Consider the following 72,089-nt stretch of genomic DNA (forward strand, 5'->3'; position numbering starts at 1 on the left):
AAGGAGGAACAGGCAGGCATGTGTGCGGCCTGTTCCTCTATTTATTTAAACCTTTGAAATATGGAGGAAAAGGATTTCATCTTACCCCATCTATCGCGTGCCTTCTTTCGCAGTTGGAATCAACGGGGCGTCTCCTGCGTTCAGAGGCTGACGCTGAAAGAAAAAGCATGAGAGGGGCAAACACAATTTAAGTCAATAAAACTGGCTGGCATGAGAGTCAAGATAAAAAAAAAACTGGTGCGATCCATGTAAATTCGGAATATTGGCTTCTTTAAATCAGATACCATTATAAAGTCTAGTGGCTAAAGCTTTGTGTCCAGATCCTACATAAGCAGTGGCTTAAGTAGTTATGTGCTGTTGAGTAGAGAGTGGGCCCACGATTTCACCCTCTCCAAGTGTTTACACCTGACGTGGTGGCTCAGGGGTTATGGCGCTCGGATGCTGACCCGAAAGACGCGGGTTCGATCCCGGCCGCGGCGGTGGAATTTCCATGGAGGCGAAATTGTTGAAGGTCATGCAATGTGCGTTGTTAATGGATGTTAAAAAACTCTAGGTGTCCGAAATTTCTGGAGCCCCTCGCTTCAGCGTTCCCATAGACTGAGCTCCTTTGGGACGTTAAGCCCCCATAAAATCATAAAACGAAACCATGTTTTATGTCGCCGCCTTCAATATGACTTGAAATGTTTTTGTGGCGGCCATACTACAGTTCATGCTATCAAAGCATTAGATCCGGTCTGGTACATTTTACTGAAAGCCCAGTTATTCACCTTGGCTGCTAGATGTGTTCCTTCTCACCACGATTGTGCTTACGCTGCTTAGTGAAGAAACTTGAGACTACCTCTATCGTGCTTCAGAGCTACACTGAGCATTACATTCGGCCCGTCAGTTTGGTGCCCGCTGGCACTCTGTTGGTTCGTAGCTGCTGCTGACTGCTCAAGCCTGAGTGACAGAAAAAAGGTCACCTCTCACGCGAGCAATAAGTATTGCTTGATGGTAGGTGTGGCTGCCTGCGCTCCACTACCGTGCGGTTTCGGTTTGACGCTGTAATTCATTCTCGCACAGACCCAAGCATAACAGCGTTCTTAAAATTGTATGTGTTCATACGAGTGCTATGAGGAACCGGCTCGAAGTTACTTATTGAAGCCCGAATCACCAATGTAATGAGCAGAAATTATCTATTAGAGTCTAGCTGTGCAGGCTTCCTGCTACTGTTCACTCGTTTCCAGACGCCTGCAACCAGTGGTATTGCTATAGCCTAAAAGCGGTTATTGAGCCTGAATGAGCAGCTTTTTATTCAACAAATGCCCTTTCCCGAATCACACAGTCTGATTCTGTGCCGAAACTGTAGAGCAGGATACTCTGAATTCGATTTACACTGTGGTATGTTAACAAATTGAGCCAATTCATTTTGTAAACGTATTCTTCATGTTTTTTTTTTGTAATTGTCCAATAAAAAAGCACAAAATGGGGGTTAGAATTGCGAGTTGAAGGATAAATTCAAAAAAGTATCCAGAAAGCACAAGCAAACGAGAAAATGGCGTGGCCAAAACGGCGGAAGCAACACCGTTGTTTTGAAGGTTTATTTGTTTCATTTATTCTAGTCGGCTTCCTACCTTGGTAAATTTAGTGAAAATGCTTTTCATTCGTAGGCATCCGGGTATACTAAGGGAGAAGCTTGACGTAACTGATATGAACGAGAGTAGCCAGCTGCTTGCTTTCAAACCATTTTACCAAAAAGTTTCTAGAAGTTGCTTGTTAAGAAAACTTACTTGTTTGAGTTGTGACCAACACCATACAGGCTACAACGAAGAGACATGCCAACCACCACCTCATTTTCAGAACGTTTCTGAACAATCGCAGCTCACAGTAAATTCACTGCGATACACTCGAGCTGGTTTCCCTTGCTGCTGAGTGCAAGGGAACACCATGAAGCTGTCAGCATGTGCCGGGAAGTTTGCTCACTAAAGTTATCTGCGGGACCAGAAAAAGTGTCTGTCTGTGTACGAGATAGCCGCTTTCCGCCGGACACTTACGGAAGGAAGTGAAAGCTTCCGCTGCTTGCGACGGTCTCAGTTCCTTGTCCGCACAAAGGCCTTATGGGTATGTGAAGCCTCTTTGCGAAGTTTTCGATCCTTTCAATGTTAGAGAGTTGAGCGCTCAGTACGATGGGTGCATTATAAAAAAAAACTTGTTACTTTACAAAGAGCCTGAAATACCGTTTGCGTTTTTTATTGTCACCATATTTTTTTGTACTCCATTTCTTGCTAAAATAAGCGCCTCGCAGTACTGCTGGAAGCCGAAGGACACAACTGTTATGGTTCGGTTCATTCTGGCATCACGCTGCGCACAAGCAGTCACTACCTATAGGAGAAGAAAACACTTAAAAACTAAACTATTCCCTGATATTCGGATATCAGAGCTAACAAATACAAATAGTACTCTTCACCCGAACTCTGTCAACAGCCGGCCAAACGCCTTTCCCAAGTCCTTCTAAACAAATCATCCGGGCGCTGTCCACCGCTACTGTATTTGAGAAGCTTTTCTATCCTTTCCCCAATGTTCGACGGGTTACATCACAAAGTGTTGTACCTTGCTTTGAAAATACGTTTTTTCTTCCTCGGAGCCCACTCTCTCACACTACCAGGCCACGTGGGCATGTTTTCCGCAATTATTACGCTGGAATTATTAACTTCTCAATTTTTGCTTAGGTCCTGCAGACACGAAATTTTCTCGGGATAAGATAGCTGCAGCTGACGCAAAACTGGATTCGTTGGAGGCATATAAGAGAGACCGTTTTAATGCGAAGGCATTACTAGTCGCATTACCTGGAAAGCCGGCGGCCTGTGCGTGTACTTGCAGATGGTGCACAAATCTCAGCATTGGCCAGAACAATTAGGTGACATCATAAAGCTGCCGTCTGATGCAGACAGCAAGCCGAGCACCGCCCCTTCAAACAATCCGATATATTCCGTATGTTTGTGTATACTCACCACTGGCCGACCACCATGTGGCGCCAGTTTTACCGACATTCGTACCAAAATTGCGACGGAACCATATATATGACACCGCTCCGGGTGGTGTCATACGATTTTTTGTTGCAGACAGCTTGCAAACGCTACTCAAGTTGTAGGCTAGCATGCCTCAAGGATTCGAGCCATGGCATATGCACCTTCAAGTGCATGCCTTCCCAAACTTTCTGATCAATATTGTATTGCAACCGTTCTGCATATAGCGTTTCGGGTGGAGTCATGCTCGCGTGTGTGTGTGGGTATGTGGCAACCAATCGTCTATATGTCCTAAGTCCAGGACACGGAAGCCAATGTCATCGCCGTGCAGCGACAGGGTCCGAACGTTTCGGCTCTGGACCGCAACAAGTACGCAAACACATACAGTAGTGAAAACAGCTTTAATGTATGTGCAGATATTACTCGCACAAAATGCACCAAGTGATAGCAATGCCTTCGCTTTCGGACAAGTAAGCAGTCGTGCCTCTGCGAAATTTTTTGTCCTGAAGTGGAGAAAGGCTGGTGAGGATGATGACCAGATGTTACTTAGTCTTATAAGCACATAAGCAATTTACTGGATACAAATTAACAGTAACGGTCAGAGGCACTCTAGCTCATTCTTCTGATAATTTCTCCTTTATGTGCTAGATTTATCATGGCTGTTTGGGATAGGCCTATTTTCTTCAACTGCCTCGGGTGCTTCAGATCTTCGGATCTTATCTTCTTCTGGTGATTTACACCGGTGCAAAAAAATAGTTTTGTTTATTATGTGTCTTTCACCATGCCGCCATTCTTTTCCTTTTCATTTTATTTATTAACCAAGATTGCTCAGTAGTCCGTATCTGTCAAATAATTTTTGTGGTTGTTACGCAGACTTCAAATTTTAACGCATCAAACACTCGTCCTAAATGGAGTGGACCTATGAAGACATCGCGTCTTGTTATTTAAGTTTTTCTTAGCGGCATTTTTTTTTGCTCCTGATTTAGATGTATAAGGCCAGAGAGTGCTCTTCGAGAAGATTTCATATTTAAGTGTGCGTCTTCCTCACCTCGGTTATGCAACGCCGGCACTAACCCTGATGCTCCCTCTGAGTTAACAAACTTTCTTGTGAGAGACCACTTGCTAGGTCACACTAAGTTACGCCGCCTTTTATAATGTTGGGTACGGTATGCAGACCATCAAAACTCGAAAGCACCAATCAAAAACCTGTTTATTGATCTGACTGACTGATATAGACGCTTCCTTCAACTTTGTCGCCGGGTGTACAAATGCAGGCATTGGCCAAAATACCATCGAGGTGCTTGAGTGGTCACTCGGTTTCGCTTTGGCCTTAAGGTCGTGGGATCGAATGCCAGCCACGACGGTCTGATTGCTATGGAAGCAAAATGCGAAGCATTTAGCGCGTTAGCGCTCAAGCACACTTTCACCGATTTCGCCGATCTCTGTCTGAAGCCAACTTGACTTTGAAGCAACCTAGCTGGTCCACCTACAGATTGCCCTTCTAAGTAGAAGGTGAGCACCTAGCTAGGTCACGTGACCTTGTGACGTCATCGCAACCTGCCCACAAGATTGTGAGCAAACTACCCACTGTGGCAGGTGGCATTTCAATCAATGGCTGGTCACGAGAGTTTGTTCGGGAAGACCAACCTGGGTCTCACAAGCTTCACCGGTTGCAGCACCGGCCATTGCAGGAAAGTAGCGCACCGCGTAACTGCTGCACCACAGCGCCAAGCGTGGTATCAGGACTCCCAGCGACCTATGAATGTAACATAGTGATTGGGCGATTACGCATAAATGGGTATTAGGCAATTCACGCTATTGGCGGAGCTTAAGTGTCCTCTCCACATTTAATACGTTAGCACTACGGTCCCTACTCGCCCATTTCGCCGATCTTTATGTTAAGCCTGCTTGACCTTGAAAACCGAACTTCGAACTGAAACCGCAGTGCAAACCGAAGCCGTTGCGCACCTAATTCGCATTTGGTTTCAGCACGCCAAATTAGTCTGTCAGTTTCTTTTACAGGAAACTTTGAAGAAAAGTGCACATGCAGGGCCACACATGGGTGCAAGCAGTCAGGAGTTCAGTTAATTTTAGTTTTATTTTCTTTAAATACCCCTCATTTTAAGCATTCTAGGCAGTGATACATACGATTCAGATTTCACTTCAAAATTGCAGATGGCACACAAGCTCCGCCTTAAAGGCGTGACGCGACAGCTTAATGAATTAATTTTCTTATATGCAGAAGGTAATTTTCTGGTTTTGATTCATAGGTCCCTAGCCGGCAGTCCTCGTGCCACTCCTGGCGCAGTGGTGCAGCGGTTAAGCGATGCGCCACTGTCCTGCCATGGCAGGTGCTCCCTGTGGTGGGCCTTGTACGACCCAGGTTGCTCTTCCCGAGCCATCCATCATTAATTTATCTGTCATCTGCTACGGTGGGATATTTGCCCACTATCCAGTGGGCAGGTTCTGGCGACGATAGCGCTGCGGGAGGGTGTACTATCATAGCCATGACCACAAACGACAATTGTAGCACATACGGCAGCGGCCATTGGAGTTAGCGAGAGCTCGTTTCACAGTCTCGGTAAGAAAGAGGTTAGGGTAATATTGAGGCCAACGCTCGTGCAGACGAATGCGCCTTTCAACAAGAGGAGGAACAAGTGTTGTGGAAGCGCTCGTCCAGGGCTACGCCGCTGCTAAATCTCGGCCACTTAACGCCAACGTGACATCTGGTGCAGGTTCTGGGTACGTCGTTAATGTACCGTACACACCCTCCAAGCCGCTGTTCAAGCCCCGGAGAAATACCTGAGGCAGGCACGCCAGTTCACCAGGGCAGTTGCCGATTGCAAGGCCTACCTCCCGAATTTGGACTACTCCCTGCTTTTAATCCACCACAAAGGGCTGCCACAATGAATTCTCCAGCTACAGTTCCGCAGGTTCTGCTCCGCCACCAGCGAGAGCCTCCCCACTTCCACAGCCAACCCCACGAGGACGCCGGAGACTGGCTGGACCAGTACGACTGGGTGGTCATCTACAATGGCTGGGGCGCTGACTGCAAGATGCTTCATGTTTATTTCGCCCTCGGGGACTGCACGAGGACCTGGTTTATCAACAATGAATCTGGCCTTTGAACGTGGCATACGTTCAAAACCGAGTTCCTCCAAGTCTTCAAGGACAGCACGTTACGCAAGGAGAAGGCTGAGCTGCTTTTGCGGGCCCGGCATCAACTGCCCAACGAGAGTGTGATGGTGCACGCCGAAGAAATGAATCAACCCTTCCTACTTGCGGACCCAAGCATGTCGGAAGAGAGGAAGGTAAGCTTCCTGATGAAAGGGGTTAAGGAGCAGCTGTTCGCCGGCCAGGTTCGAAGTCCTGCAGAGACTGTAACTTACTTCTTAAAGGAGAAGAGCTCCATCGTAAAGTCTCTTGACATGAGGGCCCGAAAGTACGACCGCACAACAGCATCGATGCACGCGGCCACTGTCGATGGAGCCACAATAAGCTCGGCTGAATCTCTGCGTGAGATTATTCGATCCATTGTGCGAGAACTGGCGAAGTTCTTTCCAGCTAAGGTAAAGCCTCAGGTTCCACATTTGCTGACGTTGTTCGCGAAGTGCAACAAGCTTTAAGTTTGAGCACACCACTACTTCTCCCATGCCCGGTACAGCCGCAGCACCCTGACCTCAGCTGCGCGCCGTCACACGGCGTTTCAATTTGTCTCAGAGGAACCCACGTTATGACGCACCTGCCTACGCCGCTACACGGAGTCAACCTCTCCAGCCGAATTCTCTACAGCGTATAGGACAACGCAGAACAGATACCTGGAGAGCGCCAGACAATCTGCCCTGTGCTACCATAGTGGTGAGGCTGGACTTGGCGCCACTGCCCACACAAGGAGATGGGCCTTCGAGGATTCCCGTCGGCTGTCCCTGCCCGACGTGGTGAGAACGACCGCAGGTGATCGCGGACTGCATCTCGAAAGCGGACTCAGAACAGCGCCGCTTCTCTCGATCGCCATCTCCGCGTCGCTACAGTTCCCCAGGATGAGACCAGCCTCGGGACACCAGATGCAGCAGCCTCTGGAGGTGCGGCTGCTCAACAACACAATGTGCAAGATCATCCATCACCGCAAGACAGTTCTCATACAATGCCGAATTCCATAGCCGTACCGACGACTCATCAGCCAAAGTGCCTCAAAACAAGCCGATGCCCTCATGTACCCCTCGGTGGCCAAGACGCCTTTCATCGATGCCGGACTCCTTCGACGCACTGCTGCCGAGACCGACTGCCTCGACATCCCCAAAATAAGACGCTAGCAACAGCGACTTACAGATTTTGGTCGACGGTGCCGATGTAACTGCGCTGGTGGATACTGGTGCCGATTATTATTTGCTCAGTGGAAAATTTGCTTCAGCACTAAAAAAAGTCAATATTACTAGGGGCAGCCCATAGATTCGTACTGCTGGGAGCCATTTGTTCACAGCAATGGGAACGTGCACGTCACGGGTAACCGTGCAAGCCCAAACATTCCTGGCAACGTTCGTAGTGCTAGCCGAGTGCTCCCGGGACGTCATACTCGGCATGGACTTTGACTGAAAACGGTGCCGTGATTGATCTTCAATCGCAGTCCATCAAGTTCTCGATCGAGAAGGCCATATCCGTCGATATTGTTCTCGCAGCGGCGCTGCACATTCTAGACGAACATATGACCGTGCCTCCGCGTTCCAATGTAGTGGTAACCGTCGGTTCAAAGAACATACGGCAAACTGAGGGTGTCGTGGAAAGCAAGCAGTTGTTGCTTCTGGACAGAGAACTTTCCGTCGCCAGGGCGAATGCCTTCCTCGAAGATAGCAAGGTCAACGTTCTCACAAATTTCAGCAACAAACACTGGCACCTTAACACGGGGACGACTTTTGCATCTGCTGACGCTCTCAGTGAAACTAGGTGTGTGCACACCTGGGTGTTCAGTAGGTGTTCAGTACGACATTAACTCAACCCTGCCTCTCGAGCAGCGAAACAAAGTGCGGGAACTGCTCAATCGCTACCGTGGTGCCTTCGCGTCATCGTCGAGTGTCGGGCGGACGCATCTTGCGAAACATCGCATAATTACTGATCAAAATGTTCCACCGCTCCGGCAGTCGCCTTATTGAGTGTGCATTAAAGAACGAGAGGCTATCAGCACACATGTGAAAGAAATGGTCGCCAACTACGTTATTCGACCTTCTAGGAGCCCGCGGGCGGCACCTGTCGTGCTTGTGAAGAAGGACGGCACCTTACGATTGTGTGTGTACTACCATCGGTTAAACAACGTCACTAAAAAGGATGTGCACCGGCTACCCAAAACTGACGACGCCTTGGATCGCTTATGCAACACCAGACATATCTTCTCCATGGACCTGAAGTCTGGATATTGGCAAATTGAGGTAGACGAGAAAGACCGCTAAAAAACTGCATTCATCATTCCATACGGCCGGTACGAGTTACAGGTGATGCCATTTGGTCTCTATTCAGCACCCGCGACATTCCAAAGGCTCCTGGATACCGTTCTTGCGAATTTGATGCGGAAAATTTGTCTTGTGTACCTGGACCACGTCACCGTTTTTGCCTTGTGTTTCCAGGAGCACCTGCTTTGCCTCGAGGACGTATTGCAGGCCATAACGTCATCAATCACTACTCTAAAAGGCGAAAAGTGAAAGTTTGCATCAAAGAGTTAAAATTTTAGGCCATGTCGTGAACTTCGAAGGAGTCCTTCCGGATCCTGAGAAAACATTCGCCATTGCCAATTTTCCAACGCCGCGTGACCAGAAAGAAGATCGTCGATTCCTCAGACTATGCGCGTATTACCGCCGCTTCGTGGAGAATTTCTCTAAAATGGCCCCCCTCCTTACTAATCTGACAGAGGCGAATGTGCCGTTGAAGTGGGAACCACCCAGTTTCACCCCCCCCCCCCCCCCCCCCCCCCCCTGTGCTAGCACACTTTGATGACCTTCAGATACAACTGTTCATACCGATGCAAGCAACGTTGGTTTGGGCGCTGTTCTAGTTCAATTTCGGCGGGACCAACCACGTGTCATCGCCTATGCGAGCCGCGCACTATCGAAGACAGAAGCCAACTAATCTACCTCTCAAAACGAATGCCTCGCCAGCGTGTGGGCAGTTTCGATGTTCAGACCATACCTTCATGGCCGCCCTTTTAAAGTAGTGACCGACCATCACGCTCTTTGATGGCTGACCAACCCCAAGGATCCCTCCGGGTGCCTCGCACGATGGAGCCTTCGACTCCAAGAGTTCGATATCACCGTCATTTGCAAATCCGGTCACACACACGCCGACGCCGACTGCTTATCTCGTGCTCCCGTGTAAGCAGCTCCGAACGACGCTGCTGACGACGATGAAGTCTTCTTGAATGCAATACACGCCAACGATTTCGCCGATCATCAACGCGCCGACCCCGACCTCCGCGACGTCAGTCGTTATTTGAAGGTGCCAGAAGGAGAGTTACAAAAGCCTTCAGGCCAGCTTTGTCGTCTCTCTGCATACGAAACGGTGTTCTCTTCAAAAAGAACTTCGCCGCGAACAGTAGGCAATACCTGCTGGTCGTCCATGTCAATGTACGCGACGAAATTCTTCACGCCTGCCATGACTAACCAGCTTCCGGCCATCTTGGTGTTACTAGAACACAAGCCAGAATTCAAGACAAGTACTACTGTCCTCGCCTGGGTCCTGACGTTGCGCATTACGTCCGTAATTGCCGAGATTGCCAGCGCCGAAAAGTTCCGCCCGTGAAACCAGCCGGATTCTTTAAGCCCATTGAGCCGCCTTCGCAAGCGTTTCCACAAGTCGGCATGGATTTGCTCGGGCACTTTCCTACATCAGGCTCCGGAAAAAAGTGGATAATAGTAGCCACTGATTACATCAGACATTATGCGGAGACAGCATATCTTCAAAGTAGCACCGCCATCGAAGTAGCCCAATTCTTTGTTCATCATATCGTCTTACGTCATGGTTCTCCACAAGTTTTGATTACGGATAGAGGGGCTGCCTTTTCCTCTGAGCTCCTGCGCCATATCCTAATTTTCAGTCACACCGGTCACCGTAGGACGACTTCTTATCATCCCCAAACTAATGGATTGACGGAACATCTAAAGAAGTCGCTTGCGGACATGCTTTCAACGCACGTGGACGTGGAACATAAAACATGGGACGACGTCCTATCCTACGTTACAAGGGACAACCAACATTACACGGTTTGGCCTAGTTCATGGACGTCAGGTGACGACAACACTCGATGCTGTGCTCTCTCATGTCGACGATCATCCAAAAGACGACGTTGCATTTTTCTTACAACGCGCCGAAGATGCCCGCTAACTCGCACGGGTTCGCATTCAGGGACAACAGGACCAGGACGCACAACGCTACAACCAACGGAGGTAGCATGTGGAATACCACTCAAGTGACCTTGTCTCGGTTCGGTCTCCTATCCGACGACGCAGACCGAGTGAATAGCTCTTGCGCAGCTACTTCGGTCCTTACCGAATTTTGCGACGCCTTGGACCCCTGAATTATGAAGTCGTCCCTCATGAGACTCAGCAATCTCGACGCCACCATCGGCCCGAGGTGGTCCACGTGTTTCGCCTGAAGCCCTACTACACAAGGACACCCTATCTCTTCTCGAGACCCCCTGATTTCTTTTCAGCATCGGGTCGATGCCTTCGGATGAGGGGCTAATGACACCAGCGCTCGTGCAAAAAAACACGCCTATCAAGAAGAGGAGAAAGAAGGCTTGTGGAAGCGCTCGTCCAGGGCTATGCCACTGCTGAATCTCGGCCGCTTAACGCCAACGTGAGAATATTAGCGACATCGAATTTCCGCTTTCTTTTTGGCTGATAATGGAATGACTAACGCTGAAGAAGTTGATCTGGAAACATTTATTCTGCGCGTTGGCCATCATGCTGCGGAACTCTGGCAAATACGCCCGATGTAAGGCTCGGGGTCTACCACAAGTTCTTACTCTTCGAAACTTCCTGTCGGCAATTCAATCTTCAGCAATATTATTTGAAGTTAGCTACTGCGCCTTCAAAAGTTAGAAATATCGAGTGCGCGATGCTTACTTTGCCGGGTAGTTTATCTAGTCTTAATTGCTAGCTTTGCTCAGTTTCCTTAGCTGATCTTGATGCATTACGTGCCGCCGCTCACCGCCGATTCCTCTTTCAACTGCTAGGCAGCATGCATTGAGTCTCTCGCTTTGCTTCGCTTTTTGACGTGTCGTCGCCCTCGCCGCTCTTCAACGGCCATAGCTAACATTCGCGGCGATGACGACTCCCAAAGCGCAGAGAGAGAGGCTGCCAGTTAGAAAGAGGGGAGCGAGATGCTGGTCATATGCAAGCTGGTACACACTAGGCGCCTCTGAAAGGCATGCAGGATTTTGAGGTCTGCTTCTCGCACCAATGATTCATTTTGGTTTGTTTTGATTTTGTTTCTACAGAATTTATAATTTATTTTTGTCTATTTTGTGTCGATCCATTTATTTCTATCTAATATTTCGAAATCGTTAAAAGGCCGACAAACAGCCGTCCATGCATCAAATGGTCTTGGCGCCCACGCAAAATAACCCATGTTAAACATTTCACCTATTGTTTTGTGTGTTGAGGACTTAAGGTGAGATGGGTCATGAAAAGATAAAAAATGCGGATTTCGATTTTGCAAAAATTAATACTTGGGATCAAAACACTCTAGAATTCCTGCCTAATAAGTTTCAAAGTATAAATTCGACCTCCAACTAATAAAAGTGTGACGGACTAGCATACGACGAACTGTGCATTGGCGCGGGCAGGAGTGCTCGCGCCATTCCGTCCACTATTAGATCATGCTGTAACCATCTGTCGTCTCATCTCGTTCGTCATCTCGTAACAATATGAATATATTTCTCACCTACGAAGCCCTAACGTCGCGATTTCAGAGCGAAATCTGGCAGAACTGTGCAGCCGCACCCTTCCCACGACCGCGATGGCCGTCATACTGGTTTCACTTTAAAGCTGGGTCCCTTCCCCACTACCTCCTAATGCTGGATACTGTGAAATATTTTTGGAACGCACGCATTACGCTGTTTTTTTGACGCCTCAAAAACGATCTCCGAATGACTGGCGCATGCACTTCAAATGCGATTTTCACAGCTTCGTGTTTTTTGCCAGCATGACCATCCGTACGGAAGTTTTTCTTATGTTTTTATGGTGAAATTTCAATCAATCTGATACCGTTGAATTCAGAAAGAACTAAAATGTTTAGCTATGTTGTTTTGATGTGGCTTAGTCATACATATAAAATTTTGTGAACGGTAATATAAAAAATTTAACATTTTTGTATAATGATATACTTACACAACAATATATTTAGCATAGCTCCAGATAGGAGGTCTTTACTTACAGCCTCACTTCAATCAAAAAAAAAATATGCAGACAAAAGTGCCTTAAGGAACAGTAATAATATAACTAATTAAACCCGTTATTTTGATACATAATGGACACTGAGATATACTGAAAATAATTATATTTTTTGAAAACAGGAAGAAGAAACACATATACGCACCTAATTTTATTACGATATGTATAATAATAAAACGTTTGTTTCAAGAGTTGCGTCTCCTCTTAAGCGTGAACGGGTACGGCAACTAAGGTGCCTTTACACGTGGCCATCATCATCCAGACTACACCTACTCCAGCAGAACAAAGGACCCTCAATATTTTTACAATTAACCCCACCCTGTGCCCGATGCGGTCACCTTATTCCTGAAGACTTCCTAATCTCCTCCGCCCACCTAACTTTCTGCCTTCATTTGCTATGCTTACGTTTTCTTGGAGTCCAATCAGTTACCCTTAACGAACATCGGTTATCTTGCCCTCACATTACATGCCGTGCCCTTGCCCATTTGCGCTTTTTTATTTCTACTAGGATGTCGTTAACTGGCTTTTGTTCCTTGACCCCCACTTCGCTCCCTTACTGCCTGTCAACGTTACACCTATTATTTTCCTTTCCATAGCTCGCTGCGTTTTGCAAACAACTGAAAATACAGTAAAAATCTGTGGACAAGGTTTAAGGCAAACACTAAAGCCATTGCGAAGCTCATGCTTCGCAATTCAGTGAAGGTGAATTCAGTGATTTCAGTGAAGGTCATTTCAGTGAATTCAGTGAAGGTGTCAGCACCTGGCGTAGAAGCACACAAGCGCAGAAGCACCAGGTAAAAAATGGAACCAGTTACATGCCTTCCATGAATATAATATGTTAAAAGAAAACATTTCTGCGACATCGGTACTATATCTTGAGTACCACACATATAAACAGCAGTTGTAAAATAGCTTATGATTCTAATCAGTGATACCTTGAACTGGGATACGTATATTGGCAATATTTCCACCAGTGATTTCTTAAGTCTCTGTGGTGTTTGAGGCATAAGTTGTGAAATTGCCGGTGAAAATACAGGTGAAATTGGCAGCGTGTAAGGCTTTGGTGCTGCCTGGTCTTGAGTATGCACCCTGTTCATGGGACCCATTCACTGCAGAAAACGTAACAAAATCTGAAAGAGTGCAGAGAACCGCAGTTCGATTTATTTGTAATAGGTGTACAAGAACAGACAGCGTTACACCAATGATTAACTTTCTTGGCTTAGAATCGCTCCAGACAAGACACCCAGAAGGTAGGTATATAAATAATAATATACTCACATAAGTGCATTACTCCTGTTTCTTGAGCAAGTGCACGTTTCAATAATGTATAAGTTATTCAAAAATATCAAGCACACAATAGCACGTTTAAAATCTCATTTTTTGCCAGAACAACTAGCGATTGGAAAAAAAATTTCAGAGGGTGTTGTGAATCACCCGAATGTGGAAACGTTCAGTGTTAACCGGAGAGCCTCGTGTGTGCGATCTTTCTATTCAGACCATGTGTATGTCACTGTGTGGTGTTCATGTATGATTTGCTTGCTGATTACGTTATTTTCCTGTTTAGTCAGGTGACTCCGCAGTATTGATAAACAATAAAAGAAGTACATTGCGACTGAAACTTTCCACAGTTGCACTGCATGAGTCTACACCATTTTATTGGCGTTCATAACCTTAGGTAGTATTCACAGGGTGCGCCTTTCGCCTACGGCTACACATAACAAAGAATGGAGTCAAACGTGTTCGCTTACCCTCTGCTCTGACATTTCCTACCTCCAGGCAGGAAAGTCTGTGCAGGAGTTAGAACGGATGTACGGCGCAAAACTTTCCAGCGTTCGCCCCGGGAGGCTTTGCTGAGAGCACGCATGTTTTGAAAAGTACGCCACTTTACTAGTCTGTGTCCTGGAACAAATTCTGCGACATTGTCCCTGTAAGCGGAGCGCGAAATCAGACGCCGTTTCCAACTCACTCTTTCATAAAGCATTACATCCTGCCGAATCATTTATCTTCTGTTTGTTCTAAACCGTTTCCGCCCATAGCCCATGCACAGAGAAAAGAAATGGAACACGGTTCATAAAAAAAACAGCCGCAGCCAGGAGGTCGAGTTGGAAGTTTATCTTTCTGATCTCCAAAATGCTGTCAACTGCAGTAATAGCCCTCTCTTTTTCAGCTTAGCCAGCGTAGCGCCAAATTATTAAGCAGTAATGAGTGCTTATATAAATCAGCAGTGGTATATTGTTGGAAGAAAGTCGCAACTGAGCCGGCGTTTCATCTAGTGAGCAGCAAGCAGTTTAGCGTGGAGTCAGCGTTCTGCACCTGTAATGCTGGTTTTTGCTAAACACCTGGATTTTGTTCAGCAGTTGTGGAAGTGCTGTCTGCAGAGTTCCGGCGATGTGCCTTTCACGCAGGTGAAACTCTCCTTTTTATACATTAATGAAGGGAAGCGCACTATTTTCCACTGCAGCTGCTAACAGTGGCGTATGTGGCACTAAGGCATTGTGGTAAGGGTACTAAGCACAACATTTGCGAGGATAGCATAAAAAGTACAGCGGTGCGTTGTACAGATCTGATGCCGCTGTTTTGAAACGGAGCTCATTTCTCTTATACCTTCAAAAACGGACAAGACAAACGCAGTAGTGCCGGAGTTATGTGAACAAAAATTGCAGAAAAACAGAAACGATAACGGTGGAATAAGCGTCGCGCCGTGGGTGTTGCTGCGTACCCGCATTGGACTTCGTCTCTGGAAGTACACGAAAAAGCAGCGTGCCTTCAGTGCTCAAGCCATGATGTCAGCGTCGAAGAGTTTGGGCGTGGCCGACTGCGTGGTATTTGGCGTGCTTACAGCGCTGGGTTACCTTGTCGGCTTGTACTTCTCGTTCGCACGACGACGCAGGCTTGTAAGTTTCTTCTTCTTACTATCTGGTGTAAACTTAATGCTCTCCTGAACCGCGATTTAATTCCGTCAAGCGTAAGCAGCAGGGAGAGAATGAGTAAACAAAGGTACATAGGTCACCCGTAGATGCGGCGGTTTAGCCTACTTCTACATTCTACGGTTGGAGAAGTGCTACGGAAGTCGTGAATATTAGTTATGGAGGCAAAAATAAAAGCAGCTCGTGTTTTTCAATAGTTTAGGAGGCCAAAGGCATTTTTTTACGTAGTAAAGAACTAATTAGGCCTGACATAATTTTCTGAGTATATGAACAATTCGGCAAAATGAAGAACGTCTCTAATTGTCACAAGCTGGGTTTACTGAAAAGAAAGATTGTGAACTCTATTTATCCCTCACATGCTCGAAGTACTCAGTCAACTAACGTGGGCAGCTTACTAAAGTCACGTTTAGGTCAGTAACAATTGTGACAACGTGCAAATGCGTTAGCATAACCGCGGCGATTATTTTTGACATAATTATGAAAAAAAATTCGATTTGCGTCGCGTTCCAGACGCTAGCCGGAACGAACCTGAAATCCCTGCTGGCACACAGAGGACAACCGTAGTGTTCACGCATTGAGAAATTTCTCAGAGACATCATTATGGACTGCGGAATAGAAGTAGGCGGTAGGATTGTTAGGGTACCGGTGATCTCTCTCAGGGAAATAAGTCAAGAGGAAACTGGGCGTTGGCAAAAATCTTATGCATGCGCTAAGAGATAAGCAATGCAATGACCTTAGGAATAAGGATAAGATACGTAATGCAGTCGAACTGTTCTACACAGACATATACAGTAGCCACAACAATCAATACAATAGAGAAGAAGTATTGCAAATAAGTTGAAAGTTTCATTCCTGTCGAAGGAGGAGCTAATTGTAGCCTTAGAAGCAATGCAAAAGGATAGAGCTGGTGGTGCGGATCAAGTAAAAGCACATTTGCTATATTTTTTTTTGTTTAGACATACTGCAGCACAATGGAACGCTAAGGGAGGGGTGAGAGAGTGAGACTATACATAAATGAATACAAATACGGGGATAAACACTACAGTCCACTAAAAAAAGATAAAATACAACTGAAATCTGCAAAACAAGAACAAGTAATGATGAGCAGGGAACAAATAGAAAGTATCACCAAGAAGAGCGGAGTACATGATAATCGGCGGGTTGTAGACATGAATACAGATGATTATGTGCGTATGCAAGAGTCAAGTTCAGTTCATGACGACTTGCGGTTGATGCTTGTGGAGCAAAAGTACAGTGATTTTGATGAGAGCGTGACTGAGGCATTGACTATGCAATGCAAGAATTTTACTGATCCGATGCGACATCGTGGCGAAAGGGTTGTTAGATTTAGGGAAAAAAGTGCCGAACATGGTGAAAAATGGCGCTCATAACAGAAAAAAATAAAACGCACAGCTTATTTTGGACAGCCTCTAATGTATTAATCCTTGATTGCGTATATGGATTTCAAATTACAGAAGCACAATCTAAACCTGGATGTATTAGTGATTTGTACATTATTAGGTTTTTGTCCGCAGGTGAGTCAGTTTATGTTCCCCGCAGAAAACCCAACTTCTTTACTGCTTTGTCACAGATGTAATCAACGTGAGTAGTTCATGACAAGTCATGCATGGAAATGACGTCACGATATTTATACTCTCACACATTTCTTAAGAAGATCCATGAAATGAGGAACTAAATATCGAAGGAGAATGTTTTATATAGAAGGACTCCAGGACAGTTTTGTCAAAGATATTTGTCATTTGCCTTGTATTACACCAAGAACAAAACCTAGAAGACGACTCTTGTAGGTGAAAATTACTAGTATTACAATTATTAACACATAGATGGGCGATCTCGGCAAGTGCACCGAAGGTTAAAGTAGGTTTTGTGCTGTCTTTTTTTAGAAACCAAGCGATGACGTGCGATGAAGTGCACCCGTAGGAGAACATGAGGCAGTGGTGTAGAACAAAAAAGCTCAGTATCTGATAAACACAAAGCCGAAAGGTACAAGTTGTTCATTAACAGTGAGGACAATTTAGGGGGTCAGAGTTTAGATACTATGAAAGCTTGAAAACTTTCCTTCCATACTTTCCTTCCAATGTGCATAGATCCGGTCCTTTATTGGCGCACAAGCTTTTGCAAATTTTAAATGTAGCTTTTGTAATGTGGGCCAACTAGCCCACATTGCTGCCTTGCTTAAGCTTTTGTAATGCGTGGAAATCTTTAATGCAGCAGCTTATATGCGGTGTCTTTAATAAGTGAATACGAGACCCCCAAAATGAAGTAATGTATCCAGCACGTGACTAGACAACCGAAAAACACAGATGATGAAAATACGCTACGAAAACATAATTGTATCCGATGGCTAATTTACTTTGAAATGCTTTGGCTCAAGCAAGAGAAGAGAGAAGGGACAGGCACTGCTTCATTCGCAGGTGGCGCCCACCGATGCTGCTGCAGCACCTGAGGCGCTCGAGGCTTTCCTAGGAGGCCGCAGCCTTCCTTGTGTGGCCCTGGCCATTTCCGTTCTGGCGTCGGCGGTGAACGGGATGAATGTCGTAGCCTTAATTGGATACCACTATGCACATGGTTTCCACATATGTTGGGTTAATGCATGGTTGCTGGTGGCAGCCATATTTTCTGCACGGACGTTGGTCCCCTTGTTCTACAATCTGCGGATTGCGACTGTCTTTCAGGTAGTCTATATACTTTTCGTCGACGATCGCAGTGTGCTGAAATAAGTGTTCGAAGAACTGTATGACTTGAGAGATAATACTGTTATACATCCATCGATAGAAAGTGACACGGCAAGGATGGAAAGCCCACAACAGGCGATGTCTGACGTATGAAGAAGAAAAAGTAGTCAGTTCCTCATTATGAAATTAGGATGAGCAGAAAAAAGGGGAGTGGACGTAAATAATGAACGCCCAGAGTGGTGTGCAGGCGACGTAAATCTTATATTTTAGTTGGATGTTCAATATTTAGCATTAAATTTTCAACTGCAAATTTCTCGAAAATTGACGCGTTTTAAATCTGAATGCATCGTAGTCTTAACATTTGTTCTCTTGAGTACACGACACAGGAGAGCAGTTCAAGGAAATTTTCTTGTCCCTTAGAGCGTCAGACGTCCTCTAGTGCTTAACACTTTCCGATAGATAAAGCGATCAGTTAATCTTTGTAGCGAGAGCTACGCTACGCCAGCTCTTTGAGCCTTCTGCGTGGAACCCCTTGAGCTCCGTGGCGGCGCCGTGGCCTTGGTCACGTGGTTGGTCACGTGGTGCGGAGCAGCTGCTGCTGCAGGCGGCACTGCGCGCCGCGAAACCGAGCTGCAAGAGATGTGCGCATGCACCGTGTAGAGGGGGGGGGGGTGAGTAGAGGTAGAGAGAGGGAGAGGGGGAGAGTGTGAATCCAAGTCCAGGGCGAAGATGAAGAAGGAGCGCCCAGCAAAACGGAGCGGCGAAAGACTGACTTGGTAATTCGACTGAGCGAGTTCCACTCGGCCAGATGTAACTCCCGTGTCACTCCAGGTTTCACCACAGCTAAACCACAGCCAATTTTTTTTAAGCTACTGTAATTAAGAATATTGATTTGTCCTTCAGAGCTCGAAACATTAATAGCTCGAAGATTTCTGTTGATACAGCTCCACCTAGGAAAATCAACACAGAAGGATTTCAAGCAGGCCACATGTTTTCCGAAAATAATCTTATGGTCAGTAAAGCGAGTTTGAAGCAAAAAAGGAAGTCTACAAAACCAAGAAGACATTGCGAAAATTCCGGACAAAGGTGTGGAAAGCAAACAATGGAACTATTATTCCGTGCACCAGTGGTAGAAACAGCACATGAGCGTGAAATTTGAGCAGCATGATATTTTTTTCAAGAACAGCAGACATTTAGAACTGCAAACGTAAGTTTCACTCGCGCCTAACTGCTAACTTTTATTTCCTTCTATGTCCTTGCAAACCTTCCTTCTTTTCGGAAGTAATAATTTATCGCACGATTTTTTTCGTGGCCGCACTGCGGCCATTAGGTTGGGGAATATTTCTTGCAAGAAGAAATTGCGACAGCCAAACCACCTTTATAGAAACAGTTCCGAACTGCGCCTCTGTCCGGTTCGAATCTAATAACGGCGACCGTGTTTCGATAGAGGCAAAACGCAAAGGGCGCGCCAGTGTGCTGTGCGATGTCAGTGCACGTTAAAGATCCCGAGGTGGTCGAAATTATTCCGGTGACCTCCACTGCAGCTCCTCTTTCTTCCTTCCTTCTTTCTCTCCCTCCTTTATCTTTCCATAAGGCGGGGTTTGGGTGCCCACCGAGGTATGTGAGACAGTTCCTGCGCCATTTCCTTTTCTCAAAAACCAAAGCGCATCGAGCTGACCCAGCATGTTAAGAACGCCTCGGCTGGAAGAGCACATGTCCAGGGCACCGAGTTCTCTCCTCCTACGTCTCCCTCTGCCGCATCATGCCGCGCTGTTAAGTCTCGCACGTCCCGTTGCTCTTCTTCAGATCCAAACATTTCGGTGGGAGAGCTCTACGACGCCATCTTTCGCTAAAGTCATCGGGTGTTGCGGTGTGACCCTCAGCAGAAGGAGAGTCGGATGAGTGGCTGTGACGTCAAAACACGTGACTCGCCGTTTCACCAGAGGTGGTCATGCGGTTATGCATGTCACTTGGCGTTCCCTTAAGGAGGCGACGCTGCTCTTGCATGCAGTTTCGAACATGGATGAGAGCGCAGCAGACAGTGTGCCTGAAACGCTTGAAACAGCTGCGAGGCGTTTCAAGCGTCTAACCCAGCGTATCCTATTGTAATCAAGCTTTCGCTGCGTCTAATTAGGTTTGAACAGCTAAAATGAAAATGAAAGTTTGTTTTGGGGAAACGAAATGACGCAATGACTGCTTCACATATCTCGGTGGACACCCGAACCACGCCGTAAGTGAAGGAATATAGGAAAAAGTAAAAGAAAAAAGGTAGAAAAGATTTGTCAGTATCGCACTTGAAAATTTCACCTTGTGACGTGTACTTTCTCTTCGTATTTCTGACCACTTTAAGTACCTGCGCCGGCGTTTTGACAACAAGGTCGGCATCACAGCTTGCCTCATCTACTTTGTTCTCAGTGTAAGTAACCTCAAAAGTTTTGGCACAATATATCGTTGTGAACAATAATAATTGTGAAATTTATGTTTAGTAGATGAGATGTGCAGTCAGGTATTGGTGGTGGGAAGAAGCTTTGTGGATTAGTAAAAATGAATGGCCTTAGAGGGGTGCGATACAAATCAATTTTAACAAATGACTGCTGCAATACAAGTAGCCTTTATTTTCTTTGCTAGTTTTCTGTTCTCCGATCTTTGTTCAGTACAAAAGGCTTTTCCACAACTAAGCCTGCACCTCTGAGGAAGTTTAATGTCTAAAACCCTATCCGTTTTATGCAATTCCTGGAAAAAATTGACTTGTTTGTTCTAAAGTCTTCGAGGCCTTCAGTCTCTATGGTTAACGCATTGCCGGAACGATTGCCACACTTTTCCACTTTTTACAAGCTCACTGCACAGTGAGGTTCAGGCTGCTAAAAACTTTTTAACTGCAGGTACTTCACCAGCCTGTTTTTTTTTACCTCCGATTACATTTGTCAGAACACTTCATGTCACCTTTCAAGTCTATCATGTTGGCCTTGTGAGCAGAAGCTGAGCGTGAAAATATTCGAAGTTGAATTTCACATGTGGATGTCAACACATTTTACACATATAAAAACACGCTGGCTGTCGCCGTTCAGAAGAGAAATTACCTGGAATATTCTGCACGCAACATACGCGTATAAAACAAGAATCTTTGGACTCCGCTGAACGCTTTTTGTCATAAATTTTCTTTCTAGTGCAGCACTGAGGCAACAGCGAAAATTATATTCACTCAGTAACATTCTCGAACAGAAGGAAGGAGAAAACATTGTCTAACTGTTTTTGGCTACACTGGGTTTATTTACACTTATGCACAGGAGACAGACTTTATGGTTCTCTACTGTAGCGTTACGACATACACCTAGAGATATTCCGATAGCTAGTGTCTTTGTTGCTGAATGACACATTCGCAACTGAAAAAAAACAGTGTTATCTTTTTCTTGGTTGCAATCGCGAAAAAAAAATTGAACGCAGGCAGCGATGTGCATAGATAAATTATATATCAAAGAGCGCGGGAGGGGAAACGATGAGACCATGTTTCCAGAAAGCTATGAGATAGACCAAAACAACGCATTCAAACCCAGAACATGATTAGAAGACACCAGTAAGAGCCCATTATTCCGGAAATTATGACGGGAAGGAATTGAAATGAAGAGAAAAGCAATAAACGGGATCATTGTGAAAAAAAGGTTTCGTTCGGGGGACTGCAATTAAAATAATTCCCAGAATAGAGTACGTTAGTGCGAAACAGGCTAGAAAAATCTGAGGAAACAGAAAAACGATGTTTCTTCAATGTACCCAGTGACAGTATATATGACTAATATCTTGGCGCGCACTAGTCTGTGATTCATCATGGAGAGGCGCAGCGCAAAACAAACGAGGAAGAAGATATAGAAGCATTGACGACACGACGACAGGAGTTGATAGTTCAACGCTTGTTCTGTCGTCTATGTTTCTGCATCTTCGTCCCCGTCTGTGTTGCTGGGCCACTTTTCCTCACGAGACGTAAGCATGACGTAGAAAATTAGAGCAAGATGAACAGAAGATCATCGAAAATTGATAGCAAAAATAAGAAGCATGTATCACAGCCCGATAAACAAAGCAGTGCAGTCCAATGCGAGGATCCAGGCGATAAGATCATCTTGGGCTGCGAGATGTTAGAGCAGGGGGACGTGGCCCGCTCTCACCAGAAGTGAAAGTTTCCCTCATCAGTGTCGCCAGCAGTAAAACATGGCGACCATCAAACGAATCTCGGTTTTACTGCTCTGCCCGGTGCTTTACGCCAACGTTTTTGTTTTTTCCGGAGAGCTTCCAGAACAATACACAATCTATACAAAAGGTTGGAATGACATTGAGAGCCAATCTCTGAAACTGCTGTCGGTGCATGTCTATGAACGCTTGAAATCCGTCGAAGCTTGGCGGCCGCTAGCTTAACCTGGCGGCGTCTGGAACTGAACTAGAATTATTACTAATCTTTGTCGTGTTCGCGAATAGGTTTCTGTTTTTCAGTATTGAAATACCTACGCACCGCCTGCTGCATGTTGTCGATTCCGACGCTGCAAATAGCGTTGTTTTGGAACGCTGCCTAACAACCCCAAAATTTCGCCGAAGTTTATGGTGTTGATTTCTTCTGTGGTTATATTTTCTCTCACTGGATGTTTTTAAAAGCTAGCCGTACTTTTCAAGATCCAGGCTAATCTCCTTCACCTTCAAACCTCTACCACTAAGTACCTTCGCAAAAAAATGCTGCCACTATCTCCAGCGCTTGCCACCATCAATACAATCACTGCCCGTTCTGGGACAGCGTCGCGAGCACAATAAAAACAGCAGCTTTCCATTCAACGGCGTAAACGCTGAGAAGCATGCAGTTGTATAATGCAGTTCCTGGCATTTCTAGCATGAAAAACATTTGAGATGCTCTAGCGCAGGAAAAAACCCTACCACACAGCAATTTCAACTCTCCTGGGAGCGTACAAACTTGCGTAAATACTCTTCAAGAACCGCATGTACTTTTTACTTCGCTGTAACCGATCGGGATGTAAGCTGTTCAGTATCGATCTGCCGGCGGTTTGTCTCAAGTATCCAATCTGCATGCTCCTAATAATTAGTATAATTAGTACAACTCGAACGTCTCACAGTGTGGTCCTTTAGGAGGCAAAATATAGACTTCTAGCTGGTCTTCAAATAATCACTGTGTTATTTTTTTGGGTACGCACTCAAGAAATGGATATCACGTTGTACTTTCGCGGTGCTGTCAACGACTACGCGTACGTTGCGGCTAGTGCGGGGTTGACCTTGTTTCTGTGGGCTCCCGACTGCAGCCTGTCGCGCCTGATGCCGAGTTAACACTCGTAATAATATGTTTTGGGCATATATTTGCTGCTTTTTTAAACATTTCAGCAAACTCTGGGTGCCGTAGGAATCTACAGCGCTGCCATTGCGGTTTCAACAAGTATGTATATAAATCAACGTCACGGCTATTTCGTTTGAGGTATTTGAAGATCTTTATTATTTTGCTGGTATTAAACAATACTGCTGAATAATCTGCATTAACCGCAAGCAGCGCTTGTATGGACTTATATTATTGTCTAAAAAGTGGAATACAATAAGAAATGGCACCATAATAATTCTGGAAGGAGACAATGTAAAGTTTATTTTTTCTTGTGTTTTGCTAAGAGAAGCACTAAAATCATTAGGCGCGATCTGTCGGAAATATAAAGTTTTGCAACATAGACGTTGAAATTCGCTTGTACAAAGATCTTCATAGTCCTAGGAAAGATATTTTTTTTCCTTTACTTTCAGTGCTTACAATACCCCTGGTGTACACGAACATAGGCATCGGCCTGTTTGGCACCATGTACACGGCTTTGGTGAGACTGTTTTCGCTCAATCATCGCCCACAATGTGTAGATAACATAAATATTATTTCACTCATTTAAAATGGAAAAAACACGTTTTCTAATTCTGAGCCACTAGTGCGCAAAACATTCGCCGAAGGCACAATAACAGCAGCTGTATTTTAATGATAGGCGAATCTCTTCGCCTAGAATTTGTTTTTGAAAATTGAACTCTTTTAAGACCCCAGTCTCTCTCTCTTATCCTAGCTCATATCAAGCGGGGACTTTAAATGGGTTTGCAAGCCAGTCGGATGATGTTTTTCCTTTATTGGCATGCGAAAACCAAAGCCGCATGAACTGAATAGGCAAGCAAGACATTGATAATCGTATGATATTTAAAGTCCTCGTTTATTGCAAATATCGCGTTACTGCCTGCTTAGTTTGGGGTTCTTTCAGTGCTAGGCACGAGGAAAAACTTCGCTTGTTTTCATTCTTGATCACGCATTCGGGATCTGCCAAACGCCTTTTTTCCAGTGAATTAATGCCTCGTGAGCTTAGGTAACATGCTTCTTGCACGTATCGTACTTACCTCTCTTCAGTTTCCCATTTTTCTGTTAGTGCTCTGTAATCTAAGTGCTTGGGTCACCGCAAAAAAATACCTCACCTCCCCGACTTGTCTTCCGCATTTTCTCTTGAAACCAAAGCTGGCACTCGCCTACCCTATGTGCAAACTTTTGCAAGCATCCCGGTTTTATGCGTGCGTGAGTAATAACCAAGGGTGTGCACAATACTAGGTTTACCGATTCGGGTACGCTTCCAGGTGCTGCTGAAAACGCCGTGTTAAATGTGTAATGGCTGAGCAGAACATCAACTGCTTCCTTCTGAACAGTTCTTTTCACCGATTCGCTGTTGCACCCTTGATGTGCACTTATGTTTCATAATTCGCTTTCACACCAACAAATTCTATACAAACGCAGTTTTCAACGGACAAAACTATATGAACCGAATTTTTTCACGGATCATATTACTTACATAAAATAATCAATACATCCGCTGATCTCTCCTGAGTAGGCTTGCAATTTTTAGCAATTGAAGTTTTTAAAAACTTCAATTGCAATTTTTAGGAAATGAAGTTTTTAAAAACTTTCCGAATGTGTTTTGTATGGCACTGTTTACTAGTCCACGCGATTGATCCAAAAGCTGTAAAGAAATTTTGCTATCCATGGGAAAATACACTCTTACCTTAAATATTTATATAACAGTACCTTGCAATATTCTACATTCCTCACAATTAAATATGATTTCCAAGAATCCTGGACTTGCAAGCTTCCTGCAGGCCGTTACAAAAAAAAAATCACGTCAATGGCTCCCGGCCATGTCACCTTCTGAAGTTCAGTACGGAACCATACTTGTCGAGCAGATTTTGCGTATTAATAGAAATTTACGATGAAGAAGGAAGTATTCGGAAAACTGTGAAAACGAGTGCAGCTTGTGGAGTTCTTACGTGGGTGGTGCTGAAGCTCTTTAAGGCCGGATGGTCTTTTCTAACCAGGTACTCAATTCGTGGTGGCTCCCGATCAGGTTATTCACCTTTAAAGGTTTTTATCCATCCTAGAAGCAGAATGTGCACTATAATACAACAACCTAAGTAGCACAAAGTGGGCAAAGTGGGGCCCTCGGTTGGAGCCTATATGAGTTGCACATGCGGGAAACGTGTGGGTTCTGCTAGTGGTGCCCAGATGGCCCCCTGTGTGCTGCCCGCTGATTTGCTTAATCGGCCCATTTCGGACCCATTTTGACTACCGCATTTACGATGACCACATTCGCCCTGGATTGCCGAGAGCCCCGCCAATGCCGATAGTTCACTGGTGCGGGTACTGCTTGGTCAAGCGCCACTTGGACTTACCCACATATTCTACGGGGGAGGGGGAAAAGTGGATATTTCTGGGGCTTACAACTGCCCTGAAGTACCCCAGAAAGCAAAGAATAGGGCATAATGCGGGCACGCCCGCTTTCCAGCTCCACCACTGCCCATGTGGGACCTACAGCTGTTTTATGTGGGCAGCCCCACTAGGGCTAGCTCATGTTCTTCCTGCATAACGTCGAGCACTTACGTGGCATGTGCCCTCAAGAAGTCCACGAGAGAACCATGTGGGGGGCATCATGTCCATCAGCGCCTGCTTTTCAAAGCTCCGCCAGCGCCCATGCGGATCTCGTAGCACGTTTGTACGGGCAGCTTTATTTTTGATAGGCTCGATGTTTTCTGCATAAAGCCCAAATTTGCGTTGCGTCGGCCCTGCTACACCCCACAAGAGATCCGTGCAGGCTTGATATAAGAATCCAGGCTTAGTTAATCATTGCAGAGTCCATAGGAGACTCATGTGGAGTCAACAAGGGCCAACCCAATTCGGACTTGCCCACATGTTTCCCACAGGGCGCCGACGAAGATATTAGATGGGTTGTCCCAGCCGAAAATGGCCAGGTGGGAGCCACAAGCGCCCCTTATTCTGCGCATTTTGGGACGGTATCTTCTATCAGGTATCTCTCGCCGAACTGAGAACCCAAGACTGCACACAGAACGACTTGTGTTCGCACATCAAAACAAATGTGTAATTTGGTTCTTACTCTTTTAACCTGTTTCAGTTCTTCGATTCAGCAACGAGCCCATGCAAGCAAAAGAAATTCTTAATGTTTAGTCGTGTCTAAAACGGCTATGGATCATTCAGAGCAAATGACAATAGCTCCCACCTATCCGTGCAAATGGCGTATCTCTCCTTTACGGCGTTGCTATCACACTGAAATATAAAATACTTTGAATCTTCAGTACTGAGAAGACACTTGTCTCGCTAGCTTACCTTCCGCCTGAGCACCCTCAATAATAATAAATCTGCGGAAGCCAAGAAAGTAGCTGTGCATTTCATTGAAGGATGCAGACAATGCATTGCAGGTTAAAATGCAGTATCTATGCATCCTGATGGTAGGGAGAGTGACGCTTTCACTCCAACTAATAATTCACCGAAAAGCTCAGACGCTACTTCGTGTATGCCTTTCCTGCTAGAGCTGCTCACCTATGAGAGCAAGGAGCGCGCAGAGAAAAAGAAATGTCACCATGCAAATACAGTAACATAGGCAGAAATTAGCCTGTGTTCATGCAAAGCAATATTGTCCTCCCGTACAAATGTCGGCACGAATATTTTTGCTTTTAATGTTAACTCTATTGTTCTCAAATTTCACAATTTCAAGCGTGACGGAGATGGTTAAACGCAGAATATTTCAATGCCACTTAAGAATCCAGTCACTAATGAATATATCTAACAGCAGTTCCCAAGATATTCTTCAGACAAGAGCACTGCATAAGGTATACACTAGTCTTGAAACGCTTGTGGACAGCCTCCTTTTTAACGAGAGCCTTCAATTTGAACACGTAATTGAAGAAGTAAGTAAGCTAACGAGCAGTTTCGAAACAGGAGGACAAATTTCCTTACTGTATTCATTTAGATGCAGGCGTTTAGGCCGCAGCTGCATGTTGTGAGTAGGGCAGCAGCGTTATCGTGGAGCGTTCAAAACCTCGCGTGGCCTGCTGTGCCCTACATGCGACGCTCAGAACCAAATTTTGTGTATTTTCACACACGCTGACCAAAATGAGAACACATTAGGCTCTAAATTAGGTGCCTTTTTGAGATTGCGAGAGTAAAAACCAGCGTCAGTGGTACGGCTACACAGGAGATTGAAGCATGCATACTCCAGTGGACGGCCAAGGCATTCATCAGAACATAGGGCAGGCTGACAAAGTTAAGCTCACACAAGTCTGACTTTCGATTTTCGCCACCTTTCCTGCATAGCAACATGGCCGTACTACTGCCTTGATTGCTATTATACTTCGTCAGCTTTCGCGCGGCAGCCAGTCAGGCAGCGTCCTTGTGTAAACTCATCTTTCTGGTTGTGATGAATCAATGAAAATTCATCTTTCTTATTGTGATGATTTCATGAAGGCGAAATGTACCCTGCACGAAAGAGTCAATCATTGGCGGCCGCTCTAGTAAACTTTGCAGATGTTGCAGCCCCTTCGCGATGGCAGATGCCCTCTTTTGTTGACTGCAATTCAAGCCTGTGCTCCAATGCGCTCACTATTGTGGTGTTCTTCCGTGCAAGCAAGAGCCACGAAGTTGCAGCGAAGTGCGCTGGCGGAATTGATTCCTTCTAACAAAGTTGCTGGTGAGCGCCAGCAGAACTGGGCCGCCATCAGTGACAAGCTAGGACGAAACGCTGCGACAGCGCTCGGCCCCGCAGTATGCAAGTCTGTCTGACCAAAGGCGAGGAGGAACCGCCTCCGGAAGCGTGAAAGTCCGAACTGTTTTGTTTTTATTTTCGCTGGTCGCGCTGCGCCGGCCTAGCCCAACTTCCTCTTTCATGTCCGCCGCTGCGTGCCGTGGCCTGTGAGCCAAGCACGGCGCGGGGGGCGCTACAAGCCCTTACCGAAGGGGCGTATACCAGTAGCACGCGTGTCGCTATCATTCTGCGCGCAGCCACAGCAGCTATGAGTATGTGACCTATGAAATCAGAAATACTTCTTGGTAACCGCTAGGCATCCTGGCTAGTACTTTGCCGGCGTGTATGTCTTGCGTGTTTTGTAGCCAATATGAGCGTTCATTAAAAACGCAACGAATAATTCTATAATTACGCCTTCATTATCAGACACTAAATGGTTTTTCATGGCACTAACACTGTTGTCTCTAATTTTTCCTTGATTTAAACCTCCATATTTCGACCTCCTGTAAGAAAGCACACTAAAAAATGTCACATACAATGTTTACATCGTTAAAACGGCATCAAGAGTTTCCTTGTGTACATCTTTAGTCCTCGTTGAAACATTCCTTTCTGACCTCCTGTAGGAAAAGAATCTAAAAAATGCCAATTAGATTGCTTATCTCGCTACGGCGTCGTGTGCATTTTCTGTGGATGCGTGGTCACTAACTGCGCATATATTCAAAAAATTTGGCTCGCATATCTGGCATTTTACCACGAGCAACTCGGTTCTGATTCATCAGTTCTTCAATGTCACAAACAATTCCTAAACGTTATGCCTAAGTGCCGTTGTGAATCTTTACCTGCTCATTCGCGAGAGACGCTGGATGAACGTATTGACTACAATCAACAAGCACTGATAAAATATGCGTATCAGAACAAAAATGCGACTGAAAAGGCTCCCGATGCGCACGTTCGAGTGCATATGGTGTTTCTGTGAGGCCAGCTAAATGGAAGCCCACCATCATTAGACAAGTCAACGACGGAAAAATTTTCACAAAAAAATTCTTGGAAACTTTCGACGCCCTTTAATCATACTTTCAACCTCAGTGCTTCTGCTGGCAGATTCTCTTCACAGAGTGACATTTTTTCCCCTTCCATTGAAGGGTGGATTCCGTAGTGTCGTCTGGGCGGACTGCATACAAGCTATCATTATGATTGCTGCGCCAATCACGATCATAGCGAAGGTCATCAACGACTCCAGGACTGTGTCTCCTCCTCTTACTGCGATAAGTGAGTTCAACGTAACGAAATACCTGATTAGGTAAGGAGCACAATATAAGTGACACTTCGACATTCTGTGCTCGGCACTTTGCAGAAAAGATTAAACGAGCTATCCCCTCAGCAGATGCTGACATTTAGTTTACTTGAAGTATTGTTACCGTAAAATGTGTTACATTGAGCTTGGGGCAAAATTGAAACACCTACCAAATCTGCTTATTAAATACGTCGCATATACAGTCTATGCATTTTTATGCATTTATCTCTAATTGAAGTCCGGACTCTCCGGTGTCAGCGCATCAAACACTACACCTTGAAAGCACTGGCTATCCCATTGTTTTTACTTTTAAATTATATTTTCTTTCCTTTTTATCATATTCAAAAACTTATTTTGTAGCAAGCAAGGACAGTTAGATTTCCTGTGTGTAAACAGAGCAGGGAGTCAACTTACAGCGCACATTCATTTCGGCTATCTTGTCGATTCGAATATTTGGCAAAATTTTTTGTGACGATTTGCATAGATGTGAAAATGGTGGAGTTAGAGCAAGACCGCATCGATGTGAGATCTGATGGAAAAGTGATGTCTGAAACATTTGTGACGCTTAGCCCACTGAAACGTACAAAAATGTGAAGGATGAATTACATTTTAAAACATCGCCTAACGGCATCCGCACTTGCCTATGAATATGAATGAAGCATAAATTCTAAGCCTGAGCAATGCCTATACGTAAAATACTGCGCTGCGAAGAGCCTCTAACCAGGTCCGACTATATGTCATTCATACACAATGAAAATATAAATGTCTTAATAGTGGTATTTACAGGCGGAAACGGCGCTAGTTCTTAACAACTGAGATTAAACGAACTAAAATAAATTTACGTTATTTGACCTCAGAGAGGGAAAGAGAAAGGGAGAACCCTTTGTTTAAAAAGAAAATTTAGCCGGCGTTAAAAATCGCTGACATGCTACTCTGCGGGGGTAAGGGAATTTGGGAGATAGAGACGGAAAGAGAGCGGTGCGGAAAAGGTAAGATAAAGAAAATAAAAAGGGGTGAAGACAAAATGCGGCCAATAAATATGTACTAAGTTGCAGCGGCGAGTAATGATGAAGTACATCGTCTGTCAAATGGGCTAGAAAAGTTCACCGTGTGAAGAATGCATAAAGGTGACATGAACGTGGAACTAGAGCTTGTTGAGGTGTCCAATGTAATTTAAATATGCAAAGAAAAAGTGCGCTCCACGTCACTTTTGCTTAAGGCAAGCTAAGGCCCCTAAACGAATGTGCATTGTTTGAGGCTATTTGATATGACGTGAGCCTTATCTCCGTTTTAGCGCGTGCGCCTTCTACATACAAGTTGTTTTTTGCACAAGATGACAGTTCTACTTTTAAAAAGCAGGGCTGCAAGCAAATAAGGTACCAATGCGTATTTTCGAATATATGTTTGGCACGTTGGCTGCCTAAATTGCAGTTGATTGCTTTTACAGCAACCACGTTGATATGACCACTGACGACAATATGTGGACAATGCTGTTGGCGGGTTCACCATACGCTCTGGTGCGAGCGGGGTTCGACCAGATGGCTGTGCAAAGGTTCATGGCTGCTAGGACTCTCAGTGAAGCCAGATGGTGTGCATTATCTTTTGTTGACACCTTTACTGCGTGAATGCAACATGATGTCAAATTGACCTATGCGAGCTGTTTGACTCGTTTCAGGATCGCCGTCGCCGGCACGCTTTTTGTCGTAGCCTTCTTTGCATCAGTCGGCTTCGCCGCTCTTGCGCTGGTCTATTGGTACGGAGACTGCGACCCACTCGTCTACGGGGCTATCACGAGTTACGACCAGGTAACCGCAGGCTGTGCTTTGCAACCGCTGTGGGCTATGCATACTGAAAAATGCCTAATCAATAACGAAAATAGGTGACATTGAAGCGCTGGCGTAGCCATTTCTTTCGTACATTACGTAAAGTTGCGGTTCGCAACAACCACGAGTGAAAAGAATCGTCGCTATTTCTTTGTACTCTGTTGGTGGTCGAATCAGTTTACCAGCTGAAATCTCGTACATGCTCAAATTTCAATAATATAATGTTAGCAGTACCCGCGTCATGTTATGCGACAAGCTGAGAGGTCATTATTCTATATATAGGAGCATGACTAAAGGAGTGATCTTCGAGGCGAAGTGCACATATGATAAGCTTGAACACGCTCTTCGCTTGTTCTCAGTTGCGACATGATTACCGAAAATAGTTCCCAGATTATATTAGGCGAGATTCAGAAGTTCAAAATTTGATGGCAACCTTCGCATTCAAGTTCGACAGCTTTTTAGTCAAGAACTCTACCCTTGGAAAACCTGAAATAATCTCTGAATACAGTTTTTATCCTGTGATTTTCAACATTCACGCAATCAATAAGCCATATGTGTTGTATGTACCCGATGTTTGCATTCATTTTCTTCGAAACAAAAATAAAACTTTGTGTACCCTCTAAGACTATTCCGAAGATACATTAAAATGCAGAACGCATTTTTTCTAATTGAAATTACTTTTGGCTCATTTCACGGAAAATTATAAATTGAACCTAAACCGCATGAAATGACTGATAAAGGAGACGAATGAATAACTGTAAAGGCTATGCTACAGAATTTTAAAAAAAGACTAAGCTCAGGATATGATCTGCTGCTTACTTGGAATATAGCTCTTTTTTTCTTGGCCTTTTTAAAAGAATAACAGCGCCTTCGCGTAAACATAATACCACCAGCTTAAGAATGATTCGTTAATGAAACGTTGAGCAGAGTGTGCGGTCGAAGTAGCGTGAAATGGCACTGTGCTCAAATTATGGATACCCACAAAATTCCTAGGACCTAAGCGAGTGACCAATCAAGGTTTCATGCAAGCGTAATTTTTGGGGAGTCTTCAGGCTAAACTGTTTAAGAGGTTCACGGCACCCGTCTATTATATTTTAAGAGAATCAAAAATTATAAAAAGATTTCTTTGGGCCCTATGAGGGCCTACGGGATGTTAGTGCTAGAATTTTAGCAGAGAGCGGAAAGAGGCGAGGTCTTAAACTTGATTGAAAGCATGCAGTCCAGTTTTAATACTGAGAAGAAAAATAATTTTTGAAACTTAGGATGGCGATGTATTCTAGCAAAGAAATCTGGAAAAATGAACTGACTGTTTTAAATAATATGCGTGCTCTTTGGGTAAAAGAGGCTCTAAGTGACACCAAAACGAGTAGCTTTGGACAACACATAACTTTTCGGCGTATTCCACATTAGCAATGACAGAAACTCTCTTCACGCCTAATCCTACGAAAAGAGTATACAGAACAATAGCCATTTCGTTGTCAAATGTCCCAAATCGTCGAATGTTTGTGAATAAATTGGCGTTCTTTTGTTCTTTCCTTTTAGATTGTTCCTTATTACCTGAGGGAAAGCCTTTCCGACGTCAACATGCTCCGGGGTTTATTTCTGGCTGGACTTCTCAGTGCGTCTACAAGGTGCGCCGTAACCTGGCTTCTTATGACTGCATTGTGCCATTTATGCGCTAGGAGGTTATCGCAAAGTTAAGGAATGCTGACAATAGAAAATTGTTGTGATGAAAAATAAGTTCATGGCGTTAGCTTATTATAAATTGAACGCTCTAACAATAAAAGCGGTTAAGAATAAGACAACTCACCAACACCAGACCAAGCAAGTGGCATGAAAGTCTCCACAGAAATGTTTTACAGACAACGCCTGTTATTGCTATGCAAAGCAAAAAGAGTAGCAAAAGAAAGATATGATGATTTTTATACTCTTTGCAGCACTGTTTCGTCTGTCGTCAACACCCACGCAGCAACGTTTTACTTCGACGTTGTCGCACCGTTCTTCAAGATGAATGATCGCAAGAGCGCTGTTCTTATGCGGCTCCTAGGTACGGGTGTCTTTATTATTATTATTATTATTATTATTATTATTATTATTATTATTATTATTATTATTATTATTATTATTATTATTATTATTATTATTATTATTATTATTATTATTATTATTATTATTATTATTAATATTATTATTATTATTATTACTCAAATATATGCAGAATGAGTGATGGTGGCGTCAAGGGATAGGTGGTGTTAGCCACAGGATGAATACGTCGGCAATGGCTCGCCTGTATCGCGTAGTCGGTCTAATGTACTTGCTCAGTTTACGTTCAATAAATTTTTGCCCGGAGGCAAGAGGTAAACTCCTCATGCAGCCTTCATACGCGAACGCATTTTTTAACAACTTTTTGAAAACGCAATACATCATTGACAAGTCGTATAATGCGCAAGAGGCGGAGGTTGCACGAGGTAAGGAAGGCAGGAACAAGCTTTTCGGTAATACGGCAATATTTTGTTTTGTTTATAGGTTCTCACACCTGCTGGAGAGTACCCACGTAAAAGACTTAAAACAATGCAGACAGAAGCGGGATATGAAGAGCCTCCACTGAAGCAATTACCAAAACAGTTAGCTGCTCGAAATGCGTAAAAATAAGTTGCGACGAATATTTATTTATTTATTTATTTATTTATTATATTTTATTTATTTGCCAAATACTGTGGACAAAATACGGTCCAAGCAGTAGAGACAGTACAAAACACTTAAGTACAAAACTTCGATCTTGTAAGAAGAAAACGCATACATGACAACAAAACAAGTACTAAAGAAAGACGACGAACACTTATACACCGCTAAATACTCAAGCAGCACAGGTCATCGGCCCAATATTGCAACAGGATGGTCCCATCCTGGTCCTTTGTAGGGCCAGCTTTGCCAATGCAGTTCTAATGTTGGGCCAAGGAAAGGAGCAACACTCAACAATATAGCGCGTCACAGGCAGCGCCAATCGACAGTTGAAATTACTCAGGGGAGGCAAGCAAAGGAGAATCATGAGGCAGTGCGTTCCAGTCAGTAATCGTATCAGGAAAACATGAATACTTATCGGAATTCGTGCGGGCAAAAATGGGAACAATGTAGTCTTTATTCTTATGACGAGATTTCGTAGAAGACTGTTCAGTTATGTGATCGTGGGATCTATGCCTACTTTTGAAAAATACAAATGACTAAGAAATTTAATTCGAGGTTACAGGTTACAAAATGGTTAGCATATTGTATCAGCTTTAAACGAACTCACATCCTTTGTTTTTTACCCAACCCCCCGAGAGACCTCTAGTAAATAATATGATTGAGTGCAAAGATGATTATTCAGCAGCACGAAAAGTCTTCAGCCGGTATCGAGAAGCAAGGCTCCAACATTTCCTGGAAGAATTAGTTTACACAGTACTGAGCCTTTGAGATCTTTCAGTATTTTACTGTAGATATGTAGTCATCTCCACTATTCAATCTTTTCCGCACTTGTTTCTGGAATCTAAGATTCCGTTTGATTTTTTCCTGCTAGGTAGATAACTCCAGCAAACCTCTCGCCAGACCTTGTTTCATGGCGCTCGCATGAAGCTGCAGTTGGCCAAGACATCATGTCATTCTACAGCAAGACGTGTAAATGTTAGTTAAAAAGCAATTTAGGAGCTTCTTGTCTACACTCAATCTCTCTTCAGGAAATGAATTCCTTTGTTTATACGTTCCTCTCTCCCGCGATAAGGTGACCATTTCGTGCCACGCAGCACCTGCTCACGCCTTATGCAGGCTTCGCTGTCAAAAAGCGTCACTCGTGGCCGTAAGACGAGGTCAAATACTTCTAAACAGCTCTAGGGAGGTATGTGTGCGCCTGCGGAGGGGGGAGGTGGAGGGATATGAGTGGTTAACGGGATACCCGCTGTAACAGTTTTCCTCTAGGTAGACACTTGGACTACGCCTTGAAAAAAGCGAATAAGCAGGACCAAAACGGAGAGGCATTAAGATTATAGGCAACGTTTAGACTTTCTTAAAAGGTCGCATCATCTCGTGAGGTTCCACCACGCCGTCTTTCTTCACGACTAGTCGTGAACGCAGCAAATGCCTGCTGTTGCTTTGATATCAGGGTGCAGTGTACTTCTATTCGCGTATGGTCGCGTCATCGTTGGACGGCATCCAAAGCGGTATGCCAAGCGCCTACCGGTGTTCATAATCCAGAGCATACGGTGTGCCAGTATTGTTCAGCTGCAGTATTACGATTGAGGATAGACACACCACAATATATTGCTCATTATTCTGGATGACAGCCAGGCTCACTTACGTTGACATAGGCACAGCATAATCAATTTCGTTGTCACATCATGATCAAACGGATGTTGAAGTCAGGTAGACGGTTGTCACATAAAATTCACCTCTTTTTTCAGCTGTTGCGAGTGGCACCATAATGACAATTTACGCTATCTTCATACCATATTTAGGCGGCGCCATACGGGTACGTGCATTGTGCAGAACTGGTTTCTTACGTTTGCATCAAAAGATTTCTAAAATGTTTCCAATGTCCCGCAGGTTTTTATGTCCCTGTACTCCTCCGCTTGCGGTCCTTTCGCGGGGCTTATACTTCTAGCAATATCATCGCCATGGGTGAACGCGAAGGTTCGTACTCTTCCATAAATATCTTAGAAATGTCGCACTTCAGTTCTGACTCAGTAATGAGACTGGCCCTCGATTGTATCGGGCTACGCGCAGCCTGTCGTACCTAAATTGTCTTTCAGCGTGTTCTTTGCGTCTCTTTAAAATAGTTGGTCTCCTTGTTCTCACTCTATCACCTGCGTTATGCCCACGACGTGAAGCAATTTTGCTCTGCCGCGTCAGGTTTGGTGTCGCGTTGACGAACCGTCACTGCTTCGTTATTGATACGGATGACAACCATGCGAGTGCTATAAGCAGGTGCGACGAAACCATAGAACTAATTATCTATGTGTGTCCCGCATACTTTACCCAATGATAGTCTCAGTTTCGTGCTATGGAGCGACTTTAAACGCGCCCGCTGACTGGGGTGAAGATTCTCAGACAGTGACCCCAGCGATTGTAAGTTATAAAGGCCTGCGAGGTAATGCTCCGTTTCTTGAGAGCGTCAAAAAGGCTATGGCTTTTCCCCGCGCTTTCTGCCTACTCACTTCAATATTTTGTAACTTCTTTTTCTATTTCACTCCAGTGTCATTTTATCCCTCTACCCTAGAGGTGAGTAGCACACTAATATTCTTCTGCCGGTTAAAAAGATAATGAACAAAAGACATTTGTATCCTAGATTTCTCCCCAAGAAAAAGCAGTCACACTTAAAGTGACCAAAACAACTTCATTGAAGCATAATTGAGCACAAATAATTTCAGTCAAGATTTCTTTGAAACCTTCCACAATACGGTATGTGACGTCAATCTTGCCCGTCGCAAGCTATCCCCAGCATGGACCGCGCGAAAGTTAATTTCTTTTGATATGCAACCGCTTTGTTGTACAGATATTTTGTTTGGCTTTCTCGTGTTCATGCTTCAAATTTCGTTGTTGTACACTTTGTGTGACTACTTGGCATAATAGGCCCAAATTGGACATCCCCATCTATTGAAACGACGGCGAACCAACAAAACAACTCTTAGCAGGTACGATGCCGGTCGAGATATCTTTCACCCGCCAGAAGAACGAGCAGGAAGGGTGTCCTGAAATACGCACTAACCAGCCAGCTTGCCTATGGCGCTGCTGAGGGGAGTCCCCACGTCCTGCCTGCCAGCTGGTACGCTGGCGCGCGCTGAGTGCGGACCGCCGGCCGCTCACAAAAAGCCAGAAATAAAACAGCCATCCAAGAAAAAGTAACAAAAATGATATCTGTATACTTGTGTAAGCGTGTTTTACGGATTGAAATCTGGCGCTTTCTCAATATTTCCAGATTTTAAATCGCTTAAGCCTCTCCACCTGCCCCGTTCCTCCTCCTCCTCTCGTTATCTATATATATATATATTGGTTGAGTTCCTTCAAAATTCCAAACATCAAGAATTTAGGTCTTTACTCGCTTCTACACTAAAAGAACTTGGCCCATTCTGATTTATTGGGAAAAATGTTCAGCTGCAGAAACGTAACCGCAAACTTTGCTGAACCTCGATGGCGGCGGAAGCCATAAGGTGCATGTGCGCACTATCTTATAGGGACATGTCGGAGAACCCCAAATATGAAAAATTACTCACCATTACATATCTAAACGTAGGCTGCTACCTACACCCGATCCGTTGTTAAATAATAAACAGGCCGTCACGCTTGAGGTGCTTGACTTCACCATTCACCCTTTCTTTTTCTCTTTTCTTTTTATTTTCACCTTCCCCTTCTCTACGCTTCTCTTCTTTCACCCTCACCTGGAGTAGCATGCCAGGTCGACAACCAGGCAGGCCTCTCCTGTCCCACTAAAGTTCTCCTCCTCTTCCTCCCAACTGGTCGAAGCTCTTCCGGAGCCCTCTACTACGGTACCTAGCTCTCTGTTCCAACTTTCACTCCCACCTTCGTTCCTTTCCTCACGGCGTGGTTGAGGTGCCCGCCGAGAGTGACACAGCTGCGACGCTCACCTTGTCTCAAAGCCGATTTATTTGTTATTTATTTGCTTTTTCACGCAGTGCATTTTAAAGACGCAACTCCTCGCTACTGCTCTCTTCTCCATCCAGGGTAGGAGAGAGGTCACGTCAGACGTGCACAAGGGCATGGCGTGGAATGGCAGGCGCCATGCTGCGCACTCACTTCCATTGGTTTCAGAATGGCGCAATATTTCTAGATACAAATCTCCATTGGCAATACCTGTCTATTTGTAGGAGTTACGAAGTTAACGGCTAGAATTTGCTTAATAATTTTAGTAGTTTTCAACAATTTCATTGCTCCAACGGCATAATTGCACATAAAAGCCCAAAGATTAAAAATTGGCGTAGAACTTTGCAGAAACACCCATTGTTTTACACACGAAAACTATCTTCAACAACAATCCGAGTGGTGTAGAATATTATTCAAAACCTGCAACTGGCATTTCTATTTACAGGGAGCGGCTTGGGCCTGCTTGATAGTGTGTGCACTCCATCTTTGGCACGCGTTTGGCCGAAGCCTCTCTGGCTTCTCGCCATCGCATGTCCTGTATGGGACCTTGGACCGCTGCCCAAATACAACGGGCCTAAATCAAACAGTCAGCGTCACTTTGGCACAAGTGGATTCATCGCTTTTTGAAAGGTGGAACTCTTATACTCACAAAAAAATACTAGCACCGGACTTACAGCTGTGCACAATCTTAAAGACGCAATTGGGGCGACCATAGCATTTTTCTATACGCATGACCTTTAGCACCGGACTGACGATCTATGTAGAACGCGGTTAAATGATCCATCTATTGAGCTCCCCACGTAAATGAATGGATCATACCTTACAATGCGGAACCCATTAGGATGTAGCAAATTGTCGATGTATTTTACAGCGGCTTGTTTTTCATATTTGAGATTTTCGTCATGAAAAAAGCAGTGTGAAGAGTTCAGAACACCGTCCTTTTTTTTCTCACACGCTGCTATCAGAACCAGACTTCCTAAGGCTTGAGTGAGGTGCGACTTTGTTCGCAAATCTTTAAATCCCAACCCAGAGGTCAAAAACACATCGTTTGCCGACTGGCAAAGCGTACGCACTCGAGTATAAAGGGTAGTTCGAAACCAAAGTGTGCATATATATAGAAAGAAATTTTTATATTCGTTCCTTATTTCAAGCCGCCGCGGTGGCTAAGTGGTTATGGCGCTCGGCTGCTGGCCCGAAAGACGCGGGTTCGATCCTGGCCACGGAGCGTCGAATTTCGGTACAGGCGCAATTCTAGAGACCCGTGTACTGTGCGATGTCAGTGCACGTTAGAGAACCCCAGGAGGTCGAAATTTCCGGAGCCTTTCACTACGGCGTCTCTCATAACCTGAGTCGCTTTGGGATATTAAATTCCTATAAATCATAAATCATAAATCATTCCTTATTCCAAGTCAAAACTTTCACTAGAGCTTTCGCGCCTGTGTCCTAAGAAGAACACCGAAGGTTTTGAGCGTTTTACGGGAATGTTAATCGCAATGTCTTCCGTAGCCTTCCCATGTAATCTACGTTTGCATGCGACTAATATTCTTCTGCTCCTCACGTTAGCATATTTGCCATGCCCTTCTCATCAATATAAATCACTACAGGGCTGCGTAGAATCTGGCCAGCTGTCTTAGTGCAACGATGAACGCGAAAAAAAGTGAATGTTTGCATTCAGCAGCCACTGTTGCTACAGATTAATTACGCTGCAGCAGTCTGCAAACTTCTCCGCGTTATAAATGTTCAAGTTCTTAAAGCCCTTTGGTTCATGACTGTAAGCAGAATAATTTCACAGGGAAGCATTAATGCATCGCATTTTATTAAATGTAATACCTTTCATATACCAATTGATCATACCTTACAATGCGGAACCCATCAGGATGTAGCAAATTGTCGATGTATTTTACAGCAGCTTTCATTTCATATTTGGGCTTTTCATCATGAAAATTTCTAAGCTAAAATTATGTCCATATAATCGCCAAAAGGCAGTTCTTGAAATCCTGTCGAGCGCAGAAAGCTAGTGCGGTGGATAGGTACAAGATGGTGAGATGGCCATACGTGTATTGTTGCTCAAAAAGCAGTGTGAAATGTTCAGAACCCCGTCCCTTTTTTTCTCACACGCTGCTGTCGGAACCAGACTTTTAGACTTGGTTGAGGTGCGACTTAGGTCGCAAGTCTTTAAATCCGAACCCAGGGGTAAAAAGCTGATTCGCAAAGCCGTTCAGAAATGAATTTACGAGCCTAATAAAGGAAGATAAAGACGAATAAATACTAACTAAAGCTCAGACGAATAAAAAAAAGCTTCAGACGAAAAAATAAAGCATAAAAAAGCCACAGCAGCAGACGAAAAATAAAGCTCCAGAAGAATAAAGGAAGTTTTGTCCTTATTAGCCTTCGGAAGTGCATATAGCTATGCGAAATAATTGCTTCATATGGGCGTACTCCCGTTATGAGCCATCGCCGGTAGCACCAGATCTGTGGCAGAATTTTCTACCGCTAGCATCATTTGTGCATTCCTCGTATGTCAGCTGTGTAACAGCACCCTTCGCATTCTCTTTTATGCAGCTCGGGCGTGTTCCCGCTCTATCAACTGTCGTTCTTCTGGATGTCCTTTATTGGAGCGGTGTTCACTATTGTTCTTGGCACTGTCTTCAGTCTTGTGACAGGCGAGTACCTGAGCCGTGTTTCTTTTATTGCATGTTCCTAGTCGGAAGTGATTAAGGAGGTGGTGCGATAAGTGGATAAAATCGGAGGCACCAATTAGCTCGGTCAGCGAAACTGTTATTCTCTTCAATGAGTTCGAACATTCTTTGCAATGCCAGGAGTCTTTGAAGGCATTGTGCTGTCTTCTGAATGAAAACTCATTTACGCGATATGATCACGCCGGCTTCTTGCAGTGACACTTAACATATGATTCAACATTCATGGACAAGTAGTTAGTGTATATATTTAGGTTATGCTGTGCGAAAAATTAATAGCATACGTCAAATTTAACAGATAAATGTTCACCAAAAGTATACAGACGTTTGTGCTATGCCGCTCGTTGTGAGGAGACAATAACAGGTGTTACGAGGTTCTGCTTAACACCCGCTTCACCCTTTTGCACAACACGCGTACCCCGGTGCCTCATCTCTCCCACCGTGCTGCGTTCTAGATGTCATATCCCTCAACCTCGGAGCTGCACCCATAAAATACCGTATATCTCTCGGTCTCACCGGGCTAAGCTATGGCTCTCCAACTCCTGGTGTCTCTCACCTCCTAGTTCGTTTTCCTCTAGCCATTTCCCTCTATCTTACTTCTCCTACTCTCCTATCTCTCTCCCCCTTTCTCAATGCACAAATATACGACTTCGTAGTGAGAGTGCGGAGGTCTGCGCAAAAGAAAAAGATGATAGGTTTGCTCACATTAACAACGAAGATTTAAAATTCAGTTATATTTTATCGAGTGAACCTGAAAGAGCGGTCCTAGAAACCAATAAATCTCACGCTGATATTCGATGACAAGTCGTCGACATAACCCGCCTTCCCTTAATGACAGTATGATCCAGCTGCTACAGCTATGTCAACATAGAGTCAACATAGAGGTAGCTAAAATTGGGATATGATGGTTGATTTGGCGTTTCCAGTAACCTAGCTTGTTAGCACAAACATTAAAAATTATTTGCGATGCCTTCTGTATGCTGTCTAATGGTGGAACGAATTTTAAATTTGGTAAAGATTTCTTTGATGCCATTCAAACCTTAATCTAACAGAGACTAGTGAAAATAAAAGCTTCATAAGTAACGAGCTGGGCGAATTGGTTTTCATTAAAACGTGTCTTGCTAGCGCATGCGGAGATTCCGGGATCCATGTCGTTTTACGTCTTCATCCCTGTCTACGACCGCTCGCGGCAGCAGCCTCCCATTTACTGATAGTGCGACATACTTGATGTTGAAATACTCTACGCAGGAGGCTTACACAAAAATTTTTGCCACACCATGGATTCTTCTCTTAGCACTCTTACCAAAGCGGCCCTGAAAGGGCGCACATTTTGTACACGTCAAATGATTTGAAATTGAAATGGAAAGTTTATCTAGCATGCACTAAACACGAGAAAGGGGACTCACTGGACAAAAATCTGCCTAAGGCAGCTTGAAGTCGCACCCAGTGCCCCAAATATACGTATAGCGACAACAGTATGTTTGCGTACAAGCTTCAGTACAGCACAATATCTCCCTCACATGAAAAAACGAGACAAAGAAAAAAAAGCAGTATAAAGCTCACCGCGCACTCAACAATAGTGTACATACATAAAAATAGAAAACAACAAACATTACAATACACCTTACTTGTCTACAATGATTCCACAAAACATTTTTAAAAATGTATATGGCGCACAGTAACTGATTGCGTGAGATTTCTTCTCTACGTTCTGTTTTCTACCGGAATGTTAAGGTAATGTGCTATTTTGCCGGATATAGAAGCTTTTCCTTATAGGGTGAGGCAAAAAGATGCAAGCCAGGACAAGTGGCACCGCGTATTGTGCACTGGTGTGTACAATACAATACACTGGTGTGTACAATACAAACGTCACCTGCCATGGCTTGCATGGTGTCTACTGATGAAGATTAAGGCTTCCAGGACGAGTTCAATATTTGTTTTTACTGCATTATTTACGTGCACATTAATTAAAAAGGGTGCGAAGTATCAATACGTGAAATACCATATTGCTTAATGTACTGAAACGCAAGGGAATGTTTTGGTATGTTTTGAATCAGCCTGACTGCATTTAATATGGAGATTGAATCTCCCCACTTTGTAGCTGAATCGGCCACGCCTATTCTTCTGGAAGAGAAGTCAATAGTAGCCACGGTACTAAAGTCAAAGCTTAAAGAAGGCGGCTTGAAGGCCAAGCATCGAGCACAGAACAGCCGTGAGCAAAGGCGCTGTCACGCAGAGCAACGAACCGACCGGCCCAGTATGCGGCTGCCACAAACTAACCGCTGTTTTATAATGGGGCGCGCATTTTGTGCAGCTCATTTCATCCGAACGCGTGCGTTTAACGGCAAAATAGCATGCAAATTTTGTTTTTAGTTTCGCAGTTGTGCGGTCAATTTTGCACATTCCGTTCTTGTAGCCTATCGCGAAAGGCAATATAAAGTGATAGCGTATCGCTCTCGTTTCATGCAGGTGATTCCACTACACCAAGAAAAAACCTGCATTTGATCAGCGGCTGCTTCCTGAAAATATGGAGGCGTGTTGGATGTCTTCGTAGGAGACTTCAGGCAAGTTTTTCAAATGACTAACCTCCAGCGCTTCTAATGATGCAGCTTGTTACGGTGAGTTGCTTCACAACCACATGAGTGAGTTAAGTGTGTCAATAATGACGAAAATCGGCCTCATATGCGAGGTGTATCAGGGAAGACTTCAGATAATTTTGAAAAACAGGCTTTTTGAGCTAGAATATGGCTTTGGCGGCATAATATTACCAGTGTTGTTGGACAGCAGAAATCCATTGAATCGTCACAAATAATAAACTGGTTAACTTATTTTCAGTAATTATTTTTTAACTATTAGGCCCAGGTCTTTATTAGGAGCTAAATAAGTGTTTAGGTTTTCGAAAACGCGATTACCGTCGGCGCTGTAGCCTAACAAATTATGGTGACATCGCACCAGAATACATGCGCTTTCGAAAAGCATGCCGGCAAAGCAGCCTCTCCAGAGCAACAACTAGTCGAAAAATTCAAGTTCTGTCAAGCCATAGCGCAAAGGGTAATCTCGTTATCAAAATTCAAGAAACAGATGTTGCTATCACTATTGACTAGCCGCAAATCTGTAATTGCAAATAGGTGCCTGACAGTGATAGTTAAAGTATTAATTATTTAAAGTTATTAACCAACTTAGTACTTAAGACGATGCATGTTTTCTGGTGTCCGCCAGTACTAGTAACACTATGCCGCCAAAGCCATATATAAAAAAAAGTCAAATTTTTTAAAATCCCTTAAAATTTTCCGTGAGACACCAGGTACAGTCAGTTTGGACGCATTTATTATTCTTTCTCTCTCCTAACAGCAGTAATCTTCATCTCTCAGTCTGTTTTGTGGCACATATAATTTTACAGAGAAGTTCTGCGAGAAGCATTCCATACTTACGCTGCAACTGCCTTTAGTGCCATGTGTTTCACGTCAGTTGCTACGTTTACCTGTACCTGGGCTCCTGCTCTTTTATATCTTGCGCAGGTTATCTGGACCGCGCTTCTTTGGCATGCCTTCCTTGCACAATTAGCATCTCTCCATTGTTGCCGTGCGTCTTATTTATACCGGGAACTACGAAGCGCTGTCTTGCCTAAATGCAGTTTTTGTTGCTGCCTGTTTTTATCCCTTTTTGTTATTCACCTTTTCATGGTATATCATAATTTATCGCCACCTTACCATATCTGTGCGGTCATTCAGCTATGTGCTAGCCATGTTTATATCATAACTGGTACTTAGAAAATGATGATACACGTCATGTTGATGATGCTTTCAGTGGATATGTGTTGTGCTCAGTGGATAATGATAACGAGGAGACAGTCAACGGTACCGGCCTTATTAGCCAGACATAAAGGAATATTTCGAAAACTTTTTGTTTTTTATGCACAATGGAGTGGTAATCCTAAAGGCTCTTAATGCAGCCAGAATACGGCATACAAAGAATTCCAAAGTGCCTAGGGTATTGCGGCCTGGTATCCTCAGGTGCCGAAATCAGACGGGTTAGTTCAACTCTTAACACGTGCTCTTGTTTCTGGAACTCTGCTAGCCGAAAAAGCCATCTGCTTGCTGTCTGGGCGAATAATAATTTAATACTTCCCTTGTTTTCACAGCAGCTTATTTGCGGAATTTAACTCCGAGAGAAGGCAGGAAGATCTGCCCAGAATATTGAGTTTTCTACTGACACTTATTCACTAAGATATGCCTGCAGACTCCTGTGCTTTAATACAAATGTGACAAATAGGTGCTCAAAAAGCTACCTCATAGATGTCATAAACTGATTGCTTAACGCCCGTTGGAAGATCGCTGCACTACGTGTCTGGCGCTCAAGCTTTTTCTATGAAAGGCGCCAACAATGAAGAATTTACGCTTCTTGCCTTGCATAATTGCTTTACATTTGCGAAATTTTGATCAGCTTTTTTATTTGACCAACTGAGTATTTTTATCCTCGAAGCTGATGAGGAGCGAGAAAACGTGTTTGGGGACTTTTTATTTGTGTAAAATGCATAAAGTGACCGTTTATGCAGCACTTGCAAAGATCATAAATAGTATCATGCTGCTAATCCACAGTGAACAGCCTTTTCTTTTGGCGTGAAGCCAGACTTTGCCGAGCAGACGCGAAGTGTGGAGTTCAAAAATGAAGGTTTTTATTGCAGATTGAACATATATCCCCAGAACTAACTTCAATACAGTAGGTCTCATAACCACTAAATATGGCAGCCGAAACACGGATAGAGAGAACAAAGACAAAACAAGTGCCTTTGTCACTTGCTTTTGTGACAGGTCGAACAAATATTGCAACGAAAAGCGAACAATGACGAAATTGGTTATATAACCAACCTCCTTCAGGAAGCCGTACAAGGTCCCTCACAGCCATGACCAATCGGCGTAAACAGAAAATGCAGGCGACCACTCAGTATCCTTTTGCACAGCAAATTGAAAGAGACCCCAAGTTTACATCCCGCGTGTTAAGGGGGCTTTGAAACGTCTTCCGCGGCAAGCACATGAACTCGCTAAATCAATGGATTGTTTTGTCATGAACACTTGAGGCGAATAATACACTTCTACACGCAGCAGAAACCCACAGTCACGCGGGAAAGTTGGCATGCTGTTTCAGGTGACTTTTTCATGTTCCCACCCTTCTCCGTTGCATCGCTCCTGCTATACCAGTTCAGAGATGGCTATTGGTTACATTCTTTAAGACGCTAGGCCGCTAGCATGGCGGAGAATAAACGGCTTAGCTCCAGCGGGTCAGGAAGCTCTCCCCCGGAGGTGGGGCCGGCGGAGATGCGCCGACCTTTCAGCGTGCATAAAGCGACGAGAGGAAACGGAAAGGCGCGAAGACGCTGAAATTTAAACTTTCACTACAGATAACTCAGCTTTTACAACTCAGCTGCGCAGACCTAGCACAACTTTATTAGAGCCCCATTCTTAGGCCCTTTAAACTTTCAGCCTCTCGTGCTGTATGTGAATGTCGTCGTCTTCATTAACATACATCCTTGCGTAAGTCAGTCCAAAAGCAAGAGTCGCGAACGCTCTCACGGCCGAGCCCAATATTGAACGCATAGCCGGTTTAGAAGCAAAAAAAAAAGCGCATGGAAGCTTCATCTGACAAGCACGCAGAAATACACACTGAATGGTTGAAGACTTCTTCCACGAACTTGTTTCATCATTTTTGTTAACCAACTCGGACAAAAAGAATCTAAGGATATCGCTTTGGCATCGTAATGGTAATTAATTTACCTTCAGCTTTTTTTGTAAATCAGCTATTTATTTAGGTGCACCGAGAACGCAATGTGCAGACTTCAGCTGTCAATTACTGCCTTTTATTTCGTGCGAAAGCATAACCCGTTGAATATCTTGGTATTTCTGAATTAGGCTGTGTCGTCCATTGTGAATGTAACTAAATCTAGCAGCACTTTGTTCGCCTCCAAGCTTTCAAGCCAGTAAAAATTATATGATAACCTTACTATGCTTGTATTATTTTCAGAAAGTATCCACAATGATGGAGAAAGGGTGTAATTGTTAGTAGAAGCATCATAAAAACGCAGAATTGAAATTTCAACCTGTTGCCAGGTGCTATAAGCAAGACGAATACATGCATACTTCATGGAACTGTCATTTTTGTTCTATTTCAACAGCTACAGGAACACGTGCGCAAAACCGACATCACCGGTCGTGATGATCCAGTTGATGACGAACACACAGCCCTCGGAAGCGAACTCCAGGCCATCACGGGTGCACAAGCGGAAGAAATGCACTTTGTTCGGTAACTTTGTTCAGCTCAATTATTTCAGCAAAAAGAAAGAAAATGTGAACAGACAGGTTTCTTTGCAAGGCTTAATTAGGCGTCGGATTTTCAAAGGCGTCAAAGAGGCTAGAGCCTTGAAAAAAAATAAAGACTCTTGTTTCTAAGAAGCCAGCATCATTTTCCCGCGTCAATTTTTTCTTCAGGAGCATATTGACTTCTGGTCGTCATGACAACAGCATTTCTAGGACGCATACTTGCGCTGTGAGAAATACTCTGGCCAGTGCACCTGTACATTGCTCACACACAAATATTGCACGTTAAGTTCAGCTTGGGGTCACACTCGCAGTGTAGTGCGTCTGAAACTCTCACTGCTTCGCAGTGTATTAATAAAACACATCTGTGAGCCAGAAAACCAGCACCCAAAATGCACACTATCAGACTTTGCAGTAGTTGATTTACTGTGTTGCAATAACAGGAATTTAAATACATTTTTATTAATTTTCTGCACAATCCACTACATTTCTGATCAAGTAGTTTAGTAATGCAATGAAATTAGTTAGAGGCTGTAACTTGGCAGGCAAACTAATTATTTACTTTAAAATTACTTTCATTAAAATGGACAACAGCTGTTTGTGTCAACCAAGGTTTGTTCTATTTTGTGCTAACTTAGCAGAGCGCCTCAGAGGCAGAAACCTCCAATGCGAAGCCTGCGCCCGTGTATCGAAAAGAGTGTGCGTGTCGAGACAATCAAGGGCAGCTGGCACATTTTGGAGTTGAAGACTCTGTTGTGCTAGGCTTTTGACAAGACTGCGTGGCAGCGCCTTTTTCGGGCATGGATGCTGGTTAGGTAAATTTTCAATAGGAGGTAACCACGTCTGCGATGACCAAGACCCATCGAAAAGTGCGGCGAAACCCGAAGCCGAGTGTGAGAGATCGTATTCAGTACGTGGCGATAGACGATGCGTTGGCAGCACGGAGCTACTGCCCTGATGACTGGGAACGTTCAGCCTTAGTCGGTGGAACCCCGCTGATTTCTGCTCCCGTGTCTATATGGAACCGGGTGCCCGAGAACTTCCCAGTTACCATAAACAGGCGGCTCGGACGACTGGCGCAACCACGCGCCGCCGTTTGTGAACCCAGCGGGCGTTGCCCCGCCCACGAACTGGGCGGTTTACACTTCGTGGCCCGGTCTCGAAAACGCCGGTGGTACCAGCAGAGAGACGGAGGGCTGGGACTCCGAGCCTAACGTGGGCGCGAAAGAGAGCGATGATCGAGACGAGGAGGCCGGGTCTCTTGGGGTGGGCTGCGGATTGCGGCGACTGAGGCGGCAAGCTCATCGAGACGGGCCTCAAGGCGCGAAATCGCCGGGTATGTAGGCGGCAAAACAGCAGTGACGGACGGGGAGGTAGCCTCATGAACAGTATCGGCGAGCTCAGCCAGGCGGTCGAAGGTGACGTCACCGGCCGCCAAAAGGACGAGGCGGATGGGCTGGGGAAGGCGTTGGAGGAAAAGCTCTCGAATCAACGCCGAGTGGTTGGGGATATCGTGCTCCCCGAGATGATGTCGCATCCGGCGCAGATGCTGCGAAGGGCGCCGGTCGCCAAGGTCTTCCTTGGTAAGGAGCTTCTGGAGGCGGGTGCGTTCCGACGGCATAAATATCTCCAGCACCTTGATTTTCAGGTGCTGATATGGTGTAGCACCCATGGGGCGGAGAGGACAGTCGGAAAGCTTACCGGCCACGTCAGGAGGAAGGCTCGAAGCGACATGGTAGTAGCGCGTCGTCTCCGAGCTGATGCGGGAAAGGCAAAATTGAGCCTCGATCTGGTGGAACCAAACTTGCGGGTTCCGGGGCCAGAAGGTGGGAGGGGTACCTGCAGTGACGAGACGTCCTGCGGACGTGAGTCCTGTTCCGTGGATATTGAGGGATCGGTCATTGCTCGTACTAGGTCACCAATGTACCCTTAACGCCTCAGGAGCGAAGGAATAAGATCACTGCTGCGAACCGAGACCAGAACAGAACTGCCAGTCGTGGCTCGCGAGCCGTTGTTGTTGTTGTTGTTGTTGTTGTTAGCCTATCAAAAGATGGCACATACCCACACTGGGGGATCGGCCAAGAATCGGGTGGCTATTCACCTGAACGCAGTTAACAAAAAGGAAAAGCACGTGGGAGCATAACACCGGTGAATTTTTCGTCATGAACAGAAAAGGGATGAGTGTTTTGATTTTAAAATTTTAAGAATAATAATAAAGAGAGTGATTAAATATTAACGATTTATTCAAAATGTAATTATTGATAGAAAAGAAAAGGTTGAAACACTTAGCAAGGCAGTCGGTGAGATTCTATCAGGAAATTTTGAACAGCGGTGCAAACAGATCTGTGGCTGAACCCAAATGTGGTGGCGCCAAATGATAGCAAGAGCGGGCTGCTCAAACTAAGGCCAAGATGCTGCAAGGGCTCCTCCAGCAACCTTTTTCTCAGTGAGTTGAATCGGCGACAATACAGCCAAAAATGTTCAATAGATTCTGGCTCACGGCAAAATGCACAAAGGGGAGAGAGCGCCAAACCCGACTTGTGTAAATAGAAATTTAGAGGGGGGATGCGGCAGCGTAGCCTCGTCAGTGATACTTCAAGCTGCCGAGAGCAACAAATTTTCCTGTTCCAATAATATTTAAGGCGCTCATAATCCGCCGATGTTAAAAGTGATGTGTCTTGCGTGCTTAAAAACGCATGTAGCCGAAATCTAGATGCTGTAATGTAGGCTGTAGCCGGGATGATTGGCAACACGGGGCCGCTGAGGGAAGCCTTTGCGAGATTATCAGCAATCTCATTTACTGTCACACTGCTGTGGCCGGGAACCCATACTAAATGAACAAGGCTCAAATGCGGAGGAAGTAGGGATAAGAAAGTTGATAAAATGGGACCGTCAACCTGTGCAGCGAGGGACGAACACAAAGATAAAGAATCAGTAATTACTGCAACTGCTGTAATAGAGGGGTCTAGCTTGCGTAGAGCAAGTACAACTGCTAGAAACTCTGCTTGAAAAATAGGGGTGAAATCTGGAAGGCGCAGAGGAAAGGACCAGTCTAAATGGGAACAAAATATTCCCACACCTGCTTTTTCATTGCATTGCGATGCATCAGTGGCTGTTGCTATATCGGTTGGTAGGGTCCTCAGATGATCTTCTAGAAGGCCATTTTGAATACTCGGTGGCAAAAGCTTTGCATTTTTTGGGAATATGTCATCGAAAACAATGTGTATAGTGGGCCCATTCCGAAGCGCAGGAAGGATATCATAAATGTTTACATCTAAAGGCTGAAGTAATCTTTGCACAAACACTACCTGAGGGGAATTGAAACGAGACCAGGGGACACCAAAAAAGGAGGTCGGCTGAGAACAGAAAATGCTTTGGGAACGGTGGAAATGGGATTCATAGATCCTGAGGTAAGTTTGCACAGTTAAAAATTGAAGTCGTGATAAGAGAGACGGAATGCGGGCTTCAAGGTACAGCACATTGATAGCCACAAATTTTGGAAGGCCGAGGCACATGCGAAGTGCTTCCCTCTCTAAAAGGACGAGAGGGCGAAGTTTATATGTAGCCGAGCCTGAAAACAACACTGATCCAAATTCTAAAATTGGCCTGACATACATTATGTAGATCATTAATAGCGCATCTCTGCGCATGCCGTACCGGTGATGACATAATCTCCGTAACATGCCCACGGCACGAGCCCCTTTCGCCGCGACATGGTCAATGTGAGGTCGCCAGGTGAGTTTGTTGTCATAAATGACCCCTAGGTATTTTAGGGATTGAACCTGAGGTATTATTTTTAACTGGCAAGTGAGAGAGACCACTACAGGAGTGAATAGAGGGAAAACAAGAGTAGCGCACTTGCCAACATTTAACTTCAGGTGTAATGAGCTCAACCAGTGCTCAAGTGTATTCAAATATGACTGCAACAGACCATACAGAGAATGTATATCCGGCGCAGCAGCAAAAAACGTAATGTCGTCCGCATAGACGTAAGTGCGTATATGACGGTGGAGAGGAATTGAGCTTAACTGAATATTAAAGAGCACAGGAGAAAGAACAGCTCCTTGCGGTACACCTCGCGTTTGTCTATACCTCTCTGAATGAACACCATTATGGACGCAAAAGAATTCCCTGTTATGAAGAAATGCAGATATCCATGCAACTATATAATCTGGAAATTGAAGAGACTGTAGCCTATGTATCAGGATGGAGTGTTCTACACTGTCGTAAGCTTTGGCGACATCTAACGTAACCAAAGCCGCGACCAGGCGTTGACGACGAGCAAGGAGAATTCTGCTCTCAAGATCAGCATGTACATTCCATATCGAACACCGTGGCCGGAAACCGAGTTGGCACGGGCTGAGTATACTTTTGCGGTCCACAATGCCTGACACCCGAATTAGTAACAACCTTTCTATCAACTTTACCACGTTTGATGTTAAAGAAATTGGTCTAATATTATCCAATTCATAGCCTCCACCCTGATTTTTAAGTAAAGGGATCACCTTGGACAGCTTCCACTCAGAAGGTATCCAAGCGTGTTTGAGAGAGTAGTTTATTAGGTGCAATAAGGAGTTAGGAGACTCTTCAAATAGAATCTTGAGCATCTTTGTGGTAACACCATCAGGGCCAGGAGCAGCAGCTGGCAATCTCTGGACAACTTGTGAAAGCTCTGATAGATTTACTTGTGAGGCATTATCATTTGGTACGACTGGTGCAAAGAACAATGGTCGCATAGGCAGTAAAGACGAGAACCGCTTTTGCAGGCCTGTGGCTATTAATTCAACCGCCTGGATAGCTTCTACAGGTGACATAACTAATGACTGAAAATTATGAGAGGACATGAGCTGTTTCCTAGACCGTAGAAAACCGAATAGTGCACGTCGGTTGCCCGCATTTGAAAGATAATCGAAGTGTTCTGAGTCATATTTTTCCTTTGCTCGAGAAACTGTGCGTTTAAAGGTGGCTGCAATAAATTTATAATCACTCCAGTTATTCGGACATTGGTTATGAAGAAGCTTTTTCCATGCTGCCTTCCTCCGCCTGTAATCTCTTGTACAGTCCGCATTCCACCAGTTAGAAGAATTCCCTTTTATTGGCCTCACCAGGAACTCCGACTTTTTACGGCTTTCCTCAATAGCCAGACATATTCTTGCTGACTGGTGGACCTCGGCGATGTTAGACACTGGAGCAAGGGCAGAGCGCAACGCCGTCTGAAATCTGTCATAATTTACATGTGACCGCAACTGAGAAGACGGCGGAGTAACACGACATATGATATCAAAATGAATAGGTATATGATCACTTGAAGTGCCGCTATCAACTGTCGACCAATTCGTTACGCCAATTCCAGGACTAATGAACGTGAGATCTAAAACAGATTGAGTGTGTGAGCAAAGATAAGTGGCCGATCCTGAATTTAAGCACATCAGGTTGTGATCAGAAACCCAGTCCCAAAGGCGCTTGTTGCATGAATTAGTCCTAAAACCCCAAGACACATGGTGAGAATTGAAGTCCCCAGCCACGAGAACTGGGTTTTTACAGTTTACGAGTAAAAAATCCAAAGGTCTAACATCCTGGACTCCATTGGGGAAATACCAATTTGCTATTGAAAATGGAGAGCACCCAGGAAGTACGAAGTCTATTGCCAAAATCTCACAGTCAGGAGACATTTGTTGAAAAGATACCACAGCCCTGTGGCAAAATTTTGAAGAGACTAAAGTTAGTAAACCCCCGCCTCTTGACTGGCGGTCTAGGCGAAATGACCGGTAATTTTTGATATGAAAATGTTTGTCAGTTGAAAGCCACGTTTCTTGCAGAATTATGACATCCGGATTAAGCTGAGTAGAAAGGCAGTGTAAATCTGTGGAAGCGGAAAGAATAGAGCGACAGTTCCACTGCAGAACTCGCAACGACGCTATGGTTGCGAAAGTCTAGCAGCAGCAACTGCCTGCTCCAAAATCGTATTTTTGGGTTTAGTGCCAAGCTGCTGCTTCTTTGATTTGGGCTGGGTGCCCTGAGAAGACAACGAATGAGACATGGGGGACCCACTGCGCTTAAGAAGCCGCGCATCAGGCTCCACCATCTCGGAATCATACATTATATCAACATCCCTCGAAGTACCCGAGGTAGGCACAGCGGAAGTGACAGAAGTTTGTTCCTGGGGTTGTGATGCTACTGGAATTTGAGACCGGATAAGAGGAGAGGGAATTGTTGTCGAAAGAGGTGCCAAACTAGCCTGCACGGCATGTGTAATCTGAGTTGCTAGAACATTTGTAAAGCACTCCGACACACTTGCGACAATCTTTTCTAACATTTTAGACATCGAAGCCTCCACAGCAGCCGCAATTGCCTGGGACAGCGTTGAGTCTAGCATGACACATTGCCGAGCGGTCACACCGGCATAACCGCGGGCACGTTCTTTGACCTCTGAAATAGCGTCACGGCGCGAACAGCGTTTCCTGTCAATTATTTCCAGAATTTGAATTTCCTGAGCTCGAGAGGGACAATTTGAGTAGTTTGCAGAGTGCGCACCACCGCAAAGGCAACACTTCTCATTCTTCTCAGTGCAGGTGCTTGTTGCATGACCATCCCCACAGCTGCAACACCTCAAGTTGGATTTGCAACCGCCAGCGCTATGTCCATAACGCCAGCAGTTGTTACACTGCAGAGGCCGAGATGATAATGGGTCTACCCGAAAAATTAGAGGCCATGCCTTGATTTCAGAGGGGCAGGAAGTGCCGGCAAAGGTAGCAATCACTGATTCAGTGGGCATCCGCACGTTGTTTACATCCCGGCTACAGCGGTGCACAGCAACAACACCTGCAGCCGACAGAAGCTCAAGAGTCTCTGCCGGAGACAGGGAAGAGTCGACACCTCGTACAATACCTTTCGTGCACGCCAGATGAGAAGGGATGAAAGAACTTACCCGAAGGGAGGCAAAGGATGAGGAGTTTAGTAAATCTCTTACACAGGCGAGGTCTGGCGATCTGCACAGAATCCCACCGCGTCCAAACTGGCGAACCTCTGAGATTGACTCATAATGAGAAGTCGTCGACTGGAGAGCAGCCCGAACGGCACCAGGGTTGTTCATCCTGATAGCACCACCATCCTTAGGCACCAGCGCGACAGGGATACTGCCGACACCACTGCGCAAAAAAGCTTCCAACGGTAGGAGATCAGTTGACAGAGAAGCCGACCAGAGGGAACTCCCCTGGCCGGGAGACTGGGTGGACATAGTCCGGGCTTACTGCCTTACCGCGCAAAGACGCAGAGAGAAAATGCCACAATCAGCCACCCGAAACTTAGCCGATCGTTCCCAGCAGAGCAGAGCCGTCGGGGCAGCGATGATGATGATGATGATGAAATAACTTTATTTGCACCCGTCAAGGAATCAGAGGGCGAAAAAGACGAATCTTGACCGCCGTCATCTTCCTTCCCTTTCAGCAGGCTGGGATCCCTTGGGCAGCGATGAACAGGACGAACGCCACTGGGTCGAACGATGTCCTCCTAACAGAGCCAAGCTGGTCGGTTGCACGAGCCACGGCCAGGTGCCGTCTTTGTTTTCGCCGGGTGGCGCGCGCTATCCGGTTTCCCGGCGCCACCCAAGAGAGGGCGCTACAGTCTAAACAGTGCCGCAGAACTTCCGCGGGCCCTGAACGCTGAACTTAAGTGTCAGCAATTAGCGGCAGCCCGCGGCTTAGTGAAGATGCGTTTTCCTGTCGGAATTTTGGAAGCGTTCTCCCACCACCACTCCGTCGAGGTCAAAGGGTTCGGGATAAAAGACGCTGTCGGGAGCGGCAGAAAAGGACCCATCATGTTGCTCTGAAGCTGGCTCTTGGTCGTGTTGAACGGGAGACCCGCAGACGTCATTGGCTGCCCGGTTCAAAGAGGACCTTACAAGGATGGGCTGCCTCGAGGATTTGCGACTCGAGCTGTGGGGCATACTGCGGCTTCATGCTGACAGTGAGGGCGAGGACCCAGCCACAAGGAAGGCTCCGCAGCCACCAGACAACGGAGCTGCATTCGAAGAGTGAACAAGACTCTCGAGAAAAGAGGTCGGTTCTGTCAGTCTCCGACACCTTCATCGTCGTCGTAACGTAAAAATTTAAATAAAGTGTACAAAGTGTCATTTTTCTTTTCACGGTGTCAAAGGAAAAGAATTATTGTGGGACTGTAAAAATAATGAAAAATAAATTGTCCCTGCCCTGCCACTAAGTGGTGGCAAAGGCCAAAAATTATTGTGGGACCATAAAAAGAACGAAAAATAAAGTTTCTCTGCCCGTGCCATTGAGTATAACGGGCTTAGGTGTCAAAGGACAAAAATTATTGTGGGACGATAAAAATAAGGAAAAAGAAATTGAGACACCTCATATCACTTGCATGTTTTCTTCTCTACAAAGATGTACAATACGTCCGAATACATGGATCCTTTTGTGGTATTCACCGACGACCGCTTAATAATTTAGAACTGAAGTTATTTTCTATGCTACTTCGGTTTCAGTTTCACCATTCGACCGAGAGTTGTGACGTGTAAGATGTGTAGAAGTCACGCGACGCAGAAAAAAGTTTGAAATATACCCGCTGGTGCGTCCTTTCTTGTCATTCGATCTCTTGAGACAGACTGCCTTCAGCGTTGTGGTAAGTAAGACTGCATATCAGCGATTATATTGCAGTTCATTTCCTGCTTAAAAACGCTGAGCACTTCCTCGACATGACATCCACTGTTCAGTTGATGAAACAAAAGCGGCATTAAAATTAAACTCAATGATAAAGTATTTAGTGGTTATAGGGTTGTATAGCGCGGGATTATCAGTATACAGTAATGTCAACTTGAAAAGTTGAAAGTTTATTAATGCATTCAAAAGAAAGTTACAAACGTATACAGCGAGAGGTCCCATGGTACAAGACCGCGGGCGGGACCTCCCATCACAAAAAATTCAGTAAGCAACAAAATAAGAAATACAAAACGCATTAATTAGCGATGCAGATAATGAATACATAGTGAAATATGAGTTAGCGAAATTTTTAAATACAAACAATATAATGCAGGAGAATGTACAATAAAACACTCACAGATGCCGCGATACATTGGATAAATAACAAAAAAGAAGGAAAAAATCATATATTAAGAAGGAAAAGCCTTAATTTGGCCTTGTACAAAGAAAGCGTATTAGTTTGTTTGATGACTAAGTTCAAAGAATTCCAAAATGATGTGGATGAAAAACTATGGCATTGTTTCCCGTAGTTAGTTCTGACCTTAGGTAGTAAAAAGTTATTACGCAGCGCAAAACGTGTGGCCATGTTGCTTATGAGCGTGCCGGGAAAAAATATGCTTACCGGAAGCTGATTGTGAAGAATCTTAAAGAATAGGATACCAATGTTGTAAAAATAAAGGGCCGAGATAGGTAGAACGTTTAAATCTATGAACAAAATGCGTGAGGGTGACATTCGATGGGTATAGGCTATGATGCGCATGGCTTGCTTTCGCAGTTTCATTAAAGGCCAGAGATGAATATGATAGGTGTTACCCCAATATGAGATACCGTAGTTTAAGTGGCTGCGGATGAATGCGTGGTAAAGGGATAATAAAGTTTGGATTGGGAAATAGCTTCGGGCTTTAATTAGTGCGCGAAACCAATACGTAATTTTCTTGCACGTTTCAGCTACATGATGATGAAATTTTAAGTGTGGGTCAATGATAACAACCAGAAAGCCGCCGCGGTGGCTGAGTGGTTATGGCGCTCGGCTGCGGGCCCGAAATACGCGGGTTCGATCCCGGCCGCGGCGGTCGAATTTCGATGGAGGCGAAATTCTAGAGGCCCGTGTACTGTGCGACGTCAGTGCGCGTTAAAGAGCCCCTGGTGGTCGAAATTTCCGGAGCCCTCCACTACGGCATCCCTCATAGCATGAGTCGCTTTGGGACGCTAAACCCCATAAAACCACAAACCATAAAGCCAAACTATAACTCCCAGAAATGAAACTCGATCTTGTGACGAATTAGCGGCAGAATTAAGGTATAGTAGTGGTTAATGGACAATGGCTTCTAAGGTGGATGGAAAATCTGAAAATAAGTCTTAGTGACGTTCAAGGACATCGTTTAATATGGCACCAACGCTCAGGAGAATTAAGGTCATATTGTAGGTTATGTATGAGTTGATTAATATCCTAGTGCGATGATATCATGGTAGAGTCAAGTGCGTATAGTATACTATTGCAGTTCTTTAAACAGGACGGTAAATCATTAATGTAGAGTAAAAACAATACAGGGCATAGAACAGAACCTTGTGGAACATCCTTGTCAATAAAAGTTATGTTAGATGCGTGATCATTAATTGTGCCTATGTGCTCTCGGTCACAGAGAAAGCTCTTCAGGAGCATTAAAGGAGGTCCAGTGATTGTGTATGATTCTAGTTTGTGAAACAAGATGGAGTGATCGATAGAATCAAATGGTTTACTAAAATCTATGTATACCGAGAACATTCCTTTATCAATAGCCAGCCTAACGTAATCTATGAGAGATGCCTCGTTTGAGAGAAGTAAAGACGCAAACACGAACGCAAGGCAACTTCGGCCAAGGGCAAGTAGCGGAGCCTGATAACACTCGTTGCTACGAATATTCTGTGACGGAAGCAGCCAGGGTGAACAGTAGCTCTGAAGCAATACATAACCTTTTTGGAACGCTTCAAACGGTGCATGTAGCTCATGGCCGCAAACGCGCTGGGTTCGCCACTCATTTCTGACCTGAGTGCAGTGAAAATTACAAGTGTTTGACGCTGCTTCAATTTTCATTGTTTTTCTCGCATTACCTTTCCTTGCTAATTGCACGAGTTATTGACGAAAAAGTGACCGGGGGTGGGGGGGGGGAGGTGTTGGATGCGGCGAACTTTGGCGAGAAGACCAAAGAATGCGCGTCATTTATTGTGAGAGACTTTGCTGTTTCTTACGTTTCATTTTGATCGGAGCATACTGAGGCTGTGTGAGTGGAACAGAGTGCGCAAAAACAGAAAAATTTTTATTTAAATATTGCTTTTCTTGGATAGATTTTGCCAGGTGACAGCAGGGGGTTGCAATCACGTTATAGACGCCACATGAACAGGAGATAGAGAACGCATTCAAAATTGATGCAGACGACGAAATCAATATTTCAGGAGAGCGAGTCTGCTTGGCACATTGAATGATATCACCGCTGGATGATGAGCGACGTCGGCTACATCCCAATGTTAGTGTAGGATAGGATAGGATACACTTTAATGCTCTAGAAAGGTGTTTCGGTCAGACAGAGGTCTTCATCTTCAAGCAGATGTCTCCCTCCGTCTTGCAGAGGTCGGCGCCCCTATTCCAGGGCACCGCTCAGTTTGGCCGCTCGCTGGGCATGGATGACCAATTCTCTTTGGAGGATTGGGCTGCCGCTGGAGAGCACATTCTCCCACTGCTCCGCACTCCGATTTTCTGAGCCATGGAATGCTTTATTTTTGTCACATTCTCAAGTAACATGGTGCAGGGTGGGTGTTGCACCGCACCATGGGAAGTTGTCCCTGTATTGTTTCGGGAACATTTTGCTAAGGATGTGTAAATATGGGAAGGTTCCGGTTTGCAGCTTCCTCCAGTAAACTGCTTCTTGTTGATTTAATTTGTTTTGAGGAGGAGGATACTTTCGTCTCGTCCCTCTGTAATAATTTAGAATGTCGGAGAACGTCGGGATTACCCTCAAGAAGTCCTTCTGATCTTCGTTCAAGAGTGCTCGGTTAGTGTACTCGCGAGCGACTCTATCGACCCTTTGGTTGCCTTCTATCTCGGTGTGCCCCGGTATCCAGAAAATGGTGTGTCTAATGTGATCTTTGGGTAGGCTTGCGCGGAGGAGGATTTGGAGCGCTTTATGACCTATTCTGCCGTTATTGTGGTTACGGCATGCCTCTTTAGAATCTGTGAGGATTGTTAAGGACTTATTCGCGCGATAACTCAACCCTCCGGGGCCGCTAGAGAAACAGCCATTTCCTCTCCCTCGGTTACCGTGCAGTCACGTGCCGACACGCAAGTGGTCTCCTTATATTCTGAGCCTATTACTGTCGCGACGACTTTTTGCTCCGTTGTTCCCCGTCTCCGGAGGTACATCGCGGCGTCCGTGTAGACGGTGTTCGCCTTGACTGCCAAGTATTTTTCTGCATATTTCGCTCGGGAATTTCGCCTAGCTGCGTGTAAATATGGATCCATATTTTTGGGGAGCGAGCCTATTTTGATGGTGCTGCGGAAATTATCAGGCAGACTCGCTGTTCCCTGCTCTGCTCTAAGCGTTGTTTGATGCCCCAGTCTTATGAGGAGCGCTCTGCCAGTGGTCGTCTGCTGGAGCCTGTCTCGTTGTGACTCCAGTTGCGCTTCTTTGAGTTCCTCGAACGAGTTGTGAAGTCCGAGGGCCAGCAGCTTCTCCGTTGATGTGGCGGCTGGCAGGTGGAGAGCTGTCTTGTAGGCTTTCCTCACGATGGCGTCGGCTTGGTCCCTTTCGTCCTCGTTGGTGTTGTAGTACGGGAGGGAGTACGTGAGTCGGCTGATCACGAGGATTCTTACCAGCTTTATCGTGTCCCCCTCCCTCATACCGCTTCTTCTTTGCGATACTCGGGTGATCATTCGGGTGTCTTGCGTTGTTGTTTGTTTGAGGAGGCCGATTGCGTGGGTGCATCGCTGGTTGCTTTGCACCCGCGTTCCCAAAACCCTAATTAGTTCTTTTTCCGGTATTTTTGGCCCTTCGAGGATGACGTTGAGATCTTCCTCCGATCGCCTTCGTCGCCTGACTCTCAGGAGCTCAGACTTTTCCGTTGAACAGGCGAGGCTTCTTTTCTTGACATATTCTTCTACGCACGTTGCTGCTGCTTGCAGGTGTTCTTCTTTTTGGCTGAGGGAGCCTTGGTTGGTACAGACCGTGATATCATCGGCATATATGGTGTGTTGTATGCCTTCGGTGTTTTCTAGTTTACGGGCCAATCCTATCATTGCGATGTTAAACAAAATCGATGAAATGACGGATCCCTGCGGGGTTCCTTTGTTAGGGGTGTGGAACTTGTCACTTCGCAGGTCTCCTAATCACAAGTTGCCGTGCGATTTGAGAGGAATGCCTTCACATACCTGTGTGTTTTCATGCCGCTGTTTAGACCGTCCAGCCCTTCCAGGATGGCTGCGTGGCTAACATGGTCGAATGCGCCCTTGACATCCAGGGCCATTATCACGTTCTCTCCGTTGTATGGAATGTTCCTAAGGGCTTCTTCCTTGATCTGTAGAAGGACGTCTTGCGTAGATAATTTGGTGCGGAATCCGAACATGCTGTGGGGGTACAGATGTTGCTGCAGTCTTCTTGTTACCACTCGTTCGTAATGCTTGCCAAGGCATGACGTAAGTGATAACGGTCGGAGATTTTCTACTTGTAGTTTCTTCCCAGGCTTGGGTATCATTACTACTTCCGAATGTTTCCATTCTTCTGGCACTGTTCCCGCAACCCAGTGCGCATTGAAGAAATCCGTCAGCTGCGTGACTGCCTGATCGCTCAGATTGCGGATCAGTGCATTCCTAAGCTTGTCTGCGCCCGCTGCTGTGTTTCGGGTTGATACCTTGATGGCCGCAAAGACCTCTTCCCCTGGTAATCGGCCTGTCCAGGTTTGAGTTCTCCCGGCCACGGTATTCACCCCTGTACGCTTCGGGTCGCTCCGCTCCGTAGCACATGACACGGACTTTTTCCAAAAGTTCTTCGTTTGTTCCTTCTTATTGATGGACTAGTCTTTGAATGGCTTAGTTGCTCTCCGATTTGGTCTTTGTTTTTATACTCTTTTTCAGTTTCCATGCATATCAAAAAGCGCATTACTGAAAACTTTTGCAAGCATTCCAGATGTCTCAATTTATTGCATCATGCATAAGAGTAACTGAGCTTGAAATTGGCCGTAGAAAATTTTACCTTGTATTAAATAAGGGTGTTCTAGGCCATCCTGTATAGCCGCTCTGCTGACGCTTTTTCAGCCCTTAGTTAATGTTAGTGTAACTAAGGGCTGAAAAAGCGTCAGCAGAGCGGCTATACATGTTTTAGGAGCTCTGTATTTAAAAAAGCATGCTATTTGATTTACGTCATGTTGACTCAACAGTAACTGTATTCCGCGTGTTTCAAAGTGCTTGAGCCGACATAAAAGAACACACTGCTACACTGAAACATCACGCAAAGAAAGAAAATTACCCGCCATTCTTTCAGGAAGCCGAATAGTTCCTTAATTATGTGGTCAAGAATTAATGGTAGACTATATCAAAGTTCAGAACTTTTGCGTTTGGCTCATAACACCGTAAAAAAAGATTGCATACTGTTATTTCGTAGCACGTGCAAGATTCAGCTATATTCACGTTGCTACGCATTATGTTTTTTTTAAAGCGAATCCCAGTCCAAGCTTTACCATCAAGAAAAACAAACATTTTTTTAAAAAACAGGCATCGTATGGATTGCGTAAAAGAACAGCCGGCGCATCAAATGATAGCGGCTAACAGTCTGGCCGTACATACACATGAGCAGTCAACCAACTAGTGACTAAAATGTTTCCAATGCGGGAAGCCAAAATCAGTGCTTCCTGTGCGTTCCTAAAGAGCAGAAATTGGCGCTGAAAATGACAAGTTGGACAAAATTTTAGAGCAGTTCTCTCAATGTCGTGTAACACTTTTTTTTTCTTTTTGACCTGAGTTCCTTTCTAGCAGCGAACTGCTTTTGGGTTTGCGAAGAGTAAAGATAAAGAATAGTTAAGTTCATATGTTTCCACAAGCGTTCGCCCCTTTTAGAATGTTATAGAATTAACAAAATCATCAACATCATAAGGACGCCCCCTGTAGGTAAAAGGCCTCTCCTACATCTCTCTAATTGATCCACGCATGTGAACCTGCAGCGACCACATCCCCTTATCTGCCCACCTGACTTTTTACCGCGCCCTGCTGCACTTGTATTTCTTTTCGATCCAGTGTGTTACACTAACGAAACTCTATTTGTATTGGCATTGCATGCCCTGCCCGTGCTTACTTCCTCTTGATGTGGACTAGGATGCCATTATCTCGTGTTCGCTGATATAGTCAGCTCTTAGCTTTCTAAGCCGCCGTCGTTTTAAGACATACACTTTTCGTTAGCCTGCAAGTTCATGCCTCACATGGGAGCACCTGTAAGATGGAGCTGCTTTATATTTTTATTTTATTACGCCACCGCGGTGGCTGAGTGGTTACGGCGCTCGGCTGCTGGCCCGAAAGACGCGGGCTCGATCCCGGACGCGGCGGTTGAATTTCGATAGAGGCGAAATTCTAGATGCCCGTGTACTGTGCGACGTCAGTGCACGTTAAAGTACCCCAGGTGGTCGAAATTTCCGGAGCCCTTCACTACGGCGTCCCTCATAGCCTTAGTCGCTTTGGGACGTTAAACCCCCATAAACCATAAACCATTTTTCTTTTCTTGAGGGATGCTGGTAAACTGCCATTTGTGATCGGAGAGTACCTGCCAAATGCGTTGCATTCCATTCTTATTCTTCTAGTTAGCTCACTCTCGTGATACGGATCTGCGGTCCCTACCTGCTATAAGCAGGCGTACTCCCTTGCTATTGCCAAGTTTCACTGACTCCATGAGGATGCTGAATTGGGCGAGTCTGAGAGGATGCATATTAGGCAAAAAGAGCTCGAAAAAAGACGACGAAAGGGAAGATATCGCACAAGTCATTATATTACGAAGGCCACAGAAGAACCATGCTTTTCGTCCTTGTCTTTTTTTCGTGGTGTATATGCAAAAGTTGCGTTCACTACCTGAACTAAGTGGATGTACACCCTTACTACTTCCAATATTTAGCTTTGGAAAAATTAAAGAAATAACAAGGTACGTTACATGAAATACCAGAAGTCTACTTCGTTTTCGAACATCGTAGGGGGCTTGGTTATCCTGGATGCATGGGCCGAAGCTATTTCAATCCACTCCTATTTCCGGGAAGAAGTAAATATTCATGGTGATTTTTTACCATTTCAAAATTTTAATCTAGAATCTATGAGGAATAAGTCTGTTCGGCCTGTGCAGGTGAATTGTACCTCAAGGAGGGCATTGCGCACGTAGTAGAAGAAGATAATCAAAGAAATAACTAAAATTAACAAATCAGCTTTTTAAAAATATGCACAACAAAAAAATTTTAACTTTAGACGTGCTAGATTGCATTGAAGTCCCGTCAACATCGATGGTGAGTCCAGTATTTACATTTCATTTATCGGCAATGTGGTTCCTAATATCGAAAAAGCAAAAATACTGATTTGAAAGCTCGTTGAGATAGAGTTTCCGCATAACAGGTTCATAGTATGGGGCCCCTCGCTTTTCTTATGCAGAAAATACTACCCCCTTTGTGTAATAATGAGGAAGACGCTGTTTACGTGATTTCTGCGACCATAATGCGAGTAGCAACACCGTTTTGTAAATATGCAGCTCGTCAAAAGCAACACAACGAACAGTGAGAAGCGCAATTTTGTTGTTTGATATCTCCAATCACACTGCCCTTGAAGAAAATATAAAATCTAGGCTCACGTTTCATATTTACCGCCTTCAGTTTCGAAATATATTCTTAGGCCTTACAATGATAATTACAGAATTGATTAAGGAGTTTTAGTTAATTAATATGTAAAGACGAAGATGTGACAACGAGGCAGCGGCAGTGTTATCGCTGAGCGCGTGCCGCTGCCGGGCTCTAGAATAACCGCGGGCGCCTAGAAGGCCTCGTTCTGCACCTGGTCCTGCCTTCCTGGTTCTGGTGGTGCCTGAGCTATTAAACCCCCTTACAAGTGGTGGAGGTTGCTCCTGATCCCGTCCTGGAGCTCCGCAGCGGCACTGTAACATCAGCAATGCCGAATAACGCCCCCCTGGCTCCCCAGCCACCGGCTGCTCCGCTTGTCTGCTCCGGCACACCTCAACAACGGGACCCGGCTGTCTTCAGTGGGCTCGGCGACTCTGACTTCGAGGACTGGCTGTCTTCCTACAAGCGGCTCAGCACGCACAGCCGCTGGGACGACGCCATGAAACTAAACAACGTCATCTTTTACCTGGCTGATGTCGCCAACCTCTGGTTTCGTAACCACGAAGCCGATATCGCCACATCGTCCACGTTCAAGACGAGCTTCACTTAGGTATTTGGCCGTCCTGGCGTGCGCAAACTTCGCGCCGAACAGCGCTTACGCGAACGGGCTTAGCAGCCTGGCGAGACATTTACTAGTTATATTGAGGACGTGGTGGATCTTTCCAAGCGCGTGAACAGCGATATGACCGAGGCTGATAAGATCCAAAATATTATGAAGGGTATCGATGAAGATGCGTTCCAAATGCTTCTAGCCAAGCAGCCGGCCACCGTGGCCTCCGTCCTCAGGTTGTGCCAGAGCTACGAGGAGCTCCGCAAGCAACACGTCCTCACTGGTCGCACCGTAAAGCCTGCCGACGTCCTGTCCGCTGATGTCGAGACCGCAGGAGGGCAGCAGCTCAGGCATGACATTCAGAAGTTCATTCGAGATAAGATCGCACGCCAACTAGCGCTCATCTCTGGAGTTCGGAACTTCCCGCCAGCGCTGTCTCCCACCCTTCAGCAGACGATCCGAGCCCAAGTCGCGGAGGCCCTGCCACCCCTGCCCCAGCAACCTGTGGCTGCCCCTCTTACGTACGCCGCCGTTCTTGCCAGACCACCATCCCATCCCTTGAGCCCTTTTCAATACGCCACTCAAGCGCCGCCACCTTCGACGCCCCCGCCTGATTTCTCGTATCGGGCTCAGGTGGCACAGCCGTCGCCTCTCTTCACGCCGGCAGTCTCGCACTACGGTCGTTTGTGGCGTACTCGCGACAATAGGCCTATTTGCTTTGCCTGCGGCTTCGCCGGCCATGTAGCCCGCTACTGCCGCAGACGTCCTTCGCCTGCTGACGTCCTGCCACCATCTGCGTATGGGTCTTACATACAGCCGCCCCGCGTGCAAGCGTGCATTGCCTCCTGCCTTCTCCACCAACCGCCAGGCTGCCACCTCTCATCGTTCCTCTTCTCCGCGGCGCCATTCCCTATCTCCTATGCGCCGTCGGTCCAGCCCTTCCTCTGCGGAAAACTAATGAGCGCAGTTCCCGAGGCAAGAGCTGCGTCCCCTGGGAACTCTACAAGGCCTCTGCTCTCACCAACAAACGTTATTGATGTTTTTGTCGAAGGTGTTGCAACCTGTGCTCTCGTGGACACCAGAGCTGCTGTCTCAATTATGGACGCGAAATTTTGTCGAAAACTGAAGAAAGTCATGACGCCATTTTCGGGAGTTTCTCTTCGCATTGCTACCGCCGAACAGGTTGAGCCGCTCGCAACCTGCACGGCGCGAGTCGTTACTCAAGACGTCTTGTACATCATTCAATTCCTGATCCTCTCCTCTTGCTCCCATGACGTAATTCTAGGATGAGACTTTCTTTCTGAGCACTCCGCCGGCGTCGATTGTGCCCGCGCTGAAGTTACTTTCTCTGCCCTGCCCAACGCCTACCCGGCCCCACCGTCTCCTGAATATCCGGCCAAAGTACACCTGTCTCACGATGTCGAGCTCCCGGCAAATTCCTCAGTCCTTGTATCCCTCTCGTGCGCCTCACCACGCAACCAACCTGCTGTAACTGTACTCTTTACCCCCTCGGAGTTATTTCTTCGCCGCAAGAACATGCCGCTACCCTTCGCTGTCCTCACGGTGACCTCCGGAACGACAGCCATGCTCGTCAGCAACCCTCTCTCATCTCCAGTGACCCTGATTCATGGTGAATGCCTTGGGTGCGTCGAACCGGCTGAACTTCTGCAACTTGACGACGACCGAGAAACTGCTATCCCGCCATTGGACTCACTCACTCTTGTTCCCCTGTCACCCCCACCGCCCTCTGACATTCTGTATAGCGCCATCGATCAAGATCTCACTTCTCCGTACCGTGACCAGCTGTTCCACATGTTACACCAATTTCGTTCATCGTTTGACGCGTGCCAGTCTCCCCTCGGGCGTTCTTCACATGTCCGCCACACCATCGATACCGGCTCCCATCCACCTCTGCGACAGCGCCCATATCGCGTGTCAGCGACAGAGCGTCGAGTCCTCAACGAGCAAATGGACGACATGCTCGAGCGTGGGATTATACAACCGTCGCACTGCCCTTGGTCATCCCCGGTCGTGCCGGTTCGAAAGAAGGATGGCTCCATAAGATTCTGTGTGGATTATCGCCGCCTAAACACAATAACCAGGAAAGACGTTTATCCTCTACCACGCATCGATGACGCCCTCGATTGTCTGCAAGGTGCGGAATTCTTTTCGTCCCTGGATCTGCGTTCTGGATACTGGCAAATCCCCATGGCCAAATGCGATCGTGAAAAAACTGCTTTCGTCACGCCCGACGGACTATACGAATTTAACGTCATGACATTTGGTTTTTGCAATGCCCCCGCAACATTCGAACGCATGATGGATAACGTCTTTGCTACCTCGACGACTTCGTTTTTTTCTCGGCCGACTTCTCCACACATCTGACTCGTCAGCGCCAAGTGTTGACCTGCCTCACCGCCGCCGGCCTGCAACTAAATTTGAAGAAATGCCACTTCGGCGCTCGCCAACTGACCGCACTCGGCCATGTCGTATCCAAAGCGGGCATCCTTCCGGATCCGGCAAAGCTTCGCGCTCTTGCCGACTTTCCAAAGCCCTCTACTCTCAAAGAACTGCGGATTTTCATTGGCCTCTGTTCCTATTTTCGGCGCTTCAACCGAAATTTCGCTACAATCATTTCGCCTTTGATGCGGCGTGAAGGCCAGAACTCCTTGTCGTGATGGTCCTCTGAGTGCGATGAAGCTTTTTTACCCTACGTCAAGTCCTTACTTCACCTCCCATCCTTCGCCATTACGACCGTAACGTCCCGACAGAAGTACACACGGATGCTAGCGGCGTGGGCATTGGTGCTGTGCTCGCCCAGCGAATACCTGGATTTCCGGAATACGTTGTCGCCTATGCGAGCAGCACGCTGTCCAAGGCCGAGGTCAATTACTCCGTCACAGGAAAAGAATGCTTGGCCATTTTGTGGGCGATAACCAAATTCCGACCATACCTCTACGGCCACCCCTTCGACGTAGTCACCGATCATCACGCTTTGTGCTGGCTGTCATCGTTGAAGTATCCATCGGATCGCCTTGGCCGCTGGGCTCTGCGCCTCCAGGAGTACGACATTCGAGTCGTCTATCGCTCTGGCCGTAAGCACTCTGACGCTGACGCCCTCTCCCGGTCTCCGCTGCCTTCCGACACTGCGACCATCTCGAGCATTGACTCCGAGCTGTCCTCGTTGCTCCCGGTAAACATGCTTGTGGAACAGCGCAAGGACCCCTGGATTACATCTCTCGTGCACCATCTGTCTGGGCCCCCTACGGCAGCTGCCTCTCGCTCACTTCGGCAACAAGCCCGCCACTTCACTCTGCATGACGGTCTCCTCTATCGTCGCAATTACATGCCCGACGGTCGAAAATGGCTCCTCGTCATCCCTCGCCAACTACGAGCTTAAATCTGCGCCTCTGTCCATGCCGACCCCCAGACTGCTCATGCTGGTGTTTTGAAAACCTACACTCGACTACGGCACCGGTACTACTGGCGTGGAATGTACAGCTTTTTACGCAAGTACATTCACTCATGCATTGCGTGCCAACGCCGCAAGTCTCCGTCACAGCGCCTTTCTGGCCCATCACCGTAATTACCTTGCCCTGCCCGTCCCTTTGATCGCCCGTCCCTTTGATAAACCCCCTTACAAATCCTTAAACATTGAGGTCTGCTACACATATAATGTCAGCCTTGAAGCACAATCCGCCTCCAGAAATCGCACAGATGTATCTCTCATAGTTTGTAAAATAAAATTTTTCAACCTTAAGAAAACTAGAGATGTAGTTCTTCTGACGCGTAAACAAATGCAATCGTGCTAACCCGTGTTTTGTTGTGAAAGAAAAAAAGTTTTTTTTAGAAAATCCGCTTTTATTTATCAGTGTATACTATGCTGTCGGGCAGGACGGCTGTAAATGCATGTGGTAGCTGAAGGACGGCATGTAATTCAATCTCGTCATCTATTGTGAAAGATCTCGCCTGGAGATTCCTTAGGCGATCACGCTGTGGGCCACCTTACGTGATAAAAGATATCGCTTGTCGCTTCCGAAGGAGATCGCGTTCTCAGCAATCGGCAACGGCACTTGTGGAAGCTTCTGCTGATTTCAACATCATTGTTTCCGGTCATAGCACAGTTAGCGAGTGAAATGTTGAGAGGCGACTAAAAATTATCTCTCCGTTTCGAGCGCCAGCTCGTAGCGGTATTCGCGCCGCCAGCGCGCAAGCGTTAACTGGTCCTTACCGGGCAGGCGTGCGCCAACAGCACGCCGGCACGTGGCGCCATCTGGCGCACTCACGGCGATTCTTGCGAGAAAGCTCGCATATCGCATGGCACTAGCGCGCTCGCGCTAGAAACGCGTCCAGATTGGAGCTGCATGGTGTTCCAGTAGTCTCATTTGAGATGCCATGCTTATGTAGCATATTTTTGTACTATTCTTGTATTGTTTATTGCCCTTGGACTAAAGCTTCATCGCAGAGGACAGCTGTGGAAGCGCTTTTAAAATTCTTGAAAGACTCAGGATTGAGTTCAAGTCTGTAAACTTTCAGAGTGTGCCGAGTGCTCCCTGTTAGTTACGGAGTACGGACATGCGAAAAAATCATCTACCTTCCTCTCTCCCCTTTCTATCTCTCTCTTCGCCACCTCTCACGTGTAGGGTAGCATACTGGGCGTCGCCTTGTTAACCTCCCTGCCTTTCCGTTCATCATTCTGCACCTTTCTCTCTCTTATTGCATGCGATAATTTCCAAAGTTGCGGATTTGGCCCGAATCATATCGACGTTATTGTCATCTAAAAGTTATAACAATCAGGAAACAAGCATGTTTGAATTTCTTCCCAGCAGCATCTTTTCCACTTACGCTGGTCCTGATATTGGGTTGTAGGTGGACGGACGGAAAACAGACAGAATTTGCAGAAAAAGAGAAGTGCACATGTAGCCGCCATGTAAAGTCCTGAACTAAAACATTACCCTGATTATAGACATCAGCTTCACTCTGACACAAAGAACCGCCTAGAGGTGATTGCTACCTGATGATACCATTGAAAGTAAATGGATAAATGTATGTGCACAGCATGCTTTGTAGGTTCCTTAACATTCATGCCAAATGTGTGGGAAAAAATCTGTCAGTTGATGCGAAATGCCGCCAAGGTGTGCCCAACGAACCACAGCGGAAACTGTGACTCACTGCCCAGTCCTGCGAATTGGTTCTTTTGTACCGCCTTCTTGTCAAAAACACATGTTCTAAAAGACCACCTAAAAATAGTTTTTATTCAAATGAACGTCATAATTGATTTCTTGAACATAAGGCACGAATACACGGGAGCCTTCAATCCAGTAGCCAAGCAAATTATTTCAATTGTGTTCTATAACGTTGCAAAGGAGAGTGTCTAAATCTTGGGTCAACCATATGAGACGTTAGGTACGCCTATTGATTGAACATTACACAGCCCACGAACTGACCTCAAAGGCCAGTACGCGGACCAAAATATGGCTGCAAGCGTTGATAATTATATTCACTTTGTTGATGCAAAAATTGTGGGCACTTGACCCCTCTGTCATGGCACATAAGGATGCGCGCGAGGCATCCACGCGATCGGCAGTGGTTCAATTAAGGGCTTCTTTTCGGCAGGGGTGTGAGAGTTCGGTGAAGACCACTTCAAGCATTCCCCCAGTGTGAGTCACTTCCTAAAGGAAAAAAACTTTGCGTAACTGTACGCCCACGTGTGTCACTGTTTCGTTTCCTCACCACGTACGCTTTGTCGTCTCGCCATAGCGGCATTTACCTTCTCCTTCGGCTGCTCTTTTGGGCTGCCTATCATTCTGGTCACTTCTTTCGAGCGCCCTTTGAATTATCGCCGCTTACCGCTTCGCCCTTCTGCATCCAAACGCAGGTTAACGGTTTTTGTCACGATCTGAATGATTGCTTTGATTTTTTCTTCTTGCGCACTTTGAATTCAAGCGGTTTTTCTTCCTATAGCTGCTGGTGGCGACTCCCAGAGCGCGTCTCACGAGCCTCCATGTGCGAAGGCTGAGGCATTCAAAAACTGATCACAGTTTCTTACAAATATTTTTTTTTTCAAAGCCTATAAATCAAGCAAATATCTTACATCGGTAAGCGAAATTGTACAGTAACGAAGAAATGCGAGTTCTATCGCACGCCTGTTCACTCTCATACTAAACCTTCGCATGTTTTACCTACATACCTTGAGTGGTTGTGCCAAGAGCATCAGTTGTTGAGGAAGTCGGATATAGTCTTTGGCAGCGTCCTTGAGAAAAAACGCCTTGTTTGCTCGATAACTAGGGGAAGGAAAAAAGCGCATTATTGCTAGTCTGCTGCATGCATTCTATCTTTTTCTACCTTTAATACCGTACATAAAGTTGGATTTCATAGCCTTCAGACTGGGTCTTGTGGCCTTACCACAAAAGCTTAAACTTCCTCCAATGCGTTTAATAACCCCTCCCTAACATAGGATCGCAGGTCCTCTAAGTGGTCATTTAATGCAGGGAGATTATTTTAAGAAAATGTGTATCCTTGGTAAAGCGATATTTCTCGAATAAATTTCTGGAACACATTGCGACGTGCATAATCAAGCCAGCTTGAAAGCTCAAAAGCGTCATAGGACTACACAGCACACCTTTGGAAACCGGCAGGTATGAGCGGACCGGCTTGCCACCATTTCTGGGCTCTTTCTTGATGAGCGTGAAGCCCTACACAGGAAATACCCCTCTAAGGCCACTCCCTTCACATCGCGGTTGAGGCATGGCGTCCGTCAAAACTTTTTTTCATCACTACGAGCAGTTTCCTACCAGGCTTTGCATCATGAGCACTGAGGAATGAAGAGGCATCGTCTGTTTGAAGATGTAATGAATAAGACACCAGTACGAATGGAATAACCGACGCGACCAGAAATTAAAACACAGCGGCTCGAGCCGCTGCTCAGTCCGCACAATTGAAAGTGCCCTTCTCTAAAGTGCGTGCCGTTTAAACGTGTCTGTAAGAGTGTTCTTCACTCCTTCGGCATGGCGACCAAACTTTAAGGAGTCTTGATGCCGCAGTGATTCCGCCATCTCGATCGACATCAAAAGAACACCCATGTTAATCCCGCAGCTGTCATTGTGGAGAAGCAACTGTCGCACGGCTGCGGGTTCCACTCAACTGCTCTTTAGCATGACAGTAGCCTGTGTAGAGCGCTCGTTACTCTCCAAGCATCAACGTCTTGAAATACCCATCCAAGTGTCCTCCAATCGACGGACTAAGAGTGGCTGGTGATTGATAGCTGTAGTGCAGTATACTGATTTCTTCTACTGGCTCTTCAGTGATATTATCATTGCAAAGTGCATTATAGCCTTGTAGTTGTCTCTAATCTCAGTGTCGCCATGTGAGCCTGATTGCTGTCTACCATGGTTTTCCTGCTTGTAAAAAATAGCGCTGCTATGCTGCATTCGACACTCCGTCTAATATTCCTTGCAACCAATGCGAGCCGCTCCCGATCTACAACTTGTATCGATTTCATTCAGGAATCGTGCTCCGACGCATGTAGTCACGTCTAAGCGAATACTTTTCTACCAAAGCGCACTACTGCTGCGGTCTACGGTTAAGTAGTATACGGCTCATGATGACGGCAGGATGTAGTTTCAGGCGTTTTTAATGAATAAAAAAAAGCCTCACCCGCGCTGCTAATGTATCTCGGGTTCATGGTAGCGACAATAAAATGGCGTGTTATGTCAGAAATTTTCTTGCCACTTACCAGTTTGCAGGGTGTTCCATCTGGCTCAATCATTACCCTTGTTGGACAACCTTTGCATATATAATGGCAGCTTCTTATGAAAGGATGTAAAATCTAAAAGGATAAACAAATTTTTGACAAACTATTTTTTTTTTGTTGCACGAAATATAAGCAGTAGTAAATCTTTTTTCAGTACAACCATTATCGCCTTCTGAACTCCTCTATTATCGAACAAATACACGTTGCAGGCTTTAAGTCTCTCATGAGAAAATATCTGCAGAGACTTTGTTCCAATTAACCGCTTTTAAAATGGAAAGGCAATGCCT

At 45.5% G+C, this 72,089-nt stretch overlaps 2 protein-coding genes across 2 annotated transcripts in view; one reads left to right on the forward strand and one right to left on the reverse strand.

Moving 5' to 3' along the window:
• Positions 1–1,926, reverse strand: part of LOC144121546 (uncharacterized) — a 7,700-nt gene extending 5,774 nt beyond the window's left edge. Inside the window, exons 1-2 of the mRNA XM_077654812.1 lie at positions 1,770–1,926; positions 86–153 (exon numbers count right to left, since the gene is read on the reverse strand). Coding sequence (XP_077510938.1) covers positions 86–153; positions 1,770–1,833 — 132 coding nt within the window. The 5' untranslated portion in view covers positions 1,834–1,926. The remainder of the gene's footprint in view (positions 1–85; positions 154–1,769) is intronic.
• Positions 1,927–14,661: 12,735 nt separating this feature from the next.
• On the forward strand, positions 14,662–46,885 carry LOC144119857 (sodium-coupled monocarboxylate transporter 2-like). The gene is made up of 16 exons (XM_077652379.1): positions 14,662–15,336; positions 17,805–18,065; positions 20,416–20,481; positions 23,436–23,487; positions 23,838–23,905; positions 29,284–29,441; positions 30,883–31,023; positions 31,111–31,240; positions 32,801–32,889; positions 33,196–33,305; positions 35,692–35,759; positions 35,834–35,920; positions 38,334–38,518; positions 40,451–40,551; positions 43,054–43,148; positions 46,754–46,885. Exons 1-16 carry the CDS (start codon positions 15,223–15,225, stop codon positions 46,883–46,885), a joined length of 1,857 nt encoding a protein of 618 aa, XP_077508505.1. The 5' UTR covers positions 14,662–15,222.
• Positions 46,886–72,089: the final 25,204 nt, after the last annotated feature.

This window comes from Amblyomma americanum, chromosome 2 (assembly GCF_052857255.1).
Source record: "Amblyomma americanum isolate KBUSLIRL-KWMA chromosome 2, ASM5285725v1, whole genome shotgun sequence".
Classification (NCBI taxonomy): Eukaryota; Metazoa; Arthropoda; class Arachnida; order Ixodida; family Ixodidae; genus Amblyomma; species Amblyomma americanum.

Bases quoted from the DNA above. Each gene is read 5' to 3' on its own strand.
- LOC144119857 (XM_077652379.1), top strand. From the start codon at position 15,223: ATGATGTCAGCGTCGAAGAGTTTGGGCGTGGCCGACTGCGTGGTATTT. The intron at 33,306-35,691 runs GTACGGGTGTCT...CTCTTTTTTCAG, and splicing joins TGTTCTTATGCGGCTCCTAG to CTGTTGCGAGTGGCACCATA. The intron at 35,760-35,833 runs GTACGTGCATTG...AATGTCCCGCAG, and splicing joins ATTTAGGCGGCGCCATACGG to GTTTTTATGTCCCTGTACTC.